This window comes from Phalacrocorax carbo, chromosome 9 (assembly GCF_963921805.1).
Source record: "Phalacrocorax carbo chromosome 9, bPhaCar2.1, whole genome shotgun sequence".
In the NCBI taxonomy this organism is placed as follows: Eukaryota; Metazoa; Chordata; class Aves; order Suliformes; family Phalacrocoracidae; genus Phalacrocorax; species Phalacrocorax carbo.
This window is the reverse complement of record NC_087521.1, coordinates 18,009,952-18,082,040: the sequence shown is the minus strand read 5'-3', so window position 1 is coordinate 18,082,040 and position 72,089 is coordinate 18,009,952. Positions and strand designations below refer to the sequence as shown.

Here is a 72,089-nt window from a genome sequence, read left to right as displayed (position 1 = left end):
GGAATCACAACAAATTAACCATGGAGCAGACGTGTACTATATTGTGAAGGAATGTCCTTGTGCTCACTGACCAGCACAGGAAAACAAACAACAGCGAGCGTGACTTTGTGATGTCAAATTGAAGATACTACATTCGCCTAAAAACTGTTCTGTGGAAGGGTCTTATTTTATTTATGCTGCTTGCAAGACCTCAAGATTCAATTGCATTGCAAGAACAGCACCTTCTTCTACGTCCCAGTACACTAAGCCTAGTCAATGCTGTCTTAACCTAGGCATTTTCCTGACTGTTTTCCAATGCATTTGAGCATCATGAAAAGAAACTCAGATGTGATGATCCATTGCAGATCAGTGTTATGTCTTCTTCTTCTCCCCCGTACATCCATTCTTTCCCATGCAGATATATCTTCATGTGTGTATCCTGCAGGGGTGTTGCACTACAAGATAACCACTTAGTTTAGGTGTTATTGAAAATGTAAAGAAGGACTATTTTTTCCCTAGCCTACTTTATATGAAATAAGCAACTGAAATGAAGACCATAATAACTTCAGGGTTATTTCCATATTTAAATATTGTAGAGTAAAATATGCAAAGAATAACCTGACAAGAATATTTGGTGAATTTTTTTTTGTATGGATTACTGTTCCATCTGTACAGCCATTAAGCATGTGTTTGCTTTTCAATGGTTAGAATGCAACTCTAGGCTTGAAACTGAAGTTCTGTGCATAAAGAAGGAGACAATGGCTTATACTATCTCATTACCTGGACTGTACAACCCATGACGAATTCTAGTTTAGCCTCATATTGATTGTCCTTGACTTGTCTAACTCCTTATCCAAAACCAAGGTGTCAATGCCCTGCCACGTATCTATTCTCCCCTCTCTGGGGTAGGTGCCTGCTGCGAAGATATGTTTGGGGTTTTTTTTTTCCCCAGAAATTATGATCTTTTTTTTTCTGATACAAAATGAAGGATGAGCTTGTGTAGAAACTCATCTCCATGTACATACAAAGCATAAATCTTTTTTTAATCATAAATAACTTAATTTTTGCACACTGGAAATGCCTTTTTGTCCTTAGATTAATGTAGAAAACAATCTTTCTCCATTCACAGCATAGAAATAATTCTTTTTTTTTTTTTCTCTAGTCCTTTAGATTGTCCAGTATGTACTCTGGTCCATTTCATCCTTTGGTTTTGATCAAGGGTATATATAATTTTATATCTGCATGTTATATATCCTAGTGACATCAACAGGTCTACCAGAGAGGGATTGGGCTTGGGATTCAAACCATTTGCCTGTTTCAGAAGTTAGTAATTTTCAGCATTTAGTGATTTCCAAGATAGTAGAGGTTACATTGTAAAAAAGCTATTTTTTTCTGATGGTGGAAAATTACTAAAAATTCTTAAACTCTTTTAGGGAAATTACTTTCACACTGGTGTTTTTTAAGAGGAGAAAGTACCTACATATCTGCCTATTTAAAATGTCTTGGCATGACTGTATGTGAGATTGTATATGACAGACTGATACGTACATGACATCTCATGTGTAAGTGCTCTAATAATTTCAAATGCAGCTTTCATTACAGTGAAAACATTCTTGTCAAAGGCCATTAGGGCTTAAATGTCCTTGTTTCTCTATGAACAGTATTATTTTGTTTGTATGTGTACTGTTGCGGTTTAGCCGGCAACTCAGCCCCACACAAACACTCACTCACTCCCCAACTGGCGGGATGGGAGAGAGAATCAGAAGGGTAACGCTCAAGGGTTGAGATAAGAACAGTCTGATAATTAAAATAAAACAATAATAACAATAATGCAATGAAAAGGAAAATAATGAAAGAGAGGCAAAACCCGGGGCAGGGGAAAGGGGGAACAAACACCCCAAACCAACAGCATGTGACACAGCCACTCACTGCCCACTGACCCGACACCACCCCAACTGCCCCCTCATGTGCCAACTGCCCCAGTTAATGTACTGGTCATGGCATCACATGGTATGGAATGAACATCCCGTTGGCCAGTTGGGGTCAGCTGTCCTGGCTGTGGCCCCGCCCCTCCCGGCCTCTTGCCCATGTGGCAGAGCGTGGGAAGCTGGAAAGGCTGCTAACTACGATAGGCTCTACTTAGCAATGCTTAGCTGGTCTTTAACAACTAAAGCATCAATGTGCCGTCTGCACTTCACCAGCTACAGTGAAGAGAATTAGCTCTATCCCAGATAAAATCAGCACAGTACACACACTCATAAAGGCCCAGATTCATCCTATCAGACTTTATTTATTCATGGTTGGGGATCAGTAACCTGGGATCCTTCTGTTCTTAGGCAGAGCTTGTTCCCATGTTCTTAAAAAGGTTGCTGTTTCTATAGAAGCTATCATTCATATATACAATTTGATTAAATTTTCATTTTTGTAACTCAATATTGTGATAAGAAGTAGAACTAAAACCCAGGTAAGCTGGTGCTCAGAAGGCTAAAGAAACCACCTCTGGCCCCCATAAAGCCAAAGTTTATGTATCCTCCTGCAATCCAGTGATCTGACATGATTCCTGAAATGTCTTGTCCTGTGTTCTAACAACCAACAAACAGTCAGACTCTTTTTTCAGGGGGCAGCATTAGTAACACACGGTCGACCCAATGTGACAGGGACAAGAGAAACAGAACTACTGACACAGCCTCAGGTAGTCTGTGAACAATTTATCTGAAACTGATTGTCACAAAAGTCTGTACTCTCATTCATCACCTACTCATCAGGGGCTGGCATGGGAATCTCAGTGAAAGAAATAATCAACAAGGATGATTAAAGGATGCAATTCTCTTTCTCAGTTCAGGCTTTGGCACAGTAAGTGTTGCTAATGGGTAGAAGATCACATGTGTCTTAAACTGCTTTTCTGATTGGCCAGATCCAAAGATGTCTTGAGATGTTATTTCTGGTTTTTTGGTTTTGGGTTGTTTGGTTTTTTTTTTAAGAGATTGTCTTCCCCCTAAGTTGAAATCAAACTTCTAACTAGAAAGTGTATAAAGAATCTAAAAAGTAATAATCTCTTTTACTGCTGCTGAAGTGAAATACATATATACTAAAAACAATGGGAGAACAGAAAGTGTCAGACGAAGATATTTGTCACTAGCTATCTCTGATTATTACTGGGGTTTTCAGGTCAGTTTTCAGCTCAATTTGAGGTATCATTTATGTCTAGAATTTACATGGAATATATAATACAGGAAAAGTCTTTAATGCTGGAGCTAATACTGTCATATTAAACACTTCCTTAAAAACCTTCCCATCCTGGTATTCTCTCTCTGCTCCAGAACTCCACAAAAGCAAATTAATTTAAGAATAACCTTTTTTTCCTTGACAGGTTTTAAAAACCAAAGCAAAGCTAATCAAACCGAAAGGTCCTTTTTCATGTGTTAGGCATGAAAAGACAGAGGAGTATTAAAAAACAGAAAATATGTTCATTCATGCTTGCCTTCACAAAAAGAGAAGATTCCCTCATTAACTGCTCTCCTGTTGGAGGACTCCATTATCTCTACAGTCTGAGAACTGATGTCACTGTGCACCAAGTTAATCTATCTTTATATAATGCAAAACAATAAGAAATATCGTGTAGCAAATGGTAAAACAACAAATCAGACAGCTACTGATGATTAATTTTTCCCTAGAGTTTCCCAAAGGTGGTCTGCAAGAAAAGAGGAAAAAGGTTCAAGCTCTATCATTCTTACAGACAAAAAAGGTTAATAAATGAGTAAACAAAAATCAATAAATTGCTTTATTTCTTGTATAGGTTTGTAAAATGCACTATATTCTTCACTACTTAATTTTCATTGATCTGTTAGGAAATAGGGAAAGGGAAAGGAGTACTCAACCAAGATGATTTCAGACACGGTTCATTTTCTTAGTCTGGCATTGCAGCTTCTGTCCATCAAAGAATCAGGCTTAGGAATTGCACATTAGCAATCTGGTCTTGAAAACCTTAACATAAGTATTACAGAAGAGTATTTTGTGTCCAATCAGGGTTTGTTTTCTTTTGAAGCATGCCTGGGGTCATTAGCAGCCTATGGCATTAAGCTCATAGATCACATCTATGTTATCTTAGTGTTTTTCTCAGAGAAGTGGCTTTCTGAATGATCTTTGTGTCAACCTTCAACTCCTAATCATCTAGGAGGAGCTCTCAATCCAAGTATCTATTCATTCAGATGTCCCAAATGATGAATATGCTAATGAAGAACAAATAGGGAAAGACTCTTGAAGTGAACATAACTTGTCCTTACACAGACTTCATCTGACCACCGCAAGCCTGTGCAGGGGTAGAATAATGCTGACATTCCAAATTAGCTTGACTGTTTATTACAAACTTCTTGGTTTCCTTTTACTACTCTTTCAGCACTTCCTGGGCTCTTTGCATGAAGCAGGCAGCCTTGCCCCTCAATTTACCCAGAACAGTTTATAATTTAATAGTCAGTGGTACCCCTTGAGAGGGGGAAGGTAGGAAATTTTATTGCTACAGAGAGGTGGGAATTAAACCTTTCTTTAAGTCTGGGCAAGTGTTCCACCACTACTGCTGCCTGGGAATGGTGACCTACTGCATGTTTTGGGGTGCATGGCCTGTTAGCATACGTTCAGTACACCTAAAGGGGGACAAAGATCCTAATTCCTCATAAGAATGTGATCTGTGTTCCAAGACTACTGAATGTAACGCTAAGCTAACTCTGCTGATGATTGGGCAAGTTATGCTGTGAAGAAAGGTGTACTGTCAGTCTGATATGACCAAAAATGGCAGATGAAGATAAACAGTTAGAATTACCTCTATCACAAAGCAAAATAAATGCCTGAATTCACTTTTTGGTAGAGTCTGTCATGTAGTCCAACTAAACCACCAGGAACTGAATTGCCTAGACACTCAGGATTGTCTCCAGGGAACCAAAGTAGGTATCTACAAAAAATCTGGTCTATTACCAAACTGATGTAACAAATCAGCTTAGCACCTATCTTAGGTCGAAGCCCTTTTGGAAACCTCAGCCAGTTTGCAGATCTTCCCTAAGAAAAGAAATTTAGTTCAGTAAGTTTAAGAAAATTGAGTACTTGGCATGAGTTCTCCTCCAAATAGCTGTAGATACATAGTTTACTTAGAGATAGTCTTTTGAACTCTCTCCTGTTGTACTCACACTACATAAATGAGAGGACTTACCAGTTTTCAACTAAAATCACTGAAATGAAGGGGCTGTACATGAAATAAGCTTAGAAACTGCAGAAATCAAGAATCAAAAAAGAACACTAAGTCCTGGAGGGAGAAGTGCTAACACTAAAATTCAGAGAAAATCTGAGGATCCATGTGTAGCCTTATTTTTGCCCTCCATGGAATTCCAAGAAGAAACAACAGTATGCAGTGGCAGTGAAATCATCACTTTAATATAAACTCTCACTACAGTGTGCCAAAACAGTTTTGATCTTGATAACACGAGTAAGAAGATTCTTGAAATATAAGAGGTAGTTATATCTTGAACCCATAAAATTAACTATAATAGAGATTAAATTGAGTGATAATTTCACTCACAATTATTCAGAAAAAAATCTGAACAATTCTACTGTGTTCCTTCATTTTTAGTAAAAAAAAGGAGTTGAGACTACAACAGAATATACAATCTTTACTAGGTAAGCAGCATAAATTCACAAGCTCAAATAATGATAAAAAAGCAAGGGGGGTATGTAGCAGTAATTGAGTTGAGTTTGTAAATTTAGCAAACTCTTTAAAGTCTTATCAAGTAATCATATCTTCTTTATTGATTCCATAAATTCCTTTTACAAAATGGTGTTATTCCCTAAATGATCTTGTCAGTTGTGCTGGTTTTGGCTGGGATAGAGTTAATTATTTTTCATAGCACCTAGTATGGGGCTCGGTTTTGGATTTGTGCTGGAAACAATGTTGATAATGCAGGGATGTTTTAGTTACTGCTGACACAGTGTCAAGGCCTTTTCTGCCTCTCACCCCACCCCGCCAACGCGGAGGCTGGGGGTGCACAAGAAGCTGGGAGGGGACACAGCTGGGACAGCTGACGCCAGCTGACCAAAGGGATATTCCATGCCATATGACGTCATGCTCAGCACATAAAGCTGGGAAAGAAGAAGGAAGGGGGGATGTTTGGAGTGATGGTTTTTTTTCTTCTGAAGTAACTGTTATGCGTGATGGAGCCCTGCTGTCATGGAGGTGGCTGAACACCTGCCTGCCCATGGGACGGAGTGAGTGAATTCCTTGTTTTGCATTGCTTGCCTGCATAGCTTTTACTTTCCCTATTAAACTCTCTTTATATCAGCCCATGATTTTTCTCACTTTTACTCTTCTAATTCTGTTTCCCACCCCATTACGGGGGAAGTGTCGTTGCCAGCTGGGGTTAAACCATGACATCACTAAAGAGTAAAATTTACTAATAGTACTAAAATGATGAACGTTTCGAATACTGACCATTGTTTAACACTCAACTGCTTTCTATAATGATTATAATTTAATAAGAGTCACGAAATCTTGTTAAAGGTCTCTGTGGTCTGCAAAGCCAGAAGACTTAGACGGTCACTGGAAACATTTTAATTATACATAGTTCTCTTCATTGCAGTTAGACTTGAAGATAATAGCTTCAGTAACTAAGTAAAGCCTTAGGATCATAGAGTTTAATATCAAAATCTCATTGCTTTAAAAGCACTGTTCTAAATTTAACTTTCATTCTAATCAAACAATACACCTTGATGCAACTTTTCAGCTTTTTCTTTTGAATTATATTCAATAATCAATCCTACAATTCAAGTCTCTATATTTTTTCCAGTTTCTACCAGAAATGCAAAAACAATAATTAAAAATCCTTGCCCTTTTGTAGAATGGTGATATTAATAATTCACAGAATCACAGACTGGATGAGGTTGGAAAGGACCTCTGGAGGTCGTCTTTTCTAAACCCCTGGTCAAGCAGGGCACCTAGAACAGGCTGCCCAGGAGCACGTCCAGATGGCTTTTCAATATCTCCGAGAAGGAAGATGTAACAACGTCTCTGGGAAACCTGTTCAAGTGTTTGGCCACCCTCAGAGTAAAAACTGTTTCCTGATGTTCAGATGGAACCTCCTGTGCCTCAGTTTGTGGCCTTTGGTCCTGTCACAGGCACCACTGAAAAGAGCCTGGCTCCCTCGCCTCTGCACCCTCCCTTCAGGCATTTGTATACATTGATGAGATCCCTTTGAACCTTCTCCAGGGAGGTGTCTCAGCTCTCTCAGCCTTTCCTCACATGCTCCAGGTCCTTAATCATCTTCATGGGTCCTCTCTGGACTCTCTCCAATATGTTCTTGTCTCTCCTGTATTGGAGAGCCCAGTACTCCCGATGTGGCCTCACCAGTGCTGAGTAGAGGAAAGGATCACCTTCCTCAGCCTGCTGACAACACTCCTCCTAATGCAGCCCAGGATACAATTAGTCTTCCCTGATGCAGGGGCACATTGCTGGCTCACTTTCAACTTGGTGTCCACCAGGACCCCCAGGGTCGTTTTTTGTCAAGCTGCTTTCCATCCAGTCAGCATGTAAGCTGACAGATAAATGTTTACAACTTCTGTGCTATCTTTGAGCATCTGTCTAAAACCTTGTGAAAACATAATTACACATGAAAATATGAAGCTATTAATAAAACTGTTTTGACATGGTGTCCAGGTTGAATAAACAATGAAATTGTGCTCATTTGACCATTAGAAAAAACATACTAAAACAGAGATAAAACCTGAAAATAAGTTTGCGGGAAGTGGTATGTCTGCTGCTGCATTTCATGAGATTTTTCTTTTCAGGCTATGTGTGTGAGAAAAGCTTTACACTATTATGGTATTTACCTTTTCAGCTTCAAACTTTCTAATTTGACTTGATGTTATTCTTTTACCCTTTACATTGAGGCAGTGACATTCTTTTGGTTTCAGTAGTGGCTTTCTGATAATATAAAAATTCCTTTTAATGAATTATGAAATAAATTGACCTGGAAACAAACCAATTCCTAATCTATTATTCCACTCCTTAACAATTTCCGATCACTTTGGTGGCATCTTCCCACTTGAATCTAAACAATATTTTTTGTTTCTTTCTTCTTTTTACTGAGCGTGCAGATTTATTATATGTCACTGTCTCAAATTATTGTTTCAGCTGAGCTTAATGTATTTGAATAAATAAAAGATTTTCCATTTAGAATATTTTACAAGTATTTATCTTTGTACAGAGAAAAGAAAACAAATCAAGATAAATTCTTTTAATCATGAACAAATTTACCAATTAATGCTCAGCAAAAACCTTTTCTCCCCCTAACTCCTTTTTGTGTAGACAAGTCTGAGCTACGCAGAACAAGAAATAGGTATCAAAAAGAATGGGAGAGCTGGAGAACAATTCAGATTTTCAAAAAAGGACACTGAAATGAAAAAAAAAAAAGGACCTAAAAGACCTACAAACAAAATCAGATTTTCCAATATTTCATTGAATATTTTAGGTTTGATCACTAACCAGGAATGTGGGAGTTCACTTATAGCATCATCTGGGGGGAAATACCAAGTGAAAAAACAATGTTGCCTAATCTGTTATTTCTTTCTTTCCTTAAAATCTCTTTGGATAATAAAAAGGACTTTTTTACTGTTAGTGATGTAATTATGTTGTCCATAATATAAGCATGGCGCTAATTTATTTTCCTCCCTTAAATATACATATCGCTGCCTGGGATATCAGGTAACGAAATCGATGTAAGAGCTAAAATCTGTTGGCCATGCCTGTTTAAAGCTCTTGCTTTTAAAGGGACTTTTGCTGTAGCATTTTGTTATTAAAGACAATTGAACTGATACAGATCACCCAGCACAATAAGATCTTTCTGTTCCCATACTAACCTTTGGGACTGTGTAAAACCATTGTTACCTAATGGCCAATGTTTTGAATGATGATGTCTGAAATTCAGTGCAATGTTTGGCAGTGACCTGTTTGGAAACCACAGGCAGTCACCTGTGCTGCATAGCCTGGTTTATCCACCTGTTAAACAGGATCATTACTTACTTCCTCAAAGGCTCAGTAAGGCTTAATGAATGCATAAAACAAGTTTTAGGAGTTCCAGGTGAACATGCCTGTACAGAAGTAGAGTGTTACTGTGAGGCAGACTTTGGAAAATGCAAGAAGGCCCTGTGCCAGAGCAGGGCAGTTACACTCGGAGCTGTCAAACCAGACCAGAAGCCAAAGTCAATTTTCATCAGATTTTTTCATGCCTGGACTTCACTGTCAGATACCCAATTCCCTAGCTTTACCAGATTTAGAGTTCCCTACATTTCCCTCCCCAGCCTCACAGCTCCTCTGTCCTACAGGTGTCTGGCCAGCCCTTAATGCCAACTGATGGGAGGGAGCTGATGACATTTTCCCTCTGGTTAAAACCATTGCAGCAGTGTATTAAGGATAAAATATTCTCCTATGCTAAGTTTTCATTTGATTCCCATAAGAGAATTTCAATGCTATTTTGTCTAAATCCTGTTTTTCCCAGATCATGCTTTTCCTATCTCCCTTGTGGGTGGTACCTCCTCTCATTTTATGGAATAAAGCTGATTTGCCAAGGACCTATTTCAGATCCTGCCCTTTACAAGAGATTTAAGCCTGTGCTGCATTTGCAATAAAAAGAGCTGTGTAGAAGCAGAAAGTGTCATCTTTGTGGAAGGATGAGATGTTTCTGCAGTCAGTGAGGGGTATTAGAGAATTTCTGCATAGGGATCTAAATTTCATCTTTACTTCCAGACATTACCACCCAAAGAGACGCTCATTTACAGTGAGTCAGCATTTCATTGTTGTGCAGTTGTTTAATGTCGCTTTCCTTTGACAAATGGTACCTTTTCAACTAAATAAAACAAGATAAAAACAAACTCTGTGAGAAACTGGTTATTTAATGTCCATGTGAAAGCTTCAAACCTTTGTGTAGAAATAAAGCTAAAGTAGTGGAAACCAGCTCAGACAAGTTGAGTAAGTGAAGCTGGAATTCACAACTGGAGTTGTTTTGTTGATACCTGCATATCATTACAGATATGCTAAATGCTTATAAGTCTATTTATTCAAATGGTTACTGCTCTGGTATTCTCGTATTCACTGAGAGAACAAAGGTCAAATTCTGTCTTCAGATAGGCACGTTCAGTTCCTGCTTGTTTAATGAGAACTGAACTTACAGAGCAGTGCTACCTCCCAAATGTTGACAATGTGGCTGAAGTCTTGAAGTAATAGAGTCTCAGGGGAGGCTTTGTTTTTCTGAAAATTTCACATAAACTTCAGCTGGGGTGACTCAGATAAACTAAAATCAATCCTGGAACAAATATCCAGGCTTACTGTCATCTTTTTAGTTATTTGTTTTGAATAGTAGGCCATAAGGATATAGTCAATATTGTTATAGTGTGTGACTATATTGAATTTTTTTAACATAAGCAAGGGCTCAGCCCTTAAACTAGAAATAAATTCATTACAGGGTGGGCCATAAACAAAATGATGAGCAGATGTTATATTTTTCATCATAACACCCCTCTTTGTTTTGAACAGATGAATTTAGGAGTGAAATTGTCTCTGGCAGGACAGGAAGAATTATATTTGGGTGGGGGAAAATCCTTTACAATCTGTGAGAAACTCTTGTGTTTACCATGAATAGCAGTGTCCAAAGTGTAGTTTGATAGACATGTCACACTGGTGGATTTGCTCCTGTATAAACTGTACGACTGCAAGAAACCTTTGAATGTGAAGTTAGCAAATGATCAGTAGGAGTATACTGAAGTCTTGAAGAATTATTCTCCGCAGAGCCACCCTCACCTAGCACTTACTAGCCCCGCACAGCTCCTGTGAGACAACCTGCCAGCAGGACTTTGTATTCTTCATCCCCAGGCTGTGAGCAGGAATCTTGGGTCTCCTTCACTGCCTGGTTCTGCCAGAATTGTGAGGGGGCAAGAAGAGATTATTTCTTCTACACTCTGAGTAACCCTACTGCTGGCAACAAAGGCCTATGGAGGAAACTGCCTTTTGGCACGAAGAGATAGGAACACAAGGAAGAGGAGGATAAGGATGTATTGAGATAGACAGAATCAGTCTTGGACATTGTGGTTGGCATGTTTGGAAGCAATGGATATCTAGCAAAGGCTGCAGGGGCAAAGGACCAGAAGAGAAAGGGGGGAAATTCTAGAACAAAAGGGACCCCCTTTGCCTCCTCAGAAATAGTTGTGAAACACATTATCATGTGAAATCAAACTGTCATGGCTATAGTCATGAAAGGAACAGAATTGGCACAGATCTTTCCTGTTTGTGTGATCATGAGACAAACATTCCTTGGAGGGTAGTGAGGGAGGAAGAAATTAATCACAAAGTAATAGGCTGACTGCCTGTGCCATAAATGAGAGCACAACTATTAGATCAAAAGTTTTATAAATTGTCAGCGTTTGTGTTACACTAAAACACACTCTTTGACTGTAGTTTTTTATATTTGAGGGCAGCCTTAGATGAAGAATGGCAACTGAGTCACAGAAAAATTAAAAGGCCTCTTCTAGTGGACACTCCAAGTCAGCAACTGAGTAAGTGTTTACAGGAGAGGGAGCTACCATCCAGATTGTCCCCATCGTCTGTCTCACCAGTCACTACATCCATGCAAAACGTTTTTACATCTGGATTTAGATCCAAAGTAGTAAATGGCATTGAAAAAATATCTAAGTCATAGAGTTGTTTTACTATAGGCCTTGCTATGATCTCAGGAGACTGTTTCTTTCTTAATTTCCTAGCTTAATGCATTCTCCTGATGACAGATTGAGACTATAACACTGATAGAACCTTTTTTTTCTTCTTCTTTTCTTCTTTTTTTCTTTTCAAGGACACCATTTCCCTAAGCCATTTATAATTACAAAAGAAAATGCAAGCTAAAGGCTGACAATTTCATGATGAAGAACAGCTGCTTTAAGTCCCCTCACATTCCTCATCGGATGATGCTTCATACGTATTTCCCTAACCTTTAAAGGCTCTTTTCAAATCAAAACACCAGTTCTTGGGCATTTGAAACTGTGCAGATCCATATTTCTATTCAAGGGGAAGATATTCTGCCACATTTTTCACTAGATCATCTTCATGAACTTTAGTACTGCTTTTGGTGTATGATAGGCAGACCACCATGATTTTGCTGATTTTGATGACATGTGAACATGGAAAGAGTTTCCCATTTTGAAAATTCAGGAGTTCATGCATTTACTTAAATAAGGACAAAATATGTGAAATCCCAAACTGATCTTGAAATGTTGAATAAAAGGGAAAAAAAAGTGAAGTAGACATAGGTTGGATCAATCGAAATATGTTGTGTCCATCTTTTTTGAATAATATTTTTTTCATTTGATATTTCAGTTTCTTTCATGTATAATAGGTCAGCTACAACTAGTAACCACTAGAAACAGGATATAATTTTATACTGAACCTGAAACTTAGACTTTTTAGTGATTTCAAGCTTCCAATCAGCTGTAGCTTGTAAAAATAAAACAGGAAATTAGCTTTTTTGAAAGGTTACAGCATTGCAAATTTAGCTTCAGCTTCAAATCCACCTTCACTGAAAAAGGAATTATTCACCAATTGAAAAGTTCAAACATATTCCTCCCTCACTTCTGTGTATGCTAGTTGTTCCTGGACTGACTAAACCAGTGTAGATAAAGGCAGAACTGAGTTAGTATTTAATGAGTTTTCAAAGTAATGATATGACAAGGCAATAATTGATGTTGATTTATCTCAGTTCCACTGGGAAACAAAAATTAAAAACAATCTGTATTTTATATATTTTATTTTTCTTTAGGTTCACTATTAGCCCCAGACTACTCATAAGAAGAATACTGCTTTACCTCATTATGTCTCCTGTGTTCATTTACAGCAAGGATGAGAAATGGTGCCAAACTCCTGGTAAAACAAAGCAGGATTGCAACAAAATATTAAAAGAAAAAGAGAAATAAAAGAATAAGAAGCTTGGAACTTAAAAAACAGTTATGAATCAGGTGATCACCAACAGTACTTTGTATTTCCTATAAGTTTGATGGCTTGTCATTTTGAAAGCATTTTAATCTTAAGATTTCCTATTCCATTCTCCACAAGGAAGAAGTACAGTACCAACCAAATGTTTCATCAGCACAGTTCCTGAAAAGCAGTTAGGCATTTAAGCCATTTTTGCTAACATAAAATGTGAATGTATTACTTTTTCCAGGTGTCTATGACTATCTAAATATTAAGTTAGTTAATTCAAGTCACCTTTCCCTTCTACATGTATAGATGACATAGCACTCATAGAGGATTGTAAAAGCAGGAACACAACTGAAGCCTGAAAGCTAATAAGCAGCCCTTCTGGAGAACTTCATAAGTTCAGCTGAATGTTCTCAAAGACTGAATTAAAAAATTATATTAATAAGGAGAGGTAGTATCATTTGTTCAAAAATGCATGCCCCTTTTGCTTTCCTTTGACATTTATAACATCAAAAGTAATTGAAACTGCAGTTGAGGCACTTAAGGTAACTCTGTGAACAGCAGTAATTCAGCAAGTGGTAATAACACTAATTTGGAAAGGAACAAAACTGATCTCTTCACTTTTATTTAAACTCCGGATTTTATTCTATTGTTTTTGAGAAATATTCGAAGAGAACGTAAAAAAGCCCCTATAATACTTTCAGAAATATAAAATTCTCTTATCGCCCAGATGCAGCCTTGATACCAAAGTAATGAATACAATAGAAATACCCAGAGATTAGATTTTCTTTATGTTTCTAATCAGAGACACTTAGCTTAGGTAGCTTAGATCCACCGTTTTGGATTTGTAAAAATCAGACAGCTTATGGTTTCACATATAACTTATATAAGCAAAACCCAAATGAGGTTACCTTTTGGCTCAGAAATGAAAGAGGACACAATACGGAACATTAGACCTCTCAGCAAGCACAGGTGCCCATTTTAAATAATTTTATTGCACATGCAGCTGCACGTCGATGCATGTAACATTTTTCCAGACATAACAGAGGTATATCACTAGAAAGTAAGACTACAGATTTTCTTGCAGGATTTCAGTTCTGTAAACATAAAGGCATAGCAGGTGTTTGTGACAAATTTATTTAACACCAAAAAATCTAGCATTATTTTTGAACATTAAATCTGTCCTTTTGACTCTGAATCACAGTCTTTGTTTATTTGACATCTTTATAGCACAAATCATTGTGAGTGCCTCTCAATGAATTCAATATGATTGCAGCAAGTCATAAGGAATATATCATTATTACCATTTTACAGATTTGAAGACCAAACACAAGGAAGTCAAGAGACCTTCTGTTGTACAACGAGGATTAAAAACTTTATAACCAGTTGAAAGACTGCTCAAAAGATTGTGCTATCTTCCTGCTTTGCTATAAACCTAGACTCCAAGCTTCAATGTAAAACTACATCCATGAAGCACTTCCTTCACAGTTTAACACCACTTACGCTACCAGTACAGACTGGTACTAGTGAATTGAATAGTTGGAGGTAGTGGCTTTACCATTAATTTTATACAGGGTTTTTTGAGGGGGATTTTGGTTGGGATTGTTTTTTGGTCACTGCCATTAACTTACTGGCAAAGGCTTTTTCTCCTGATTTCTTTTTTTTTTTTTTTTTTTGGGCCCAGTTTCCTTTCTGATATTATCTGTGTCTATAGATGATTTTTCTTCCTCCTCCCCTTGCCTTTTCCCAGAGAAGAACTATGTTCATTGCTGATACAAAAAAATCTATGTATGGACACATAAATATCTGGTTTTGACTTTTATGTGTCTGGATGTTGGGGAACCAATTGTTTTGGATCAAGATATATGTCCTAAACAAATTTAACATAAAATGAAAAACAGTCTGCAGTTCCAGTTTTAATATTCCTACTTAATGGTTCATTTGCAGCTGCAGTTGTAAGATTTTGCTATAATGTAATTTTGACATTAAAATTATTTCTTCAGAAATCAATGTTCCTGGCTTGATAAAAAATAAAATTACCACAAGCAGGTAGAAAAGCCCAGGGCATTTTCTCTGGTTACATGCCACTTGTGAGTATATCCTTCTCCCTGTATTTATCTTGACAAATGTCACGAGTGATAGAACAGGTGAATTTCAATGAGATTTGGATCTCAAAGTATGTGGGAGGGGAGAATATTACCAAATGTTTTACAACAACATATGTTAGTTACTAATGGTGTTACTCAAAATCATAAATAATGAAAGAAATTGATATCGGGAGTGCAGTTTGTCTAGCATCTCTCAATTATACAAGCACTGGATATGTATCAAGTTTATGGTATTGCATAAATCTTTATTAAACACTATAAAAGGTTTACACTTTTGTAACAATATGCAAATAGACCATTTAATTTACTTACAACTCTATCAAAATAAAATCCCCATAGGGTATCTAGGAAGCAGTATACAAAAGTCTTTCAGGAGTCTGCTGCTGACCTTTCTATAACTGCTAGGCTTCCAGGTACTCTAACGAATACCAAACTTGCCACAATAGCTTCTCTACAGCAAGAGCAGGCAGCTAATGACAGATGATATTTTGGAGGACTGTGCATTTTCTTACAGGGTTTTTTAGTTCATGCTGGGCATACTGTCCACATGGACGTACTTTTTCTTAACTGGCAAGAGGAGCTGTTCTGAAAAAGCAGCAGGAACTGGGGGGTGCCAGTCCAGATTGCGCTCCAAAGGCTCCCGCTATAGTGCTTAGGTGACGTAGGTTCAGTTGAAACTGAATTTCATACATACTTCCCTATTTGTTAGGTCAATCAACTCATGAAAGTAACTCTGTCCTCACTAACCACCGGGATCTTTGGGAAGTTAAACACCTACTCTTGGAGATACACTACAGGGTATTATTATGTGTCTTCCTCCTGACAGGGAACAGAAAACCAAACACAAGCTGCACTCAAGAAAAGCAAAGGCCTTTCATATCAGAAAAAGAAGGAATGTGTTCTAGGAAAAAATAAAGTGATGACAGCTTCAGAAAGAGTATGATGATTATTTGTACTCTTTTGTATTGTATTCGATGATTGTTAATAATTTTCACTTCCAGGGAAGCACCCTAACCCAAAGGACACAGATGTTACTGCTTCCTCTGCAGGGAGCAGGGAGGTGATAAGTGTCCCTGTACTCGGCACTCGAGTACTGTGTTCAGTTTTGGGCCCCTCACTACAAGAAGGACACCGAGGTGCTGGAGCGTGTCCAGAGAAGGGCAACGAAGCTGGTGAAGGGTCGAGAACAAGTCTCATGAGGAGCAGCTGAGGGAGCTGGGGTTGTTTAGTCTGGAGAAGAGAAGGCTGAGGGGAGCCTTATTGCTCTCTACAACTACCTGAAAGGAGGTTGTAGCGAGGTGGGGGTCGGTCTCTTCTCCCTAGTAACAAGCGATAGGACAAGAGGAAATGGCCTCAAGCTGCACCAGGGGAAGTTTGGGTTGGATATTAGGAAAAAATTCTTCACCGAAAGGGTTGTCAGGCATTGGAACAGGCTGCCCAGGGAGGTGGTGGAGTCTCCATCCCTGGAGGTATTTAAAAGAAGGGTAGACATGGTGCTTGAGGATACGGTTTAGTGGTGGACTTGGCAGTGATAGGTTAGCGGTTGGAGTTGATGATCTTAAGGATCTTTTCCAACCTTAATGATTCTATGCTTCTATGATATTTTAGACTGGTTTACCTTAATGTTTGCACTGCATTTAAGGGATGCTGTTATGAAGGCAGACTGCAGATACCCATACTCAACACCACTCTTGGGCAGGTTGTAGAGAAGTCAAGTATAAAGGGGGAAGAGTGCATGGGTGTGAATTTAGAATAGGGATGTCTTGGATCCTGAGAGAGTAGTCAATCTGAGTCATTAATTTTTGGACTGAGCACAGTTTCATCTGGACAAGTTTCCTCTAGACAAGTTGCTCTGAAATAGAAATAGAAACGCTGAAGGGCAGGATAGTGTTTTGTGTGGTAAGTCTTGTGAAGAGAGCGGTACCTTTGAGAACCTCTGGGTCAGATGCCTAAACCCTAAAGAGAAATGGGATTTAAAATAGTTTCCTGATGTCAGCCTCACTTTGCCTTGGTATAGTTAGCATCTTGGGCAGCACTGCATGCTTTTTTATTTCTTTCCGGGGCACCTCAGAAGTACCTGTTTTTCACTAATGTTACTATCATTATGTTTCTAATCCCTTTCTAGTCAAGAATGACTCAACTGAACCAAGCATCCACTGAAGTCATCAGAATTGTCATGAAGTAAAGCTGGACAATCACATCTGTATCAGGTTTGCCCAGTTCATTACTCCATGGTGATGATTACTCTATCTGTCCTCCTGCTAAACACCTAAACAGATGTGCTATACTATTGGCCTAATGTTTCAAGTCAAATACATGTTTAAGTGCACTGCTGGATTGGTTCCAGAGTCAGTAAATTGAGATTTCAAGGTGGAAGTGCTACAGAAATGCAAAGGATTATAACTACTGCTATTGAACAAGTACATTCTGTTCCATTTATTAATGTATTTATGTTTATAACTTTTAATGCAGTTTCCCCTGCTTATCTTAACGACTTAATGGAAGTGTTTGCTAGATTAATGGGACAACAGATTGAAAATAACTGTTTCAAGTATTAACTAAAATTCATGAAATTTGAAGCTACACATTTGAATAATATCTAATTATAACAAAGCAACTTTTTGATTAGTAAGCTTGCTTTCTCTCAATATGCCCAGCAACTATCATACCTTTGTTATTTGCAAGCCATTGGTAATACAGCATTCGTGCATCAGCATTTATTTTACTACTGCTGATAGTACATTGGTTTTCCTTAGCTGCACATATCTCCATTTTAAATTTCAGGATCTATGTCTTAATTTGAAGTCGTTCATGGCCTTTGTTACCTTTATGAGTCTATGTTTGTGAGTGCATGTGCATACATATGGCAACATGAAGAATTTTTTCAGTTCTTATACTTTTTTCACTACCTTTAGAAAATGCTTTTTGGTATCTATGCAATACAGACCAAAATAGAAGTTTTATTTTCTTTTTATGCAGTTGAAGCAGACTTCTAAGCAACTCTGGAACACAGATTTACTGTGGAATAAAAATGGTAATAATATTTTACATTTAGATAAGACTCATCACAAGCTACCTACATGTAAGTGTAGTGATGAATTGCAGCTTCTTCTGAGTTATGTGCTCAAACAAGATGGCTGGCAAGCAGCGGAGACCAGTGTTACAAATGTGGAATATTTAAATAACCTTTTTTTTTGTTTTTAATTCCTTCTACTGTATAGATGCTGGGTGTTGGTTTTCCTTTCCAGTAAAATTCAAACCAATTCAGAAAAGGAGCCTGGGTAACACCTTTCTTTTTCTACCTTTAAAAAACTTAACTCTTCTTCCAGCTGCAATGATTTGAAATCTAAATGTCTTCCCATTGAAATATTCATTTTCTTTAAAAAGATTTACAGACTAAAACAGGATTAATATATAAAGAGAAAGTAAAAATCTTAGAGAAGTGCAGGTCATGTTAGAATTTGCAGAATCTGGGGAGAATGGGTAGCATCCTAGGGGCACTGGAAGTTAACATATGCTTTATTCCCAAACTTAGTCCATATGTTTCCAGTTGTGTCCTTTTATATTTGTTATTGGAAATCACCCTTCAGGAACACTTTGTGTAATAGCATTATAATGATTCTGAATGTATAGTATGAAACTTCTTTTATGGCTGAGTCATGAATTTGTAGGTTTTCCTTTTCCTAAAATTTTTTTCCATTTCCTTTTGAGTGAGATGCTTTGATCAGTTGGAAAAAAAAAAAGAATATCAGAGTCTGGAAATGAGTTTAGGTTGAGATGTGAGGTAGCAACTAACATATCCAATGAAATCCTGAGCTGATTTGTGTGTGTCTGGATGCATTTGAGAGACCAGTTAGCTAGGCTAAGATTATATGAATTAGAGAATTTGAGAAATACATATTTATTTCTTTCAAACGGGATGGTTAAGGGGAAAAAACATTATAAATAAACAATGGGGGTTGATGAAGGTGCCCATTCCCAACACCAATAAGCATCTTTCCTTCCAGGACTAAGAGAGTGGTAAGATCAACTGAGACACAGGTGCAATAAAGGTGCCAACCAGAACAGCAACAAAGGTGCCTTAGCTGCCTCACAAGATAGCAGTCAGAGACCAACCACCTTAAGGGTGTGTATGGCTACAGTGCACCCCTCCAGGGAATCCTGTGTGCTCAGTTACCTCTCTGAAATGCCTGTACACCAATGCACGCAGCATGGGGAATAAACAGGAGGAACTAGAGTTCCGTGTGCGGTCGCAAGGCCGTGATCTGATTGCAGTTACAGAGACGTAGTGGCATAGCTTACATCATTGAAATGTTGTCATGGATGACTACGTACTTTTTAGGAAAGACAGGTCAGCAAGGTGAGGTGGATGAGTTACTCTCTTGTGAGGGAGCAACTGCAATGCATCAAGCTCTGCCTAGGAGTGGAGGAAGAATGAGTCGAGAGCTTATGGGTAAAAATTAAGGGGCAGGCAAATACGGGTGACATTGTTGTGGGTGTTTGATACAGGCTACCTGATCAGGAAGAGGAAGTCAACAAGGCCTTCTACAGACAGCTGGAAGTAACCTCACAATTGCAGGTCCTGGATCTCATGGGGGACTTCAACACCCTGATATTTGCTGGAAAGGCAACACAATGAGGCACACACAATCCAGGAGACTCCTGCAGAGCATCAAGGTCTTCAAAGACCTCCTTGGAGAAATCCCATGGATTAGGGGTCTAGAAGGTAGCGGGGTCCAAGAGAGATGGACAGTATTCAAGGACCACCTCCTCCATGCTCAAGATCATTGCATCCCTATGAGAAAGAAGTCAAGCAAAGGAGCCAGGAGACCCACATGAATGAGCAAAGTGCTTCTAGAAAAACTAATTTGGAAGATGGAAGTTTACAGTATGTGGAAAAAGGAACTGGCCACTGGGGAGGAATATAGGAATGTTGTCAGGGTATGCAGAGATGTACAAGGAAGGCCAAGGCCCACTTGGGACTAAATCTAGTGAGGGATGTCAAGGATAACAGGAAGGGCTTCTTCAACTATGTAATTAGTAGAAGAAATACTGGGGAAACTGTAGACCCTGATGAGGTGGGGGCTCTGGTGATGCAAGACACAGAGAAAGCAGAGTTACCGAATGCCTTCTTTGCTTGAGTCTTTACTGCTAAGGCTGGCCCTCAGTCATCCCAGCCCCAGAGGTGAGGGAGAAAATCTGGAGAAAGGAAGACTTCCCCTTGCTAGAGGAGAATTGGATTATAGACCATTTAGGCAAACTGGATCTTCATAAATCCATGGACCCTGATGGGATGCACCCACAAGTGCTGAGGAAGCTGGCAGATGCTGTTGCTGAGCCACTCTACATCATCTTTGAAAGGTCATGGAGGACAGGAGAGGTACCCGAGGACTGGAGGGTAGCCAATGTTACTGCAGTCTTCAAAGGGCAAGAAGGAAGACCCGGGAATCTATAGGCCAATTAGCCTCACCTCCATCCCCAGAAAGGTGATTGAACAGTTCATTCTGGAGGTTATCTCCAGCCATGTAGAGGAAAAGAAGGTTATATCAGAAGTAGTCAACATGGATTAACCAAGGGAAGCTTGACCAACCTGATAACCTTCTGTAATGGTGTGACTGGATGGGTCGATGAAGGGAGAGCAGTGGGTGTCATTTACCTCCTCTTCAGCAAGGCTTTTGACACTGTCTCCCATAACATCCTCATAGGTAAGCTAGAGAACTGCTAGACCAAGGGGAACCTGATGCAATTCAACAAGAGCAAGTGTAAGGTCCTGCTCCTGAGGAGGAACAACCCCAGGCACCAGTACATGTTGGGGGCTGAACTACTGGAAAGTGGCTCTGTTGGAAAGGACCTGGGAGTGCTGGTGGACAACAAGCTGACCCTGAGTCAGGAATGTGCCCTTGTGGCCAGGAAGGCCAACAGTGTGCTGGGCTGCATTGAAATGAGTGTGGCCAGCAGGTCAAAAGAGGTTATCCTCCCCCTCTACTCAGCCCTAGTATGGCCACATGTGGAATGCTGTGTCCAGTTTTGGGCCCCCTAGTTTAAGAATGACAGGGAACTGCTTGAGCAAGTCCAGCGGAGAGCTATGAAGATGATCAGTCAGATGTCCTGCATCTGTCTATGTGGTGCTCCTACATCTATGGGTGGAATTAATCAAATACCTCTGAGTTATGGAACCAAATTCCTGACAAGCAAAGATATCTAGAAGCTGCATCCCAGCTGTTATTTACCTCCAACTCTGGATGAGTTCATTCAGAACTGATAAGGACATTGCCCTTTTTAGGAAGCAGTGAAAAATCACAAAATAGAAGTGTTTCAGGTAAAAAGTTTAGAACTGTACAAGTCTGTTTTCCTCCTGGTGGACCTATGGTGAGGGGCTGATTCTTCAAACACAGAAAGTCATCCACATTCACAGTCACGTTTGTGGAAGAAATAAAGTCTGAATGGGGTTTTTCATTCTTTGAGGTGTGTTTTAGTTTCTTCTCTAAGTTGAGTAATGAAATTCAGGCTATGGCAGACTTCTGGCTGAAGCTGTATTGCAAGGAAAAGTCATACTAGTGCAAAAAGACAGAACAATACCTACTGTTAAATAAGTTGCCTTTAAAGGCTTCTTCACAGATATAAGTAAAAAGTTCAAGGTCATACACTTTGGAAATTACCTTACACAGATTTTTGTTCTCAGCACAAAACTTCAAGAGTGGTGACTCTATTTGCTGACATTTTCTTTTTTGTGAAAGAAAATATTTTTATTTATATATTCAATACATATTTATGTTATTTATATTTATATATTTATTTATATCTATGTCATGGTTTAACCCCAGCAACTAAGCACCACATAGCCACTCTCTGCCTCCCCCCCAATGGGGTGGGGGACAGAATTAGAAGAGTAAAAGTGAGAAAAATCATGGGCTGATATAAAAAGAGTTTAATAGGGGAAGTAAAAGCTATGCAGGCAAGCAATGCAAAACAAGGAATTCACTCACTCCTTCCCATGGGCAGGCAGGTGTTCAGCCACCTCCATGACAGCAGGGCTCCATCACGCATAACAGTTACTTCAGAAGAAAAAATACCATCACTCCAAACATCCCCCCTTCCTTCTTCTTCCCCAGCTTTATGTGCTGAGCATGACGTCATATGTTAGGGAATGACGTTTGGTCAGCTGGCGTCAGCTGTCCCAGCTGTGTCCCCTCCCAAAGTCTTGTGCAGCCCCAACCCACTCGCTGGCGGGGTGGGGTGAGAAGCAAAAAAGGCCTTGACGCTGTGTCAGCGCTGCTCAGCAGTAACTAAAACATCCCTGCATTATCAACATTGTTTCCAACACAAATCCAAAACCTAGTCCCATACTCAGTGCTATGAAAAAAATTAACTCTATCCCAGCCAAAACCAGCACACCCTAATTTTTCAAACTGTTTATTCAAAGACATATAGAAAACATATTTCCGTATTGAACATAAAGAGTTTGTTAGTGGTAACAACTGAGTGACATAGAAGGATTTATGTTTGCTTACCCAAAGTTTAGATGGTAAGTGAGCAACATGCATTAACATGCAACATGACATTAACAACATGGTCTGACTTGAAAAATAAAAAAAGAAGAAAATATTGTCAAGGCATATCTGGATAAACCAGAAGAAGTGTTGTAGTGCAAACAAGAATACTTTGGCTTTCCAGATAACTGAGGAGGTACAGAGTATGATAAAATACAGAATCTAGAAAGTTAGTAGATGTATTCATACATAAGGAATTAGGGTTAGATCTGTTTCCCTATAAAATTCCAGGTAAGTATATAGCCATCATTCTTTAATACTTGTAAAATAACAACTGAAAAAGCCACTGTAGCTGCTGCAAAATACTTTTTTTATTTTTCCAGGTTTGGGTTTTATAAGTTAAAGTTTATCTGCTTTTTCCAAATAGATTAAGTGTTCTAATAAAATCTATGACTTCACCTTTCAAATCTTGCCAGTTTTGATACAAATCTTTATGAGATGGAGTGGCTACTCTTTCTTTTTTGAGTACAAATGGTTAACACTCTCTTTGTTTCTCCTTTGAACTTTTCTGATTTTGTTTTATAATCACTGGTTCTTGCTACTTCTTTGCTATCTTGCTGAAGGTACATTTTCACTGCTGTGAAGTTCTCTCTTATAATTATTTTTGAGAATTTACACACATTTAACCTTTACGCTTTCAGTTCACAGAATAATTTTGTGACCCCTGTACTTTTTCTTCCATTTTTGAATATCTGCTAAAAAACATTGACAGCAGAACTCTTCCAAAGTTGCTACCCATGATTAATTCACCACTTTCTTGCTTTTCTGTATGAGAATTCCAGAAGCTTTTTGGCCATAACACCATTTTTCTTTGAGCTGATTTTCCAGTACTGCCCACATAGCCTTTTAGCATCAGGACTTTTCAGACAACTTCTAGGTAGCAGTAGAGAACGTGATGGTGGCATGAATTCCTTGTATGAGGTGCAGAGTTTTGCCATTCTAATAATCCCAGGCTGGTCAGTGATATGCCTTTTTAGTGTAAGCCTCCGCCTTGCTGTTATTTACAATTCTCCTCATCTGTCACCTACTAAATTTTTTTTTTTCAGCAACATTTTCACATTTATTCATGAATCCTGGGAAAAAAAAGTATTGAATAGTGTCAGACTGAATACCATCTCCTCTGAAAACATTCTCATTCAGTGATGAGTCCTCACTGACAGCAACTTTTGGAGATCCATCAATTTTTATTCCAAATTAGCATGTGCTTTTTTTTTTTTATACAGTATAAAAGTAATTTTTAAAAATCTGAATGTCAGATGGTTTAAGTCAAAAGTCTTACAAAAATCTAAACATATTCAGCCTGCAATAACATCTTTATCAGTTAAACATGCAAACCCATTAAAGAATTAAATCAGGTTTGTTTGAAAAGGTTTATTTTCCATAAAACCATTTTGACTGACATTCATCATTTGACAGACATTAATCATATCACTATCTTCTCGTTCTTCATTAGCTGGTTACTGTATTACCTCTTCTATTATTTTGTCCAGGTGGGTGTTAGACTAACCAGCCTGTAAATACCCTTGCTATCCCTCCTGCCCTTTCTGCATTCTGACACATTTGTAGCATTGTTCTATTGTTCTGAAATATTCCAAATATTTGAAGAACATTAAGAAACTAGTATTACTGGGAAATTTTTTTAAGCTGGGTCTGATGTTTATGTTTAGCAGCTGTTGTACATCTACAACATTATAGTATTATTTTTTTCAATTCTGCTTTAAAAAAACAACTTTTCCTTGTGGTTAATAATCAGCAACATCTTTAGTGTTTTGGATTTTTTTAATCAACTTTCTGCACTTCATAACTTTAATGTATTTTGTCTCTTATTTTCCGCTTTCTCCTTTGTTATACATTGCATTTTAAATTTCTTATGAATGCCATCATAGAATCATTGAATCAAGTTTAGTTCTTAACTAAAGCTTTTTTTAAATTTATTTTTCTCTTCAACATCTCATTAGCTGTGGACAAAACATAGAGCCACAGAAAAGTGCTTAACTTCTGGCTGCCTTGTGGTGCAGCTGAAATTAGGTGGAGTGATGCTATTTTGTCATCTGCAAGTTTCATAGTCAATTTATGGACAGCTGGCTCAGAAGTCTCTTCACCTTTAGTATAAGCATGCTGTAAATGTACCAGAGACCATTCCTTTTTGTCATTGTGCTTCTGTGTTCCTGGCTGTAATTAGTGTGGCTCCACAGAGACTGCTGCTTGTGAAGTATCATTTAGCAAATGGCAGAGCACAGGACAAACAGGTGTCAAGACTTACTCTTTGGAAAACATGATGTGACTCAAAATTTTTAATCCATTGTTTAATTATACAAATAGATTTTTCAGTCTTGGTTGACCATGTCAAAACCTTTCTTATTTAAAATACAATGTGAAAAAAAAACAATTAAAAAATCCATCTTCCTGAAAGAATACTAGAAGTATTAAATTCAAACTTCAATTTGCAATATATCTTCCCCTATGATCTGAGAATCTGAGAATCTTTGATACTCCAAAGGCCTATGATTAAATAATTATTCTACTGAAACCTTTTTTAAAAAAATTTTTTTTAATCAGTCATTACGTTTGAATGGCTGCAGAATCATTACCAAAATCTACACTTTGAGTAAACTGTGTGTGTGTGTATTATAGCCAGGAACACGGGAAAGCTGATACTGAATCGATCTTCCTTATCTGCACTGAACAGTTCAAATTCTGTAAACCCTGGGGTAATTTCAAGAAAGAGTTAAAGACAATTTGGAATTAAACACTGGCTGGATCCACCTTTCAAACTGAAAAATTCAATTGCATTTCTACAGTGAAATAACTGTAAAAAAGAAAAACTACAGGCTTTTAAAAGCCCTCCAGTAACTGCATCTCAGATCAGTTCATATTAAAACATTTGTTTTCCTTACCTGAAATCTTTGATTCCATTTGAAGAGAAGATGGTCCAATTTAAACCTTCACATTTATCTATTTATTTATTCATTCATTCAGGTTCTTTTAATATTGTGAAGGCTATAAATTGCTTCTGAACTATGATATTTTCAATTTCGTACTGCTGGTGCATACCATCAATGAGAATACCTCATGCTCCAAAATATTACAGGATCACAGAATCACAGAAGGATAGGGGTTGAAAAGGACCTCTGGACATATCTCATCCAACCCCCCTGCTTGAGCAGGCACACCTAGAGCAGGGGGCACAAGACCACATCCAGGCGGGTTTTTAATATCTCCAGGGACTCCACAGTTTCCCTGGGCAGCCTGTGCCCCTGCTCTGGCACCTGCACAGGAGAGAAGTGTTTTCTCATGTTTAGCTGGAACTTCCTGTGTTCCAGCTTGTGCCCGTTGCCCCTTGTCCTGTCGTTGGGCACCACTGAAAAGAGTCTAGTCCCATCGTTCTGCCACTAATATATCTATATATTAGTATATAAATTATTAGTATATTAGTACATAAATATTATATATTTATAGGTATTGATGAAATCCCCCCTCAGTCTTCTCTTCTCCAGGCTGAACAAACACAGGTCTCTCAGCCTTTCCTCATATGACAGATGTTCCAGTCCCCTGATCATCTTGGCAGCTCTCTGCTGAACTTGCTCAAGCAGTTCCCTGTCCTTCTTAAACTGGGGGGCCCAAAACTGGACACAGTACTCCAAATGTGGTCTCACTAGGGCTGAGTAGAGGGAGAGGATAACCTCTCTCAACCTGCTGGCCACACTCCTTTTAATGCAGCCCAGGGTACCGTTGGCCTTCTTGGCCACAAGGGCACAGTGCTGACTCAGGGTCAGCTTGTTGTCCACCAGCACTCCAAGGTCCTTCTCAGAAGAGCCACTTTCCAGTAGTTCAGCCCCCAACACGTACTGGTGCCTGGGGTTGTTCCTCCTCAGGAGCAGGACCTTACACTTGCTCTTGCTGAATTGCATCTGGTTCCCATCAGGTTCCCCTCGGCCCAGCTCTCCATCCTATCCAGGTCTTGCTGAATGGCAGCACAGCCTTCTGCTGTATCAGCTGCTCCTCCCAGATTTGTATCATCAGCAAACTTGCTGAGGTTACACTCTATCCCATTGTCCAGGTCATTAATGAATATGTTGAACAGGACTGGACCCAGCACAGACCCCTGGGGAACACCACTAGTTACAAGCCTTCATCCAGAGTCTGCCCCATTATTAATTTGCTTTTTCTTATATTTTGAAGTTTCTCACCTTTGTTTGTTACTAGTCCATTTAAATATACACACATCTATAATTTTATATTATATATAAGTATAACACACATGAATACATTATATATTTATAGTAAAAGTGCTCCAGACAGATTAAGCCATTTCCTCAGGTCCTGACACATAACCTGCCAGTCCAGGAGGATCTGACCTGTACAGTTCAGCTGCACTCTAACTGGATCTTTCTGGCCTTTCCTGGACAAAACCTATACTCCCATGTCACAGGGTAATTTATTTTCTATGGTAGTTTAGAAACATTTTGAACACAACAAAAAAAATCTTTTAGATCTAGAATTCCCATTGTTTATAATTCCAATAACTCCATTAACAGAGCAACTTTGGTCCAGATAGATTCAAAAGCACTTTGCAAATTGTGTCTAATAGGAAAATTTAGCATAAGAATTACCGTGGTGGAATATAATTCATCAGACTGAAAGTGGTTTGTGAAAATAGGTGTTTATCTAAAGAAGGAGGAGTTTGGTTCAAACAGCAGCACTTGTACACCAGCATCTTACTGAAAGTTCTACAGAAATTTCAAATGCCCAAGAAGTCACCTAGGATAAAAATGTGTCCTGTCAAACTGGATTTCTCCCACCATAAATGTGAACCTTCCCCTGACAATTTCCATCAGCTCTCAAGAATGAATCTGACCTTCTTTAGAGATTTATCATTCATGGTCTAAGCATGTGTAATTGTTTCTGTCTCATGAGATCTGACAAGGGTATGTGCCCAAAGAGTACAGGAAAGCATGTTTTTACAGGAGTACAAAGTCTTTTTATAGGTTGCATGTATCCCTACTGGTGTCATGTACTAGAGAAAAAGTCACAAATGTTTATTTTTACTCAGCCCAAATCCTGTAGTCTCCTGCAGAAGGTAGATACTGGTCACTGAATGTTGCGAAACATTCAGTAGGGAACTGGGCCCCAGTATAGTCTCAGAAATGTGTGCCACACTAATGGTTAATATATATAAACAAATCCATTCATGATTAGTAAATTAATACTGAAAAAGCTAACTGCAAAATGCAATATATTTTTTCTCTTCAGTGCTATATCAGTGATAGCTGCTAGTAATTCTATGAGTTTCTTTAATTAGAGAGAGGTTTTATTCAATGTATATTATCAAGCAGAAAGCATCCCTAGCCTTAGAAAAGTAAGAAATGATGATGTACAAAACCACTGCTGCACAGTTGCAGAAGGCATTAAACATAAAGGAAGGCTAGCAAAGTCTTTTCATGGAAAATTACTGTTGTCAACTTGATGAAGTTATCTCAAAAACAACAAAATTCAGACTTTCTCAAGTTTGGGTAAGCTAAGATTGAATGACTGTGAGGGAAAATAAAATAAAAGCAATTTTTAAAAGACGTCAATTTGAAACAGGAGACCAGTTATAGAACAATGTTCATGAACAGCAGGGAAATAATTGCTCAAGGTCTATAAAGCAGCTCCCTTTCCTGACTGGAAGCTGTATAGCTGTCAGTTGCTAACTGAAATTTCTTTAGTGGATGGGAAACTGCAGAATGTTTCTGCTTTGGACATGGCAAATCTTACCAAGATTTAGTACCCGAAGCTGTGAGCTTTAATGATGGTTTCAAGAGAGACATCCTTTGGGAATGGAGACTGAAAGCACTTTAATCTCTTAGTATTGTTTCTTCTAAAACAGCATTTAAGCATCATGGAAAAGTATAACATTTGTGTTTTCAGTTCTATCAGTAAAAGAAGACTTGGTCTTTATGACAAAGATTGTTGCATTTGCTACACCTCTAAATTTGTTAAACAGGGGAGGACAGCCTCTCTGTTTCTCACGAACATCAGCACCCCTATACAGAGACATGCATGTGTGCACACCCATAAAGACTACTGGGAGATATGAACATAGGCAAAGGGGAAAGCAGAAATCCGTTTTTATGAAAGGAATGATGGTACCAACTATTTTGCACTGGAAACACTCTTTGGATCAGATTAAGAAGTCCTGAAACAGCAAGGGTAATAGTATTGATTTGGAAAGAATGTCTGGTTAATTTTTCACAAGGCGTAGATTCCTCAAAAATCAATAACTTTCTGCTGTATCTTTATTCTTCTGAGTAAACTGTGTCTGTCTAAGAAACTTAATTCCTAAGCTCAATTAGATTCATAAAACATTCACAGACATACACAGCACAAAAGAAATGCAAGCTTTCCCAAGCAGCAGCAAGCATTAAACTTGAAGGTAGGATAAAGTGAATTATTCTTCCTTGATATAGCATTGTCCTTGCACAGATGTGATTTCTTTTTTTCTTTAGTTCTATAATTTTCTTTATTTTTGTTGTCAATACACAGGCTTCTAGTCAGAAATTATTTTAAATATTTCCTTTTGTCCCATGAATACTACATTTACCGTATCACAACTTACATTTTTAAAACGTATGAAAGAAATATGACTACTCTTACAAATGATACAAGCAAGGATGCATATGGCATTCCTGCTACAGTGGGCTGGCAAATGTTCTTTGAAGGAGAGATAACATAGCTGGAAGGACAATAAAAGGAAGAGACTGTGAGAGATCAATGTAAAATCAGGGATTTTCACCTAGACGAGACTGGAGCAAACTCCACCTTGAATAACACTCTGCGAAACCTAGCTGTGCTATGTTTGCTACCAAGTTAATATTTCTGCATCTGATTTATTTAGCTCAATTGATTACAGAAACCATGGGGAAATAAAGCTCTTGAGATAAGCACCTGATTTTGCATGTCTGAATCTAAATTTCGCAAATACCTTTCCTCTTACTTTGGAAAGATGCTGACTATGACTACATGCCCTTATTACACAACTCCTGATCTCAGTTACAGTTTTCTAAGTGTATTAAATTTTCCTTTGCATCACACAGTTTACTCTGTGCTAAACTGGCCTCCAAGCAGACTTTATGTTGTATCAGGTAGACATAAAATTAATCAAGACTTATATCCTTAGCAGGAAACCCTTCAGCTCATATGAAAGCCCATAGACAAGAGTTGCACCCTGAGAAGGAGCCTCCCCTAATCACATGAAAGTCAGTTAAGCAGTGGTCACTGTCATTCCTCTTCTTAAACACAGTGAATTAAATGATTTGTGAACAGTACTCCCCTCTCCTCCTTAATCTGCCTCCCCCTTCCACCTCAAAGTCAGTCTTTTACAAGCAATGAGCAAAAATCCTGGCAGACAGGACAATTTCATATGAACTGAACCAATTTTCTGCAAGAATTTTGACACCTTCCCTGCACCAAATTAATATTTTAAATGTTTTGCAGATATTCATACATATTTGGTTACTTTTGTTTTGAAAAAGACTATCTAGAAGGTCTGTAACCAGTTTGCTGTGGTGATAGGGAGTGAAGGAGTAGTAGTTAATTAGCACTAGAATGATACCCTCTCCTCCAGACACTGAATAATGAAGTGCAGGACTGGGATGCAAACCTGCAGTAGTAGATATCACCTTGAGTGCTGTTACTTAATTGTCATGTCTGCGCAGGCACAAAGACATCCTTACCTGTAGATGCAAGGCATGTGAAAACATACTTTGAAGCTTGAGAGTGGATGCAACAGTCCATGTAGTTACAGAAAGCTTGGACAAAGCTAAAAGAATTTCTTTTTTTCCATGAAATCAATGACAGAGAGGTTGTAAAAACCTGGATACATCATCAAACTTTCTTATTCTAAAATTTTTTCTGACGAGATATTGCAGTAGTGAAAAGAGGTAACCTCAGCAGCAGAAATGACTGTGGTCACAGAAATTTCCCTTGTTTTAGGTAACTGGCCATGCTGTTGGTCAGAAAGTGAAAAAAAAAGAATCTCTAAATGCTAAACTATATATAGTTCTATTTTGTCTCATTAATTCAGTGTGGTACCATCCGAGGTTTTGTACATATTTTTTTTTCAGAAAACTTGTAGTGACATGCAGGAAAAAAAAAAATTAATTTCTTTCAAATTTTACTTGACAAATTTTTATGTCCTTTAAAAAAAATCTCTGTGGATGATAAAATGTGGTAGATGTGGATTAGCAGAAAAATATAACACTAATACTTATCACCTCCAAAACTTATAGTTATCCTGCTTAGGTGGTATCTCAAGGACAAAGTATAACAGGCTAGGAGCATGAGTAAACAGTGAAGTATGTCCATATCTCACTGGAGTACATTTGTAACTAAGTAGATTCTATAAGACTGGAAAAGTTGCTTGAAATCTTACAATAATAGATTTTCTTATGAGCTATCTGTAATCACTTAACCTGGTCTTACTCAAATTACATTAAGAAACAACCTTACACACAGTTAGGCAGCACAGTGTTCCAGCACAAAACAGTAAACAGACTTTGCATCCTACTGCCATCATTAAAGAAAAGCCCTCCCACAGATGAGCCATTCTGATATATTTTTCAGTAAGGCATTGCACTGATTGTGGGGAAAAACCCCTTTGCGTTCTTACTTCTTAGTGGGAGAATGATGGAAATAACTTGATATTCAAAGGTACCAAATTCCCTGTGGCATAACAGGAGGTCCTAGTTACCTAATTCATCCCAGATAAAAGGTCTCTGACCTCTGTAGATCTGCACTAAATATGAGTTTGGCTTTAGGAGTAAAATTGCCACAGGTCTTACTTTAAGTTTTGAGATGGAATGAAGCCAAGGCCAGTCAAAACCCACAAAGTTTCCCTTGGTTTAACATCAAGTCCATAAGCTTCCTGTGGTTTTCATGAGAGTACATACATCACCCTGTGATTAGCAAAAAGAGCATCCACATTTTTGCCCTTCTACACCTTCAGCTGCGTTTTATGCTTAAAGCAAAATTCGTGTTACCCTAAGGTTACATTATTAACATTTTGCAGCAATCTACTGAGAATAACCAGAGTATATATATTAAAAAATCATACTATGGTATTTTTACTACTGTATTTTTTCTATACTTTCCAAGTACCATTTGAAATCTCTCATTGTACGAAAGACTGTGTCTTTGAATTTCAAGTAAGAGAGGAAAATGCATTTTTGAACTCTAATTTGTTCATAATCATTGTCTTTGAACAAAGACAAAGCTAGTTTTAAAACCATGTTTTATAATAACAATAGGAATAAGAATAACATATGCTGAATGCATAAGCAAAATGCCAGTGACTGGAAGATTACGGCTTTCTCTTGACTTCATGCAAAACATTTCACAGCTGGTATTTCAGCAGAAGCATGCTCAGTGTAAAACCTCATTGCCAAGGAAAATGTTTCATTTTAACAGCTTTTTCTTTTTATTGTGCATTTGTTTCAGAGTACAGAAGGTTTTGTGGAGAATATTTTGGTTTTAAGAGCATAAAAAAGAAACTGATTCCTTTAACAGACTTGCTCAATTAATCTTTTTCTTCCCTCAAGTTGCTTTTATTTTCTTTTCTAAAAGGAAGAGCATATTGGGTGTACAAGTCAAAAAACATGGAAAAGGTGGTCAAATTAATCAAATATCAGCACATGCAATAGTTGCCCTTCCTTCTCTCCATTACAAATCCACTACATTGCTGTAGCTCTTGTCTTATATCCTCTTTGCCTATCAAAAGCAAACAAGATTTATCCTTTGAATCTTTTCTAAGTTGAAACTAGTGATGCTTCAGAGTGGTGGGTGAGGTGGGATAAGCTTCCTCCCAAATGAATCTTTAGCCGATGTTCCAGCTTAACTGTTATGGTAACAAGAGCTTCAGCTTTCAGAGCACCAGTTGCTGGCACCATGGAGGCCAATGTTAGAACTTGATTACTTTCTACAGGGTCAGTATTTCACCTTATGTTTCTGGCCAAATAGTGAATATACCAAAATTCTCTCAATAATTCTGAAGTTTTTTGGTAAAGAAAACAAAGTAGTGTTTTTCTGTGGAAACAATTTTATATGGTATACTATTCCTTGCAAAAAATGTGACAAATTAAGGCTTCTGCAGGTATTTGCAGGCTGTTTTTGTCCAGTTAAGTGTCTTCTGCAAGCTAACTGGCCTAGAAACTCCAGACAAGACATAACAGCAGTGGGAACTTGCTACAGCTCCCCCTCTTTCCCTTTGCACTCCACCAAGAATAATCTTCTAGCTGATGTAAATAACAGCACTGGACTTGGAAGAGGGACTTTCAGTGTTTCACTGCTGCAGTTTTGACCAGCAGAGCTTTTCTGGAATGCCCAAGAAATCCTTTAGACATGGAAGGGCCCAGAAAAGTCAGTGAGGAGCTGATACACCATAAGCAATATTACAAGGTTGCTCTTGTTGCCAGCATCAGATTTTAACTTTTTTTTTTTTGTTGCTTTTAGCTGCATACAGTGTCAGAGGGTCTCTTGGGTAACAAGGTACCAGTGACATCTGAAGGACCAGCTTGGAGGCAGCTGCTTTAAAAAATTCAGCATCTAGGAATTGCTATAGTTACGTTCATAAATGGATCAACTCTATCATTTAGAAGATCCCAGATGCAGTGAGTCAATGTAATTGTAAAGGACAGCTACACAAATGAATATCTGAAGAACAATAGAAACAGCCCATGGGAGTTAACAAGCTGGTACAAGAAGATTAAACCTGAACTAAATGCCAAAACAGAACAAAGGAGAGATATGCTCCAAACCCACTTTGTGATGTATAAAACACTGATCAAGAATATACCTCTAAAAATTGTTTGGATTATTACCTGTGATAAATCAAGCTGGTCCTCACGTTTATGAGCTTCAGCTTTGTACAGCTTCTACAGCAAATACTGAATAAACTCTACAATGGTATTAGTTTACTATTATTATTGCAATATTTCTAAAATGTAGACTACTCTCATTTTTATTACACTTCTAGACCAGGATAAGTGAAAAGTGCAGTCTTTTTATGATTTGCAGCACCCAGACCTGTAGGAGATAAGCTACCACAGGCTCCTGATCTTCAGATATATATTAATTTATTATCTTAATAACTGTACTGATGAAAATGGTGTTCATGATGCTAAGGTCTGAATGTTAGCACCATTGTGCAGGCAGAGGTCATACAGAGTTCTCAGTAGCCCCTTTCAGTGCACCTTAATCCATACTTAATCCCCTGGCTATTACAGGCCTACAGTCTCCACACATTGCTCTGCCAACATACATCAATCCTGGTCTATGAAGTGTCCTCTGTTATTCCTGTTCCACACCTTTCTTTAGGAGAAAAATGGATGTTTTTCTTAATGGTATAGTGAAATCTGTAATGTGGATAAACTGCACCCTGGGGATCAGATTGAAGCCATTAAAATTATTTTCACTATGGGTCCTAATGCAGAATTGGAGCACTAATCTCCAGAGATAAAGGGCATATAGCCGATTTACCACTTTAGCCCCCACTTCTAGCTTTGATTTTATTATTTGTTTGCTCTGTAACTTTGATCTATTTCCTAGACCCTTGAGCACTCAGAAAGTCTTGGCAACATAACTGCATTCAAACGTACTGTGTCTGGCTGATGGCTCTGAAGTGTTCAGAACATACCTTCATTATCCAGAGAGGAATTAATTGACTCTTTGTAGCACAGATTATATTGATATGAAATAAGCTATTATACAGTAGGAATACAGCATTTAAAAACCTTGTGGAATGGACACAATGCTCACTAGCTTCGTATTGATTTCTTCAAGCAGGAATTATGATCAAAAACTAATTTCAAGCTGAGTTAAATTTCACTGAGATTGAATAAAGCTTTCTATTAGTTCAATTACTACACACCAAAGAGTGAGATAGCATTGAAAGAACAGCACCTTGTTTGGATTGATTTCCAGATCACTGAGATTCTCTGAAAAACAGCTGGTAAGGTTTACCAATATGCATTCAAGAAAACCTCAAAGCTTGGTGTAACACTTTAAAATTATTCCTTTGCTACTTAAAACTGGAAACTTTGATTTTTGTTACTTCTTGTTAGTGGAATAGGAGGAAGAATATAGATATTATGTGCTTCTTTTTGCATTTTTGTAATTTTCCTTCTGCATATGAAATAAGAGATTTAAAATATTTGGAACATCTGTATTAGAGAGGCAATTAAAAGAGAAAATTGTCTTTTTTTTTTTTCTTAGACTTGAAGTCTGGCAATGAATTCATTGACTTCACTATATCCTTAAGGGATACTGAGTGTGAAGAGCAAACACCTCTGGAGATAGGTTTTGAAACATTACATAAAACATGGTCTCCCGAAACTGTGGACGTAAACTGTTTTGACGGTTCACTGAAAAATGTTTCAGTGGCCATTTGGTATAAGAAATGCTGTTTTCCTTCCTTTCTATTTGTCTTGGATGGAACATGTAAGGACTGGGAAACTGATTAATGGTTTAGGAGAACTTGCAAGAAGAAAGCAAAAAGGAGGAAAAGGTACAGCAAAGGAACTGTAGTTTCTCTCAGTCACTGCAAGAGCCATGCTATGATCCATTTGGCTTTGACATTTTTCTGTCAAATATTTCCAGATATCTGCAACAGCAGTCTCATTGTCAACAAATATCAGTATATAAGGTACAGAATATGGTTATGGGAATACGACACTGTAGTGGCTAGACAGAGTTGATCTTGGTACAGAATTGTTCAGGGTAAAATCTGCAATTATGTGATTGTAATTGTATCACAAAAGATGTACTGAATGTAAGATACCTCCTCAATAAATTTCTGCTTTTGACCAAATTAATTTCTTCTTCTGAGATATAGGTAGCATATCCGGAGTTTTGATTCTTACTGTAAACAAGGCTACTGCTAGTCAGAACATACCAATCTTTCATCTATAGCATTTAAAATACTTTCACAGGTCACAGCAAACCACAACTCTCTTCCAACCTTCAAATGAATTAAAGAAGTAAAGTTAAATCTACAGAGAGATAAGTAAATTATATGCACCTAAATCCTTAATGTGAAAATGCTTTTAACTATGGATCTGCTGGAGATTTTCTTAATATATTCAAATTTCTTGAAGTATTAAAAAAAGTTTCTGTGAATGTTATTGTTTATGTGTATTATTGAATGAAGCCCTCTAGTTTACTTAACTGCAAAAAGTTACAAGGAAGAGCAAGACAAGCTTCGTTATATTGCCTGTCAGACAACTCACTCTTTCCTAGGAACATAAGCTGTATCTTTAGCTGGAGAATGGCCTTTTTTCATGGAAACTTAATGAATGAAAGCTGACCAAGAGAAATAATGAGTCCTGAAATATAAAAACAAACAATCAAACAACAAAACCCCCAAGTCACAGGAAACAGAAGACAGGAGATTATAAAATCATTAGTGAGATGAGGCGAAAGGTATTGGGCAAGTTAACTATAAACTTGTTATCACAGCGCTCTCTGTTATTTCAAGTCTACTTTCTGTATAATCACCACTCCTGAGCTGATCAATGGGAATAGTGAAAACGGGCCCAAAGGGGCCACTGCAGAATTTAATCTGATTGCCTCTGCACTCAGTATAAAATTTTACAGTGATATTCCTTGACACAGACTGTTGTGGACTGTTTACTGAACTGAGCGGAAAGTAGGGTAACTCTGAGTACCTGGAAATTTTAGGAGGGACTGAAATGAATAAATTTAGCATAGTAATTAAAAGTTGTTTCTAGTCACAAAAGAAATAAATGTCTGATCCATCTTCCAATAGGAATGAATAGTGAGAACAAACCCGTCTCCCAAGCCATCTGTAGACAGTGTAATGTGACATTATGAATTACATGTATCAGGCACTGCGAAATAATTGCCTGCTTTTATGGGAATTGGGTTCACTGACCTTGGAGATCCTTGCTAGTGTTATGCTCCGTGTCTGTCTTTTTGATCACAACAGTGGGAAGGGTGCTCATGCCCTTGGCCCTTGTCCTCTGAGACTGAAACTCCATTTATCTTCATTATGCAATCATCTAACCCTATCATGTGATTTTTTTACTTCTCTTTGGACTGATTTTTCATGTGTTCATCTTTTTTTTTTTTTTAATTTTGTAGTTTAGGAAAGGTTTTCTCATCAAGTCCATTTTTTTTTTTTCACACAAGGTTTTCACGTTTTTCAACCCAAAGTAGAATATAAATTTAATAATATTTGAGTCAAGCTTCTAAACTCACACAGACTAAGTAGATTCAGAATCAGACATAACAAACATATCAGCCCTATTTTCACACAAGGTATTATGATATCAGGTGGACACTTGGCAAAATTATAAACTTTATTGTACAGCTATTTTACCCATGTCTGAAACACACAACTAATACTATATAATGGAAAGGCTTCACATAGTAACTTTCCTACGTCACGTTGGTAGCACAGTAGCAGCTAAGTAAATATGGATGCTTAATGGAGTATGCTACTAGAGCATTGTATATCAAATTAATGGCCCTATTTATAACTTGCATTAAATTTTCCATTGCCTTGTTTTAAGACCGGAGGCTATTTTTTTTTTTTAAGTTGATATGGAGTGTTCCTTTTTTTCACCTTCCCCTCAGTCCTGAGATTGAGCACTACATTTTGAGCTGGCATAAATTGTTATCACCCTTCTGAAGGCAATGAAGCAATTCCAATTTACACTAACTGAAGATCTGTCCAAACAAAATGAAGAACCTAATCCCTAAAGGGAAATAGGTACATAGCTTCTCTGGCTACGGTGATAGCTGCGAGTGTGAGAACATTTTAGGATTTAGGCAGAGGTAGCTTATTTGCACAACTATCTTCTGTAATCAGTGGTGAAATCTTATTTCCATATGTTAGGGAAAGCTGTCCTTGTACGATCATACACAAGTTGCCGGGCTGTAAAAGATAGGGTGCTAGAGATTATAAATCAGTCACTTTCTTATATTAACAGTGAAAAGACAAAATAACCAAACCAGCCCTGAGTTTTAAACTCTCAAAAAATGTCTGCTCATGTGCAGTATTCATATTCTGTATGAACTTAAATAGCCATGCCTACCAGCAGTACAATTTAATAATTCATTATATCATACCATTACAGTACTATTTTCTCCCATCTGAAAAGGTCTAGGTATCAGCAACTGGAAATACCATGTGATATAAATGATCAAGAATATTTCAAAAGTAATAAAAAAGCACACAAAGAAAACAGTTCCAGACACTTACTTGACTTCGTATAGTTTCTCCCTTCACATAACAAATTTACTGAATAATCAAAATGGGTTTATAGACCTTTAATGATGGCATGAAATCCCAGGGTCATTTATCCACAATCAGACAGTGCAACCTTTACATAAACTTGAAGTTCTGACAGTCACGATGACTGCAGATCAGCTTACGGCATCACTGTACCATAGTAGCAGATGTTTGCAATTGTACTTGTTCCACCACATCTCTAATGATGTGCAATTGTCTTGAGGGAGAAGCAAAAAGCCAACTTAATTTAAGAATCGAAAAGTGTTTTGTTTGAACAAATTAAGAAAAGATAGACAAAGCAGACAGTGTAAGACCTCTAAATAAGGCAAATCTCCAGAGATGAATTAGTTTGACTATATCTTTCATTAAGCTTACAAAGAAATAAAGCTGCCAAATGTACATAATAATATGAATTAGTGTATCTATTCATGTTTTGGCTGTTTCATCTCAATCAATATTAACTTAATATTAAGTCAACATAAATCTAGCTGCTATTCTCAAATGTGTTTCATAGCCACTTCCCTGCAATGAAGGATGCTTTCATTTTATGCTTCACATAGCACAAAAGGATGCATTTGCATCATACCTTCCTCATTTCACCTCACCACCCAACATTGTTATCATTTTGATGACTTTTTGTCCTGTTTCCAGTGATATACAGTCCATAATTTTGTTCATGGACCAGAGGCAAGGGATAATACTCCAAGGTAACAGCAATTTTGTTACTGATTTTTAAGAAAGGAAAAGAATGGAGGGGAAAAGTAAAAAGAAAACCTTCTTTAAATAATTCCATTGATTTTTTTTTTTTGGGGGGGGGGCGCTTTAGAAAGGTTGTTTCATTAGAAGAAGCACTTGCTGCATGGTGTAGTCAAATATCTATTTATAGAATTACATTCTGGTATAACTTAAATGGCAGTCCTTTTAGCTTTGTATTTCATTTTCCCCTTTGCTGGCAACTGTCCTTCAATAGCCTCTGTTAGCATATTAGGGGTGATCAAGACCCAGATTAATAACACTATGTATCCTCTTATTTTGATTTCTTATCAAGCTGTAACCCAATGTTAATTATTGTTGATTTTTTTAAAAAAATATATATTTATTATTCTGAGAATCTTAGAACCACAGCAGAAACAAAGTCAAATAACATAACAGAACTTTGAAAACAGGCAATCTATTTTTCCAAGCCTTCCAAATCCAATTGTCTCTACTTCTTGTTCACTGTACAGCATAATCCTGCAAGGCAGCAGATGCCCTAAATTCCACAAAGCAGCATTTCACCTAGAGCAGGTCTCTGAGGACTGGAAATTCTACATGAAGCTTCCCTGAAGTCAGAATTTTTTTCTCTTGCAATTTCTTGGTGAGAAGTTGCTGGCAACTTTTTTTAGAACACCAAAAATCAAACCTATATTTGAGAAAGAGCAGGTGTTGATTAGCTTTTCAAATCCAATAACCGTTGACAAACTTTGACAAACTTTCTGAGCTTGTTCTCCAAATATGGAATGATCCTCTACCAAATGGTCTACTTAACTCCTTCCCATCTCTTACTCCTACAAATATTTATATTTAAAGTGTGCACAGCACGCACACATGCACATGCACTCACAAACACTCAAATCTATGGCAAAACATTTGCCAAATCTCTTTTATATTTTGTGTTCCAATATTTACTTTCAATAGAAAAAGCTATGAAATAAAAGCCTAGCTAGGCTCTTCGGGACACTGAATTAATGTCAGGAATTGTAGGCCACCACATGAAAGCTGTAAGGCTCCTCTTCACAGTGACTAAATCACTCCTTCAAATACTCTTATACTCAGTGTCTTTAATACATAACAGCAACAAATTAGAATAATGTGCCCCAGAAAATAATGTTGCTAATGGTATAGCCTTCTGAAACAGCAAAGACACTCGCTTAAAATGCCACAGTTATCCTAGGAAGTAGGCTGCACTGCCTGCTACAGAGAAAGTCAAAACCCCCTAATGTCATTGCCAGTCTAAACAGGGAGAGGAAAAAGGGTAAGACAGGACTTTGACTGCAAATCTGAAAATGTGTCTAACTGGTCTAATACTGGTTTAAGGAAAGTGGGCTTAATCATAATATAATTCTAACAGTGAGCAAAGCACACCGATCAGTCCAGTTGACATTTCTCAGTACCAGTAGGTACACAGAAATATCTTACCTATGGACTGACCAGGATTCTTGAAACACCTACATGACATAGGGAAAATATTTCTTGCCCTTCTTCAGCTTATTCACAAAAAACAACCTTCCTCAGGAGTAAGAAGCCATCAAGGACATCAGTTCCTTCTTTCAGTGGCAAAACAGACTCCTTCTTCCAGTAACATATAATTCAATGCACTGATAAAGTAGATCCAATGCATTTGATTTTATACCTGTGCCAGGCTTGGACAGATCATTTATAAAACAAGCCTATGGTTCTAAAAAAGGACATTGCATTCTCATTTGTCTTTAAACTGTTTGAATGTTTGAGTGTTGTACTGAGTTCATGAATAATCCAGCATTTCCATACAATGTGCATTACGTGCATTAGGGTACCAACCCAGTACAATGCATAAATATGACTCTGAACATGTGAGTGGACTCTTTGAAGATGTGTTATCAGAAGTGGTCAGAGAATAAGATTTTTTCCTGAGATTTACACCTTTACTTTCCATCGAACTAGCCAAGACAGCTATGAGCAAATGGCAACAATAAGCAGAGAAGGTCCCACAGCTGCATGGAATGCTGTTGTTCCTGAGGGGTATTTTAACTTTTTTTCAAATTTAAGGACAACCAATCACTCAAAGTCCATATTCCCATCAGCCTGATCTAATCTCAGCACTTTAGACTTGTGGATGCTGATATGTCAAAAAAAAATTTCCTCTTTTGGCTCAAGGTGCTCATCAGCCATCTGGAACTGCTTCCCTAGTCTCATCCATTATGTAAATGAGATGTAGTATTCGTTATGTTTCATCTACTGATACTAATACATTAATGTGGATGTTACAGCTTGAGCCCCTGAGAAGGAATTGGCTTCACATCACTCACTGGCTTGAAATCACATCCCATTACTTTTAATGGCCCTGTGGCATTTAAGGTCACTTGATTCTTAATACAGCAGATTTCTGTGATGTCAGTAAAATAGTAGCTACCCCTCCTCATTTCCTTGTCTTTTTCTCTTCCCAAGAAATTATAGTATTTCAGTCCATTGCATATCTCATTTGTTCTAGGAGATTCTATCTGATTTCTTAATTTACCTTCATGCCTTTTTACTGTTTGAGAATAAAATAACTGAAAAGTTCTCTCTCTATAAAGGAAGGGGAAAGCAAGATTTAAAATATCCGGGAATTTGTTAACATAATTAGTAAGGAGATTTACACAGGAGCTGAAAAACAGTTCTGTTCAATATTTCATCCCTTTGATTTTTGATACGTTAAATGAGACAAATTCAGCCTGGTAATATCATACCTGTGTAAACAGTCCTTAGTCACTCAAGTGAGTAAGTTGAAATCAATGTCTAAATAAGCGTTATGGCTCTCCTTGAAAAGCATCGTTTGAAAAGGCTGCAAACTCAGTCAGTCTCATTTATTACTCTGAAGTACCATGCAGGATTGAGCCCTGTCAGAATAGGACAGCAGACTTTGATGGAAACAGTAGGCATATTCCAATCTAGTACCTTTTAACTTTTAAATGAAGACTCACTACATGTCAGGGATTTAACATGCTTGCTGAATATTCCAAATCACCTATAGTGCAAAAGGAAAGGAAAGTATAAAGTGCAATTAAAATCTGTCACTTAATATGAAAAATTCAAATATAATTTTCCTGTATGAAAAAAACCTGCTTGTCAAATTCAGAGTGGAAATGAACTTTAAATGCAATATAAGCTTTCAGTGAGCTTTATGCAGAGAACTATCTGACTAGAATATATAACCAAATTGGTTCTTTCAGTTATGGAAATGCATTGCAATCAGTAAAGAAAAGTGGAAAATGCATCTGTATTGAATGAGGTAAACATGCATGTTGTTAATAAGTAATCTCAAAATTCTGCACTCTTTTCTTATGCAGGTAACCTTTGGCTACTTGAGCAACCCCAGGGTCTTGAGCAGGACTATTTAAATGAGAGGGGACAACAAGATGGGATTCCAGCAACTATTTCTTTGAAGATGGTGGGCTTGGTAGAACACCTCAATTTATAATTTTTAGCATTATATGAGGCTACAGTATAAGACATATTTAATAAACATACATGTGAACATTTTCAAAATGAAGGAACTGCCTAGGTCTAAATTTCTTGGTGCTGATATTGGCTCATCGGTCACAAATGATCAGATGTAAGAATGTGCAGTTTGGGATTAGGACAGGTATAAATATAATATTTTCCTCTTTTAGGATATTCTTCAATTTTCTTGTTATATATCTGTATTTATCACCTTGAAACAAGTCATAATGTTTTGCCTTGAAGTAAAATGGAGACAAAAACATATTTTTGCATTCTCTGTTTTATCATAAACAATATTAATAAACATTCATTTGCACTGTCAATTTAAACACAAAGTGAGAATGATATATAGTAAAGGTTCTGCAAGAAATTCTCTTCTTTCACATCCTGGAAGAACAAATTATCTTCACTGATATCAGCACCTGTAAACAAACCACACAGTGAGATTATTCTGTAGACTAGCTCTCATATGCCCTATAGTTGATTCAAGGATGCATTAGATGCTGGTATTTTTTGCATATTCAGCACACTCATATTTTTTGCACTAATCTTCAGTTCAGCAGAAAGAGATGTTAGCAGACAGTGTTTATTCTTGTTTGGTAAAAAGAGGTTTTCTGGGATTTTTAGCTCTGCTACTCTTTATCTGCTTTTTCATGTTATTGCTGCACATTGTTATTTTCATGCTTTCTGAACTCAGTTGCAGGGGTGGAATTTAACTTGGCTAAACTATCAAACTCAGTACTGTTCTTTACTCAACATATCTTATTTAGAGTTCGTTTGTGTGGCAGTATATGATATGCACTTGCTACCTGCAGCAATATCTAATTACAAACACAGTTCTCCTCCCACAGAGTGCTGGCGACTTTTGAACAGATTATGCTTTAACATTGACATCAAATGAGCTTGCAATATTTAAAGCAGAATTGGTTTAAGAGTTTTGCAAGGGAAAAATAATGCCGTTTTTATTGTTGCTGTTTACTATGTTGTTATTCACTGACGTTAAATGTCAGGTATGAAATGTCACTGGTACCAATTAACAGTTTAATTAGAATTGTAAAGATTTCTTGTAATTGTACCCTTATTTCAATCAGCTGCAAAGCCTGCTACAGATATAAATGAAATAAGAAATAAAGTAAAAGCAAACTATTTTAAATACATTCTTCAAAGCTGTCATATTGAAGGTAAAATACACCAATTAATTCTTCACTGGAACGTTTTATAGAGCAACACATGCATAGAAACAGAAGATTACCAGATATCATGGCACAGCTGGAAAGAAACAGGCTAGTAACATGCTGGTTTCAAAACAGGTTAATCTGATCATAACTAAACTAACTTTGAATTTCTGCAGTAAGTGCAGTTTGCAAAGTCAGATTAATCTCACTGAATTCAAGCTTGTATTGTACTTGTTCACAAACAGAAACATTCATGAATTCAGATTTAGCTTGTAAGTTACAAATAAAATCCAAATATTTGAAAGCTGGGACATTATTTCGGTTTTAAAAAAGGAATTAGCTTTCCATTCTGCAATACACTGTCGAATAGATTGCACCTGTGCCAATAACTATTTTGAATACAGGAAGTAAAAGCATCATTTTTTATATCTCAACTGTGTACCCCGGGTTTTCCACCTGCTCACAGTGCAGGATGGGCTGTTTGGTCTGTATTAGAAGTGGAGAATCAAGTATCAGCATGCTCTTAATCTCAAGTGTTCCCCATGCCAAAATGTGGGTTCGCCTCCAAGTAGTGTGGATACTCAATAAGTCCAGACTTGGGAATTGGCTGAGAGTTATTCCTGAAAGCCATGTAGGCATAGTCAGGAGTAGGCTACTTTGATTCTTCAGGTAAGTCAATCAGTAATATATATTTTTATTTGTTTAGTAATGTTATAAACAATATCCTGTAATGAGCCATAGTGGGAGGCATTACACTATCTTTACTTCTGACGTCATGGTATGATTTTAATTATCTGTGTTATATTTGTGTGAAATTTGACTAATGCGAAAATTCAGCATTTTTTTCAACTCCAGTTACAGATAAGAGTTTTTGTCCATTTAGTAAAGAGTAATGAAAGATAATTTTATAGCAGGAAAATGAAAAAGCTTGGTAATTTTAAAACAGGCTTATAATTTTATAAAAATCCATCTTTTGTTTCCATATGCAAGATGATGGTATGACTGTTCAATTTAAAAACAAACAAAAAAGAAAGGATGCATCTCTGTGTATAAAGATCTCTGAAGAATTGATCTGAATTGCTGATTCTGTCTAAAGTCAAATGAGATAGCAAAAATAGTTTGTGAGAGAAGCAAATCCTGAAGAAGGTCCTAACCTCTGCTTGCAAGCTGAGATCAGTTTTCAACGAAACAAGGTTGCCTGTCTGCAGAGCAACTTAGGAAGAGATTTTGGAAAACTGCCAGAGAATTTGCACTGGACTGAAGAAAACTCCCTGAAATCATACTGAAACCTTTCTGGATCAATGAGACAAGGCAGATTCTACATCTTCACACCTGTCAGCCTGTTTGGAAGAGCATTATGCCCAAACCGCTATTACATGAAAAAGTGTCTCTACCCTGAGAAAATATGTCTCTAACTTGTGTTTGGCCCTCATCTTGCTTTTCTAACTCAACTACTGATTCCTAATGAAGTAGGCATATGTTATAATTGGTACACTTGCTAATAACACTCCCTAAATCAATCTGTTCTTCTTCCAACAACCAAATTTTAAAGAAACTACTGGTGAAACAACCCATGGCTCATGGAGTAGAACTTCTGTGGAGGGAAGGACAGGGCTGGCTTCTCTTTACAGTGAAAACAGCCTTTCAAAGTCATTTGTCCAAGAATCATTTGGGAATTTAAAGTCCCTTATAACAAAAACACAGATGTTGGGACTGGAAATTAATTTTGTGGCTTTGTTTGTTACCTTCTGGAATGGAATTAAACCAGTGCCCTGAAGACTGCTGTCGGTAAAGACTAACTGCTTTCTTGTTTGCTGGTTTGTTCTTCCTTCATCAACATCCATGCAGCATGAAAATGAAACATATCTTCCCTGCTTCAGTGACACTGAAATCCACTGGTGTTCCTGCTTTCACAGAGTGGGAGAAGGTGAAGATCTGGGTGCGTCAAAATCTCTGGCAGGCATACCAGTTCCTCTTTACTTGTTTCTACCTTTTGTTCAAACAAATACAATACAAAGACCATTTCAAATGTCTGCATTCTGTTAATTAACATCAGTACACACCACAGCAGCTTAAGTAATTTGTTTTTCTCGGTACATGACTCATTGCTGCAGGTGAGCAGTGCATGAGAATACACTGTCAGAACTGCACCTAGACAGAGCTGCACAGAACACCCCTACTTTGAAAACACCTCATTCTCATTGTCTTTCTTCACAAACAGCACTAAATTGAAGATTATTAGCTGCATAAAATCCAGACAGGGAATTTCAAGTCGCTGACATTGCGGCATTGAATATACAGGGCTCAGCAGCAAGACGCCAGCAGCAATCTGAAACAACCTTCACTAGACCCCCTATCTAATAACTACGGATTCAGAGCATCATTGGATGTGCAACCTCCCAAGGTTATTGAATAACAATTCTATTTCTGCTAATAGTAGATGCTCCTAGTTCTCTTATAATTAGTCACCATGGAGTTTTTATGAAGGTTATTGGGTTGAAAGTTATTGCTGTGATTTGTTTTAAGGAGGAAGGAAAACACACTGATGCACACATAGAGCAGGGGAAATTATCCTTCTACCATTCATTAGCAATAGTCACAGTTACCTCCAGCATTTTGTGTGTACATTGAGGGCCTTTTATGATCTGCATCCTCTGAGTGATTATTGTGCTGAGAGAGGCTGGGACCTGAACATCTGCAGCTCCCCTAAAGCCAGTTAAGTCAGTTCACTCTGCATGATCTGCAATGTCCACCTAACTTAAACACAACAGATATTCCTAGGTCTAGTGGGGAGAACATTAAATCTTTCCTCCAACAGACAATGTGATGGCACTTCCCGCTGCGTTTGGGTGAGTGAGGCTGTTCTCTCTACATTGTAAGCTGCAAATGGCTGGAGAGAGCAGAGGTCCTCCTTAATCAATGGTGATCTTTCTCATTTATTTGGTTTTAAATAAAAGTTTCACAATTTTGCCTGGTGATTCAACAAGCAAGTTTGGTCAGCAAGTTGGCATGACATCAGATTGATGCCGTCTGTTTTAGACTTCCCCCTAAAGGTCAAAGGAATGAGGCGTGAATAGATAAACAGGCTCATCAATAATAATATCTTTTATTTTCCAGACTGATGAGCCGTAAGTCAGATTGTTAGCACACTGTGATGTGTGGAGGCAGGCAGGTTTTAATACCCATAAAGACAGCTGTATCTGCAACATGGGAAGCTTAAATTTTAGTTTAAATATTTTGAGGATGAATATTGAAATGACAGATTCCGCAATGCTTCTACCATAGTAAGTTATGAAAGCTGTAATGGAAAAAGCACAAGCTGGGTTTGGGTCCCAACTAGTCTATTCTTACACTGATAAAGAAAAGCAGAGCTCAGTTCTGGTGCTCTGCAGAAATCTGAAAAAAAGTGGCTGGGGGGACACGTGCAGTGCTGCAATAATAAGAGTGCTCTGCACAGTCTCAGGGATGCCTGCTTGCTTTGAATGCTCAGATCCATGCAAACACACCAGCATCCATCTGCTGCTGCCCTTGCCTTCACCAGTGACTGCATCGCTTGCATTTTAATGCAGCGATCCTCCGCAGAGTTTGCCTAAGCAGCACACAGTTTGTGAAAATGAGTTTAATTACTCTCTCTTCTGGTCCTTCCAAAGTCTCAGAGAGAAGCAAAAAGTAGGATTTCTGGCTGAACATCAGGAAAAACAGAAGCCCTTTTTTTCCAGTCAGGTAAGACTCAGTGTTTTCTACATTTTCTGTTTGCCAAGGTCTGTGTCCTGTGAATAATCGTGACGTTATCCAAACACAGAAGATGCATAGCTCTGCAAAAATGTCATTCATTTTCATAAACAACTGGAAAGCACCACACATTTTCCCAGTAGGTAACTCAGACTTCTTTTCCTATAGGATTCCATTATTAACAGGATTCCTTCCCTAAACCACAGAAATTAAACTGTTAGTACATGCTGCAAAATTCTCAGCCCACCTTTGCTAAACTAAAGAAATATATTTATGTTTCAAATGGAAAGCGTCTTAAAACCACTTTTAGAAACACATTTCTGTCATTTGAGACACAAATTTCTTTCCTCATTGCCTAAATCTGTTTTTTCACTTCAAAGGGTGGTATTTTGCATTCGGTTCCAGTACGCTTAGCTATTGTTTCCCCCATCACATTGTTATCAGATGTTCTGCCAGTTGACAGTTATTACTGCGTGCCAAGAGAAAATGAAGTCAGCACAGTTACATGCGCTTTTTCCGTAGCCAGTACACATGATATCATCCTGATCAGTGTATCGTTCAATGGTCTTCTCACCTCGTTTCCAGGCTTGATTTAAGATACATTTTGAAAACACAAAATCAGTGTGTGTGACATTCTGTTCTTTATCCAATCTAGTTCAGAAAGAGTTTTAGAAGTCACATATTGCTGTGGCTACTTGTGATTCATTAAACTAATGTTCTGCTCCTGGAAAATGACCTGTGTCCTATGAAAGGATATAAAAAGTAGAAAGAATCTAGGCTTGATTAATTTTTTTTAAAGTGACATCGAAAAGAGAAAATTTGTGTATGAAACATGAGGAAAATTTACTGTGAGTGTGCAATACTGCTTTAGTATTCAAAAACATTTTTGCTTTTTATTTCATCATCTTAGACAATGTATCTAGATTTTCTCATCTTTCTTTAACTCTTTTTTCCTGATTAGGTGAATTTCTTTTTCTCTGACGTGACAGTACAGTGTTCTGATGTGCCGATATATACCTGCAGTTCCTCTGTGGGAAGGATTAGCAAGTTTATGTGTCTTTACACAGGCACAATTATTTTATTAACTTTTAAATACATATTTTATATTAGAAATGTTACTTTATCATTTTAACTTCTTATGTAATGGTATATTTTTGTGCTTATATTTTAATCTCATATAAATACACACATATATTGCTATTCTGGAACAAGACTATTTTCAGGTTTTCAGGTTTTCTCAATATATGGGTGATTAGAAACGCATATGAAATTTTTTTTTAAATTAAATTATACGTTATATACTGTCTGGAAGCTAAGAGGCATTATGAAAACATCATATAATTTGAAACCCAAAATAGACCTATTTATTGTCAGTAATGAAAGTTAGAAGATTTTTTTCAGCAACGACTAAGTTTTCTGAAAATAATAATAAAAAAACCATAATAAGAAAGAATCATATGCTTTCAATAAAACCAGACTTTTTCTTGAAACATAAAATTATTGATATTGAGAAATATATAAAAAGAATACATATCAGCTCACTGAAGTTCTGATATATCTTCTGTGCATAGTAATATAAAGTTGAACTGTCTGGGAATATTATTTCTACTCCTTCTTCTCCTACAGAGAAAAAGGCTGGCTTGTTTCATCCAAAAGACTAAGTAGATTTTGAAAAATCTATGAATGAGCATAGTAAAAAAAAACAAGTGGAGCAGAGAAATTAGAAATTGTATTCTTCAATTCAAAGCAGCTCCACTTTGAAATTCTTAACATATTAATGGTAATTTAAAAATAAACTGTAAATATTAAACAAATATTTCAGAATAATCAGGTTATTTCAATTTATTTACCAAGTAATTTACTAGTGTAATTTTTCTTGATTTTTTTTCTTAATATATCTTTGATGATTTCACTGTGTAATACAATATGAAAGGGCACGGGTAGAACTACAAAATGTGAAATATACTTCCCAATCAACTCCAAAATAAAATTTCACTTTTGTGTGAGTAACCTGAGCAGAAACCTACCTCTGCAAAATTTCTGTCCTACAACAGTGCAAGCATTAATCTGTCCAAAATAGTAACTATTTAGGCATACCCCTAAAAGTCAATTTTACAAATATGCAGAAGCATGAATGCCCTTTTATATTAGGAATCATATCCCACATTTAATTACAGGAACAATATAAATTACCAGGTGATTACATATTATTGTTAACCTTACACTTGTGTTAAAAATAAATCTATGTCTTAGTGAAATGATAGAAGCAGCACTTGTTGCACTTAAAGTTATCACTGTTTATAACTTTCACAACTGACTACATTAATGAAATTTAGTTTTAATATGTGAATTCTGTCTGCTAAAACCCCTACAGTTTTCTTTGTTAAAAGGCTTTATTAAATAGTTTTTGAAAAAAACTCAAAATTTTGTGTTTTCAAAAGAATAGTTTTCTTTGATAAATAGCCATAAGTTTATGGCTAGGAAATTAATATTTTCTAACCTGAATGACAATAGCTTTATTTCTAATTGTGGATAGAGAAAATTAAAAATAAGGGAAAAAAAAAAAACAAAAACAAACAAACCAAAAAAAAGAGGAGGATTTCTACAGGACAATATTGAAAAAGTTATTTTCTGGTTTACTTTTTCTGTCAAGCAAAAAGGGAATTTCATTTTGAAAATCAGAAACTATTTCCTATGAACTAACAAAATACTGTTGATGATATAGTTTTTTTTTTTCAGAATACTGTTTAAATTAAAATACAGTTTTAAATTAAAAAGAAAATTTAAAATCAGTTTAAAACTAGTAATTCTTTCTGTTTCTGAAATGGACCATTTATAATTTTAAATACTAACATAGAAATATCAGATATTGGGCATTTTTCCAATTTTTCTGACTAAATAGTTAATAATTATTTCCTCAAGGTCACTTTCTGTTTATGAGGCTCCGGAGTGAGTGCACTGGAATGAAATGTTTATAAGTCTTTATATAAAATTTTGGCTTCACCTTATGCAGATGAAGAAATGAAAAATAAAGTTTTCTATAGCAAAAAGAGGATAATTAAAAAAGACTCTAATATTAGTTTTCATTCTGATGTCACTTGATAATGAAACATGTTAGCTGGAAGTTTATCCTTCTGGAAAAAAATCAAAGAAAAACTATACAAAAACCTCTTAATTTGTGGAAAAAAAGTAACAGATCTTCTTACCAACAGGCTTTCTTCTGTAGAAAATGGAACACCTTAATGAACAAAAGAGGCAAGCACCTCAAAGAGAAAAAAACCAGGGAAGTAAGATTTTTTTACATTGTTATTTATTTGACCTGGCCTCCATTCCAATGGTCAAAACCAGCTAGTCACCCACTGGAAGTGCCCTCCTTTGTTGTGCACTATGAATTTCAGGACCTGATTTTAATCTTATTACACAGCAAATTGTCATGGAAAACCTCACCGACTCAAGCATTTCTAAGCCAAGACTGATCAAAACCTTACAAAGGCTATTCACAGGCAATGTAGATTGGAAGACAGACAAGAGACCCTCCTCTTCCTCCTTAGTGCTTTCAGGGCCCTGAGGGCACCCACAGGGCCTTACTGCCCTGGTGAGTCCCACAGGACCCACACACACCCTCTGCCCTAGCCCAGGGCTCCATTTCAGCTTCAGCAGATGATATCTGGGAATGGCTCAAGGGAGAGCAGGGCCAAAGCTTTCTCCTGGCACCCAGTTTGGGTGAGACTACACCAGGTGGGAAAAAAAAACGAGGAAGGGGAACAGCATTACCTGCCTGAGCATGAACTGTGTCCTTTGCCCTCATATGCAGAGAATAGGCTCTGGCTTATTTTATTTATTAGTGTAATATTAGCCTGAGACACCTTAGGGACTATGTCTCTTGGACTATTTCTTTTGGGCACTGTGCAGATTAAACAATACTGAGTATGTGAAAGTCGGATGGTTGTCATTATGGCTAGATGACTTTCAAGACAACAGTGGAAAGCCTCACAAACCTGAAGTCTGAGCCCTCTCTTCTGGGCCAGAGCATTAGCTTAATAAAAGAAAAGATACACATCTTGCTGTTTGGGATTCATCAGCATGTATAGTTTTCCTGACTTCATTTTTGTCATAGAAGTAATATGCATTGCTATAGTCCCTCACATAGACCCCAGGCTTCAGTGCTAGGTTCTACCAAAGGTGGGAAACAAAGAGCACCACACACTCTTGCTTTGTCATGGAATCTGTCCACCAGGAACACACATGATGAGCCGTAGGCTCACTATGGGAAAGAGAGACCAAAAGAGTGAAAACACATATTTCTGTTATACCACAGCTACTGGGACCAAATGCACTTCCAAAATTTGAGCAACAGCGATGAACTTCTGCTGTGATGTTCCCTGGAAAACACTTCAGAAACCAACAGAGTTTGCACATTTTAAAGGAAGCTGCAGTTTCATAGGAGCTTCATTAGACACTTAACTGCTTGTAACCATTTTCCTACCAAAACTATTCCTTCTCCAATAATTGTAATATGAAACAGTTTGTATTGGATAATGCAGTACTGCAGAAAGGTAAAGGCTGGCATGAGTCTTACTGTACTAATAATAATTACCAGCATGATTTATTGTATTATAATTGTGCATTTGTTGAGAATTAATCCCAAAATGAGCGACATTTGCTACAGTTCTAAACCTACAGCAATCCATGTGGTATGATAGTGTTTGCCTGCCTAATATATTTAGAGAGGTTTGGTCACTTGTTCCAAGATATGACTGCTATACTGGGGGGAAACAGGAGATGAAGGAGAATGTGCAATAGATTATTTTATTAATTCAACTATTCAGCCATGTAAATAAGAGATCAAAATTGGTGTAAATTACATTTTCATATACTTTTCACTTATACTTACCATAAAATCAGTGGCTGCTCTCCCTTTTCCTCTTTCCCCCTCAATCCAGACCAAACCTTTACAAAATTTTGACCCTATTTTATACTGTTCATCTGGCAGATAGTAGCTATAAACAGTGAAAGACAAAGAAGGAGTAAAAAGTAGGGGTATACTCCAACACAGTGCAATATATTCTGGGAATAAATAAAATGTTAAATTTCAATACTGGGATGAGAAGTTGAATTTTTAAGTTTTCTTACCAAACATTTTTTTTTTAAAAAATAGTAGAAATTTTTCTTTGAGAGGATGGTTTCATGGCTCCAAGAGCCAGAAGAATCCTGACAAATATTGTGTTTAATCATAATGTTTAACTTAAGAGTCAAACAATTAGACTACTACAAGCATTCAGAAAAATAGGCATACCTAGAGTTTGAAATGACCTTTGGAATCACTTTGCATAAGAGTGTGAATTCACTGCTAGTTGCTGAAGGTGTGTTAAATGCCTAAATATAAATGAGGTACATTGCATTATTAGCACTTATTCACAGTTTTTCCTTGTATACTAGTAGGTTACTTTGTTTAGCTTCCCAGGCTCGCTGCATTAATGTGGGCCTAAAACCCCTTTTGAGTACTTATTTTCGTATTACTTTTCCTAATATTTTTGTTCAATAAAGAATTCAAAACCAAGATTTGCTGCATCATGATCTATGCTTCATGTCAAATGATTCAAGACTACCTTAATTTCCTTTCTTGACTTCAAGTAGGAAATACAGAACACTTCACCCACACACATTGTCTTTAATACTGCGTTCATAAAACACTTTGCAAATGCCATTCTGTTGACTTACACAGTTATCTAGCTATTGATCCTGTCTTACCCTTATTAAGGTAAGAATTGATATGAGCATGCTAAACTGAGGACTTTCACAATGCCTATTGTTCTTGTTTAGGTCTACTTTAACTTTTTTATGGCCTTTAAAAAAACTTCATAAAAAAACTTTAACTTTTTTTTTAATGACAGAACCAACTACTTTTGATACTTTAAATCTCTGAACTGTTGATTAACTACTCTTTTTCTTTCCTAGAAAAGTGAAAAAGACATCTGAGACTTACACTGTTCAACACCTTACTAGAAATACCAGATGTTAACTGGCCAAACTGTTGCCATGAGGGAGCTATGTAGATGATATTTTAGGAAGATTGTTCGTCTTTCAAAGATCAGATATAGATAACACTACAGTGAAATTTACAGTTGAAGGCAGTCAACAACAGATTAAAAGTGCAGCTAAGTATGTATGACTGAACCACCTTCTCTGTTTTTGCCTTAAAGCAAATGTGGGAATAAATGTAAATATGGTAATATAGGTTATGTAGGTGAGTTGATCAAAATGAGTGTCTTCTCCTTTGGTCTCACGACAGAGTCATTGACACCATAAAGAGAATTAAGGAGTACCAGCCCTGCCTTTGTGTATATCACTTTGAAGGAACTAATTTCCTTGAACTTCAGACAAGCTGCCTAACTCTTAAAAGACTAAAGTAGTCGTTCAAGCACCTTTGACAGAGGATAAAATTGAGCATGTTCAAAGGCAGTTACCCATGTTCAAAGCTAGGTATGCTATGCTATGGTGCAGTTTCACAATCAGTTTAAACCAGATTAAGCTGGCAGGGCTGCAGAAAGCAGTAGCCCCATTGTTGTTCTGCAGCTCTATTTCTCCCTTGTGTCAGCGCAAGCATTTACCTTCCAGCTAAAACTAAACAGCTGGGTTTTTAAGCAAGATCAGTTCTCTGACCTGGCTCACTGTGCAGCTGTACAAAGCTTCCCCAGGAGGGGGAAGATGGCAAAAGGTGAAAGGGGAGTGATAGAAACACTTCTCTTGGCATCAGTGCCAGGTGCTGCTGTTGTGAATTGATTGTGAAATTACAGCATATGATGCAATGCCCCTATTGATTACAGATGGGACCTCACTGACTAGTCTGGGATGTAGAGTAGAAACCACCCTAAAATGCCCGTAGAGAGTAGCTGAAAAGACTTGCTTTAAAACATTACATTTTCTGTATAAAAACAGATTTCTTAATGAAAAGGAGTGGATTTTTTTTATCTTAGAACACTTCCAAACTTACTGTATACACAAATCTAAACAGGGTAGTTGTTTAATAGACATCAACAGAACAAAAATAATTCATTTGCAGAATACTAAATAGATGCACATTGTTCTTATATTTTAATTTTAACTATGCACAAAGGAGCTAAATACACAGTCTAAGTCATATAGAAATATGGGAGAACTAGACCCATGATATATCTTGTCTACAGTTTCTAACAAAGGATTTAGTGCTTTGGGATTCACATGGATTGATAAAAAAATTTAAAAACAAAAAAAAGTAATAAACTGTAATGGAAACCATGTTTCTGTTCTGTTGCCAGAAGGGATTATAATATTCTGAGTACTATATACCTCTCAGAATGAAAAGCGGGCACAAAAGAGAGGGAAGAAGTAGCGTCGGGGAAGGGAGGAAAATAAACTTAGATTTGTTTTTATATCTTACAATGTTAATGATTCAAAGGTGCTCATTTGATATGACAAATAGATCTTTCATTTTTTAGCCCACCAAACAGTAATAAACCTCAGACAACTGGCACGGTATTTTTAGAAGAAGGGGGAGAGGGGAATCTCCTAATGGATTGAAAGCCTCTACTTAGTTTGGAAACAAGACATTTAGATGCATTTTCCAGAGACAGAGGATGGTGTTTCAGAGACTGATTTGCTTCTCTGCCCTCCAAAGATGTTGCAGTATATTTCCTCTGTCCATGACAAATGCTCCTAAGTGCAGTAGAGCTGATCCAGTTCCAGGGAAAGAATTCGTCCACCATTTAAGGGACTGATGACCAAGTTATGCAGGAGTCTCTGGCTACAGCAGTCTTTTGTGTTGATGCATTTTATTATTATTTGTAGTGGGTAATTTAGCTACAATTTAAGGGCTACATTTGCTATGAAGACTGGTCCCATGGATGGAATTATGGTTTCAGTGAAAATTTGCCTTCAACATACCAGAAGAGTGAAATTCAAATTCTGCCACACACTATATAAAACTCAAAACTTTGAGGTTGACCTTCCCCCATATCTTAAAAAAAAATAATTTATGGAAATGACCGATACAGCTAGGCCATGAGTTTGGCTAGCAGAAAGGTACTGAAAGATGTAACAATACAGATAGCATTGTTCGTTTTAGATTAAAAACTTGATTTTTAGGTTATCCTAAATCATGATCTTCAGGCACTAGTCAGATAAGAGGTTGGTTGAACTAGCTTGCATAAGATCTGAATTAATTAGCCTTTTTAGTCCCTTTGCTCTGTGTTATAATAGGTCTTTTCCTTGTTGTAGGTGTGAACATTATTTATGGCCTCTGAAAAATACCGCTCCTGACCAATATTACCAGGTAGACATAGTCAAGTATTTAAAATTTTTTTCAGATAAATATTTTCTTCAAAACATGTTTGTTGTTCAATGAAGTTATGATTCTCAGAGAATAATGGCCCTGGCTCAGTTTTTGGTTTTGTAGCCATGACTGGGGGAAATCAAAATCAAAATCCCAAATTTGAAGCAGAGTCTTCTAACTTAACCTCCCAATGAAGAAAAAACATAATTGTATATCCAAATTCAAAGTAATTTCAATTATTATAACCTGCTTTATTTAAACTGTTTTTAAACCTGACTTGGTTTAAAATTTAGGTTTTTACTTTACAATAGAAACAACCGCCATCTGCTTTTATGAGATTTCTGATTGCATTTAAGCAAGGACTTCTCAGCTAACTGTAATGGGAAAATAGCTATTGTCTGAATAAGAAAATTATTCTTCTACACTCCATCAGATTGTCTCATATATTTCTTAATATTAAGGTTCACTTGTTTTAGTCTTAAATATAAGAGCGTATAAGTACACAACTCAGAAGTAGTCACTCTACTTAGAGTCATCTTATAATCTACTTACAGTCTACTTATATAAACTATAGTCTGTATGTTCCTTTCATTCTCTTTTATCTAAATAATTTTTTTTTCCTCTAAGCCTCAATGACCTAATTTTAAAATATATGGAAATATTTGGGAATTTATGCCAATTAAAAACTGAATATGTGTCTCATGATTATATCTAAAAATTGTTTTTTATTAGTTTCATAAACTTTATAACTTTGGGAATCTCAGCTTTTGCTGGTAAACTTTTAATTGTTTTATGTCATTCCTCAGCCTCTACAATGTGACTGAAAAGACCACTTCTGCTACTTTACACATCCCTCCCCACCTGCCCCTGGAAAACTTTCATTAAACAGCAGAGATAGTGGCACTGTTTGCAATTGTAATTTGATAAGATTCTCTCTACGTAATTACATAAAGGATACCAAATAGCAGTGCAAAGTCATATTTGATGAGCTATGATTATTGTGATTATACAAATGAGAAATGGTGAAGAAATGCTAAGATAAACCCTTTTTGTAAAGTAGCTGGAACAAAGACTGGAAAAAGAGAGTGTGAACATAACCTCTCAAGTGTGATGCTTTGGTTACGTATCTTACTCACAAGAGGAAGAAAATAACTATTTTTATAGTAAGATAAGTTTATTATTCAGTGGGAAATGATACTAACTGTTAAAAGGAATTTTTAAAATCTAAAATGTACTGAGCATCAGAAGCTTCAGGAAAAAAATCTCAGAAAAAAAATTGTGTGGTCTTTGGCACAAATCTGGACCACATTATGGCTGATATAAACAGTAGAATCTGAGGTTTGTCTGACATCATTTATGGAATTTTAATTAATACAGAGACTGGTGAAGCTGTCAGACTACAGAGACTGAAGCAGAAAATCAGGAGTTTGGATATATATTGTGTACAACTCCATTTTATGCAATTTATTTTTAATATTATCTCCTTCCTTCACATGTTAAAATAAAACTATAAAATTAAGGTTTGGTTGCCTCTATTGATAGTTTTCCTTCTCACAGAGATACTTTGGCTTCCTGAATATTTATTTAGAGTGTAATGTGTTTAACAGACAAAAAAAATTGATGATGATATTTTTAAAATGTTGAATTATCTAACCGTTATAGACGAATTGTGATTATTATTCTAAACTGATGTTATGCTATTTGTTCTACCCTACAGAAATCTTCAAATTTATAGGGATTTTCATTGTCTGGAAGACATTAAGATAGCCTTTGTGACTTTGAAAAGCAGGTGGAAAATAATTCAAAAAGCCATATCCTACTCTCATTTACGTTGTTGTGAATTGAACTTACAGTGAAACAACTGGGAAGGGAAGAAAACCAACCAAGGAATAAAATCATAAGATCATGTAACCAAAATAAGATCATGTAACTAATAAGATCAAATACTAATTTTTTTTTAATTTTCTTTATAAACTGTGAATGTTCAGTTTGTGTAGTATCTGAACCCCTGAAATAGAAACAGTCTGTTATTAGAATGTATTTGTCATGAAGAGCAGTGCTATCTCTTTTTCAAAGCGGGTAAACTACATGTTATTGTGTCTTCTCATGTTTAAACAGTAAATTTGAGGTTGAGGCTGATCCTGGATACAAACTGAGGTCTTCTGAGCTCATCCTTAGTAAGGTGTCAGCTTGACAGAAAAGACGGTCTGTCCCTCCATCAGTCAAGCTGGTTTGATTTCTGGCAACAGGGAATCTCTCATTACTCACACCTCTTCGGGAAATGCACACACTTATTCTTGAGAAGACAATAAATTACACCAGTCCAACTGGGAGTATGCCAGCAATATAGTTTATTTCTTGCCTTTTCATTACAGTTAATCTGCTGTTATTTATGTAATAAAAACCTAATGTACCTTATTTGCTCTTTAGATAATTTTCCAATGCCAAATTAATGACATTAGGAAATGACAGAAAAATTCACTTTCTTTTCTGTCTTGTGAATCTATGAACCGGAGGGCAAAGGATTCAAGATCTAAAATGGCATATGCAGTCTCAAAAGTAAAAGAAGATGGGGATGCAGTATGAATCAAAATTAGTTAACCAGCTTGAATTAGTTAACTATCTTTTACCAAATTAACTAACCTGAATATTTGGCTTGTACAAGAAAATTAAGGACAAAATGAAGTGAGAAATGTTGAAAAACAGAGTAGAAAAAATTCAGTACCCAGATCACAGGAACTGAGATAAGGTAAAAGGTCATGTCATATTTATGGTGAAAATATACAGAAGAAAAAATATAAATAAAAAGGGTGTGGGAATTTCCTAGATGAAAATTTAAAGGCAGAAATATAAAATATACAATGAATGGATACAATCAGGGAAAATAAACAAAAGGTTTGAGTCAAGTGGAAATCATGCCCTGAAATTAGATTCACGTGTGACAAAAGGATGGAATACATGCAAGTTAAAGGACCACTTTGTTTTGTAAGATATTGGATATATATGAAAGTGTATCTTATTGCTAAGAAAAAATAGGCAGAAAAGAGTGAAACAGAAGGACAAGAAAGGGTGAATATAGAAATTAAAAGGCAAAAGTACTGGTTTTGGTCAGTTAGCGTCAACACACAGCGTTAAATTGCAATGGAATAGAACAGCACACTTGTCACTATGATATGCAACAAGTTTATCATCATAAAGAGTAAAACATTCAAAGTCACACAGCATGAATATAGACACAGACAAAGCCAAAAGCCAGCAATAATACCATTATGGACAGGAAAATACACATTTAGGTCTTTTCAGTATCCATTCCACTTCTTCTTAGTGCCAATTAAAGGGAAAATATGTGGAGAAGAGGGGCTTCTTGAACTTAGGTGGCGTGTGGCTTTTTGCAAATAGCATGTTTTCATCTATTTCTACCCAGTAAGCAGGACAGCTGAAGCATCATTTGAAGTACATAAGTGACCAAAAGATGAGTGAAGGGTGAATGTGGCATTTGGTGAAGGGGAACTAAAATAAACAGATTTAATAATTACAAATAAGCATATAAGAACCTGGAGCAAATAAGCAAAAACCTGGAACTACAAATAACAAAAACCATGGAACTCATCAGAGTTTTCCCACTGATTCTAGATGTCATCAGTATTTAGCTCAGAAAAGTCCCCTTTTCCATGAGAGACAGCTGAGCTAGATAAAAGTAATGGAAAGTGCCATAGTAGGATAGGAATGGACAAGTACAAGATTAAGTGGTTTGATTAAACACAGATATGATAATCAAATACAGAACAAATAACAGCAAGGAGTACTCAGTTCTTTTAAAGCCAGATTATGAAGTTTGTCGTGGTTTAGCCCCAGTCGGCAACTAAGCACCACGCAGCTGTTCGCTCTCTCCCCCCACCACTGTGGTATGGGGCAGAGAATCGGAAGAGCAAAAGCAAGAAAACTCATGGGTTGAGATAAGAACAGTTTAATAATTAAAGCAGTAATGATAATAATAATGATTATTATAATAATGATGATATAGTAAAAAAGAAAAAAACGAGAGAGAGAAATATGAAGCCGAAAAAAAAGGAAAAAGAAAACCCACAAGCGATGCAAACACTCACCATCCACCAACCCGTACTGCCAGTCCCCAAGCCATGATCGCTGCCTGCCCGCAGTCAGCTCCCCCCCATTAATATACCTGGCATGATGTCACATGGTATGCAATATCCCTTTGGCCAATTTGGATCCATTCTCCTGGCTGTGCCCTCTCCCGGCTTCTTGTGCACCTGGCAGAGCATGGGAAGATAAAAAAGTCCTTGATTAGTATAAGCACTACCCAGCAACAACTAAAACATCAGTGTTATCAATATTATTTTTATATTAAGTCCAAAGCACAGCACTATGCCTGCTACAGTGATGAAGATTAACTCTATCCCAGCTAAAACCATGACAAAGGTACAGTTACAAATTCAAAAGACTACTATATTGTGCACATAAATTACATTCACAATCCACAGGACAGAGAGCAGGAGGTGCTAAAACAGGCAAATGAGCATATTGAGAATTCAGATAGACATCTTGAAACAAACCATGTCAGAAATGATGAAAATATGCCAGGTGTGGTTTGTTCTCCTTCTCCAACATGATGGCAAAATGAAAAGCTTACATTTTCAGAGAGTTGGAGATACCAATAAGGAATGTTAAGATGATAATATCTCTTGAAAAATCTTTACTGCAACTTCCCTTTCTAAGTATACTCTGCTTCTGTTTTAACGGGTAATATGTATATTGTGTAAATGAATGCTTGAAACTGGATGTTCAGAGGACGCGAGCAGCTTAGATGACAAGATGCCATTCACATTTGTGTAATTGCTTTATCTCTGCCACAGATACTTAGCGTCTGTTTCGGTAGCACAAGTGAAGTTATCTGGAAGCTTTGATTCAGCTCATTAGCAGGCTTACTGCAGCCAAGAAGTCAATGGGCCACAGAGCTAACTATCTTTTCCAGAGGCAGAAGGGAAATAGGCATGTGAAAATGGACTAATGCACACATGCTAGAAAAGTTCACAGTGTCACCACTCTATGATCATACCTACACTGTTTATCAATGTAATAATGATGTATCAGCGAGTTAATGAGAACAAAATGGAGACAATAGGGACTCCTGTGCCATGTCAGATTCCCTATATGAACTCAGCCTTTGGGCTGAGCTAGGATAACAGCAATGACTGTACAACTTTTAATCTATCTCTGAATTTGAGCACGGCACATATTTATTGTGTCTGTTCTATACAGTAGGAAGTTGGTACATACGTATTGGCTTACATGCAATAAGCACTTTCCAGTTCACAGGTGGAGAAAAAAGACTTAATGTAAAAATTAGTTTAATGCACATATTTTTATTTCATGCAGAAAGAACTTGTAGCACTACAACTAAGCTCTTCCTGGGCCTTATGTTCAAGCCAAAGCTGAAAGGACATTTGCAGAAAATATCATGTGAGTGGCATTACAAGCTTCCAGAGGGAAAAGAGGTAGAAGGGGAAAATCACAGTATTACTTCTTGTCAGCACTGGCTGGAGACTTACATCACATTAAGTGTCCTAATCAGGCTGAAGCAAATTTCAGTGCAATATGCTCCGTGTATTCTTGTCCTTCTACAGTAATAGGCAAAATAGACACTTGTTGCAATACTATTAGGCCTATATATTTTTCTTTCTCAGTTGGTCATGACCTGTTGCAAATCGTCTCTTTTGTGTCTTGAAATGCATTTTCTGGTCACGAATTTTTGTAATTTAACATCACTGGACAATCATTTTCATACTTTAAATGAAATCTTTAATAAACATTTAATTCTTAATATTAATGCCATGGGAAAAAATTAAATTCTGATTTTCAATACTTACCTATTTGTTTTTACAGTATCAGGCAAAAAGTATCATGTAATATAACATGCCACCTTTTTCTTTTAGGAAAACTTTAAAGATTACCTTGACTTTTTAGAATACAACTTAATGATTATCTCCCATGCCACAGTCAGTCAACACGAAAAAGCATTCTGTAAGTTTTATTCATCCAGAACTATAAAGATCACAGAGTGAATAATAACATTTGCCTGGCAAAGCTGCCAGTGATGCACAGGGTAGAACTGAATTCAGCTTGCTTTTGAGCAGATGATGTGCATGCCTTCATGCAGGCAGCAGAAAATCTGTCAAGTTGGAGGTGAATGAAGGAGCTCAAAAATGGATACAGTAGATATGAAATGAAAAGAAACTGCTCTGGAGTACTTTTATGACCATAAATATGTTTCATCATTATGTAAGGCTGAATTTCCCCACCTCAATATTATACATTTGGAGTTCACATAATTCCACAAAGAATGACATGAAAGTGAGGTGCTTAACTTAAACTACTTTGTGCCAAAAGTTTCCAAGATTATCTTCCATACACTACAGTTCACACAGCTGCTTTTTAACATTAACTGCCAAAAAGAGCACAGACATAGAGAAGCAAAAATAAGAGTGCTCCTAGCTCTAATAGAAATAGCGTGAGCTACATAGAGGACAAACACATGGTCTGAGAAACACACAGGGCTGCTGAACACTACTTTCATCCTAGGTAGCTGTTCTCTTTTTTTTTTTTTTTTTTCCAGGTTTCATCACCTTGCTTCTACAAAACTCCACCAGGCCTTTATTATCCATGTCCTATGTCCTAACATATGTCTAGAATTCATGGTGCACATTTTGATGGCTATTTTAAAATTTATCAAAAATTGTGGGATTTAATGTGCCTGTTTGACAACTGCACAGAAACCAAACAACAAACTCTTAAAACAAGTTTTATTTTACTTTATCTATAGAGACCTTACTTCATTTTATATAATTTCTCTGTTCAGAGGTACTGGTATTTTAACACATTATTGAATTCTACTTGCAGATTTTGAGCATATATAATAATATTCTGTGAATGTATTTAATCCCAGTATAGTCTGTAGTGGAAATTCAATAACTGGAATTATTATCAAAAATACTGTATTAGTATTTTATGAGGCCTGAGGACTTTTTATATCTATTTGTAGCTATTTGCAGTTCCAATGATTTAAAGCCACATAAGACATTGCATTAAGCATTTGAAGATCAACTGTTTCAACTGTTGAACCTCAATGACATTTCAAATCAGCAATTTCGTATGCTTAAATGAAAACTTTTTTTCCTGAACTTTCTTTTTGACTATTAATATATTTATCCTTGCAGTTTCCTCTGAGACTGACAAATGTTACGCTTTCCTATTTTACAGAGGAAGAAATGCAACATAAAGATCAAATGTCTTGTCCAAGCTCAGATAGACACTCTATGGCAAAACTATGAACTTTAAATCCCACGATACTGCTGTAGTCATTGGACCACTCTTCAATTTTTACAGAACTACCCTGTCCATCAAATATCAGCTTTAAACTTGGTGACTTTTGAAATTACTTGTCGCTTGAAAATGACAAATATGTGTGAAATGCTTTACAATATTGGGAAAATTGGATGTTATTCAATTTTCATCAAAGTGAAATGAAAGCCCTGAAGTATGAAAACGACAACATTTTTCTCTAGTGGCTTTCCCAATATCTCATAGTGTCAGTAAGACAAAATTTTTTCCTTTATCTTTTTACGTTTGGCCTATTCTTTCCATATATATTTTTTCTCTCATTGAGTACTTCAGGTTTTAAATTTCTTCCAAATAAATCTTACCTTTTGTACTCTTACCTTGCTCCAAATAAAAAGAAGAGAAAGAAGGAAGAAAAATTTTATCAATTCTTTTTTTAACACAAAAGTATTTGAGTTGATTCTTTCCCATCCCTGTCGTGGTTCAGCCTCAGTCAGCAACTAAACGCCGCGCAGCCGCTCGCTCACTCCCCCCCACCCCTGTGGGATGGGGAAGAGAATCGGATGAGCAAAAGAACTTGTGGGTTGAGATAAGCACAGTTTAATAATGACAATAAAATAATAATAATAATAATAATGATAATAATGACAATAATGTTAATATAATAAAATGGAAAAGGAAGGGAAAGGAAAAAAAAGGAAAAAACCCACAGAAACACAAACAATACAACCGCTCACCACCCGCTGACTGACACTGCCCATCCCTGAGCCGCGATTGCTGCCTCCCTCCCCTGGCCAGCCCCTCCCAGGTAACATACTGGGCATGACGTTACATGATATGGAATATCCCTTTGGCCAGTTTGAATCCACTCTCTTAGCTGTGCCCCCTCCCCTCCCGGCTTCTTGTGCACCCGGCAGAGCATGGGAGGCTGGAAAAGTCCTTGAGTCTAGTACAAGCACTGCCCAGCAACAGCCCAAACATCTGTGTGTTATCTCAACATTTTTAACATGATAAGTTCAAAGCACAGCACTATACCAGCTAGAGTGAAGAAAATTAACTCTATCCCAGCTAAAACCATGACAATCCCACATACAGTTAACAGAGAAATCCAGAACAAAAAAACAGACTCTGCTGAGGAGTAGAGTTCCAGGAACAGTTCTTTCCATTCCTCTTCCAGTTTCCTCCTTCCTCAGCTCATTGATAATCACTATATAAAGGCATTTGAGCATCCTTAAAGCATCCGAAATTTCAGGGACAAGAAAAGCATTGTAAATAATTAACAAGAACAGCCTTCTTCAGGTACCTAAAAACTTGTAAAAACAGAGAAAAATAAATGAAGAATGTAAATACATGTGTGTTGGTGATTTAGATCTTCAGTTATTTCTTTATGAAATAAGAAATATACCCATGAAAATGTAAAGATATTTTTCTAAAGCATGTATAGGATAAAATAGAGTGGGGTTTTTTTCTGTTGTTGTTGGGTTTGCTTGAGGGTTTTTTTGTCTGTTTGTTTTAATTTCAGGATGCTAGTAATTCAAAGGGCAAAAAAAGGTTTTACAAAGAGATGATACTGAAATCTTAGGTTTTAGTAGTTGCTGGATTTTTGGTTGATTCTTTTGTGTGTGTGTTTGTGTGTGTGCTTTGTTGCTGGGTTTTTGTTTTTGTAGTATTATTTAAAATTTCCAAAAGGATTCAAAATGGATTGCTTCTCTAACATTATGAAATTGATAAGTATCAACAGATAAAGATGATGACAGCCAATTCTTCCCAGGAACTTCCTCCACCTCCACAGATTTCTAACTCATCAATTACTTCCCTCTGAATCCGTAACACTGTTTTCTGATGCAGATCAACCACCTACCAATGCTTCTTCCCACTTACTTTTCAGAGCAGAGAGGAGAGCTGGACTAACTTAATATTAACTTGATGCCTCAATGGACCCTGCATACCAGTCTAATGTAGTGTAAGTATTTCTTCAGGCTATTTATTCTGTATAGAATGTGCTCTTAGAGATAAAGAGCTTTATTATGGCACTGAGCTTGATTAGGTTTAGGAATCAGTCTGGATAGGGCTGACAGGACTATCAGCAGATTCAGAAGCATAAGATAAACAGTCAAACATTTTTCTAGAAAGCCTCTAAGTATTTATGACTACTTTGTATATAGCTTTTATTAATACCTTTTTTACAGAGACCACACATATATTTGACACATGGCAGGGTTTGTTGGGGGAAGGGACTTCCGCCTATGTAGAATATATGTAGGTTTCTTCTTTGACCTTTTAAACTTCTAAAGTTGAGAAAGAAAGGAATCAATGACAAAAACAAAGGTAAGAAAATATTCCACAGGAATTTCCCACAGGAATCACCTGATAATGACCATCCATATTAAAATTTAGCTGACTGGTGGGATGAGAATCTGGTGGTATTTTAATGTTATTTCTTAACAGTAGTACTCTCAGGAATATTAAAACATCTGCCACTGATTTCATGTAACACCCACGGTGACTCTGGGAAAAGTCAGATACAGGGATCAAGTGAATAACTGTTATTGGTATAGCACAGAGAATAGTCCCAACAGTCAGCTGTTCAACAAGCACAAGTAATTTATCTGTAGCGCCCTGTATATTGCAATACAAACTGTTATCCAAGGTTTGTTCAAATCAGACCTCATTGAAAAAGGCACCTGACAAATTACAGAAATGAGCCATATTCATTACGAATCAAAGTGACATAGCCTATTTATGGAGAGAAGTGTTTTAAAGATAAAGAGGTAGCTTTCTGTGCTTTATCATCTAGATAAAACACCACCTAAAATGTTACGGATAACAGCAACTACATTATTTTAATGACCTACTCCCCAGAGTTACTAGAACATTCTTTTGCAAAATTAGCTCTTTTGATTAAGACAAAGCTCTTATTCTAGATGGCCCAAAACATTTAAGGTTATATAAGAGAAAAAAACTGGGAAACATCATTAATTCTGACATCTGATTGGATTCCAATTTATTTCTTATATTCTACCCTTGAATGATTTATAATTCTGGTCTCCTATCTAAAGGGAGAATGCATAATTCTTTTTGAGATTGTTCTTGCTATTAGACTTTGGTGATAGTTTCAAATTTAAAAGGTGTTTTTTTCATTGTCAGAGTATTTGTTCCTGTTGCCTAAAGAAAAATGGAGAAAGACAGGATGAGATGAGGGTGCCCGCAGCTATTGCAGCCTCCTGTTGCCGTGTTTGACAAGATCTTACCAGTGCAGATGGGAAATAGTCTATTGCAAAGATGAGTATTAGTACAAGAACCAGAAAAGAAGTACATCTCATACTGAGCCTGATCAAAGATCAAGAATATAGTTATAAAACAAAAATAGCCTTTAAAAAAAAAAATCATGCTAGTCTGGATTTTATGAAACATACAGAAAAAAAGAAAGACATCTCACACTGGGCCTGATCTAAGATCTAGAATGTAAACATAAAGCAAGAACTGCCTTTAAAAAGTTACGTGTACCAAGAGAGTCTGGTCATTACAAAACCAAAAAAACCCTACAGAAATGGATCTGATTTTTTAAAAATTGAAATTAAAGTAAAATTTCAAGATGTTGATGAAATAAGTCTGGTGAATCTGCAAGCTGCTAAAGGAACTGGCAAATTAAATTACAAGTAGAATAAAGTTTCATGGTTCTTGCCACATTGTTGTTGAGAGGCTGGTAGTGCAATGAATACTTAAGCAACACTAAGAAGCTATACAAGATGAAAATCACTGCCTGCATATCAATGGCCTACTCCTGCTGAAACTCCTTGGGGGCAATGAACAGTTACCTAAATAAAAAAATTGAAATAATTTGTAATAAATGAAGTCATGCTGTCAGTAGTTAAAAAAGTTAAGAGTATTTTGAAGATTCCTAGGGGTAGGATGACACTAACCATTGGCTGTCATTTCTACTAAAACCTATTAGAGAACACTGGTAATGTTAAGAATCAAAGCAGTTTATAAACAGAAGAGCTATCTTTTTTAATGACTCAATCTCTCAGCAATTAAAATATATTTCCTGATATTTATTCTATTTTCTGGGTAACGGGGTTGAAATTTATGGGTAATTGTAGACAAGCTTCTGATAGAAAAATACCATTTTTTCCATAGCCAACTGTTATATAGGTTGGATCCTTTTAGTGATCCTCAGCACAGGTACCAGCATTTGTACATATATGAGGAATAAATTTCTTCTTACACCTAGCTTTCTAGAGAGAGCTGTATCCACTGAAGTCTTCTCAATGACCTATATTTTATGCTGGTATAACTTAGAAATGTTTAGTTAACATCAGTTGAACCTAACCTTTTTTATTCTCAGAGCTAAAGGACGAATTTCTAAAAGAAATGCAAATAATAAAAAATCTTTGTTAGACATAGGATTAAATATGTGCTTCTAGTTCCTTTTGGAAGGGCTATCTTCATGGCACAAAATACACCTCTTTCTTCTATCTCAAATAATCAAGTTTTTTTGGGTCAAGGCTTGTACTGCATCAGAAAACAGCATGATGGAGAATGTGGAGAGAAACAGAGATGAAATAAAGTTTTCATAAGGAGTCTCCTTGATGCATTTATGAAAGTGAATAAATAAAATATTTGCAAAGTGGTGACTCATGAACACTTTTGGAAGTGAGAAAACTCAGTATAAAATTATTTGTTACACTGCATTTTCTGATTCTAGAAAGTCAACTTTCTTAAGATCTGTATCTTGGTCTTTATTTCCCTCTATACCAGTGTGGTAAAACTATTTATTTTTTTTGATCAGCTCTTACAGAGAAAGAAAAAAGATCTTAAAATTTTCAGCAGGTTCACAGAGGAAAAGGGATCCTGAATGTCTTCTTACACTAATGAAACTCTGGGAGTTCAGGTCAGTACAGAAAGGAGTTTGGAAGAGTAATTGAAATAGTTTTGAAGAACGTCTTATCTCTCTTTCTTTTAAAGGTGTTATTGTTACTATGTATCATCAAATATATTAATCACATGCTCTTTAGACTGTCAGTTGTTTAATGAGACGTGGCAAGTTCCTTTCAAAATGCATGGTCCTTTATGAGAGTCCATAGATTTAATTATTTTTTTAACCTCTCTCCTGTTTTCCTGCCATTTGCTTAGTGAATGTTGAAGCAGTCCTTATGATCTATAGTCTGTACCACTAACCTCTTTATTGAAAGTGAACAGGCTTTTCTTTTACTGAATTATTTTCGAATGGAGCAGTCTAGGCCTTTGTGAGAACTTCCAAAGGAGATGGGCAGAACAATTATCTGCAGGAATTTCCTAAATTATTTTCAACCAGCTCCTTTCTCTGCGCATGAGAGGAGCTGGGTTTTGACAAGAATGTCAGGTATTTTCTATAACTGGTATGAAGACTCTTTCTAAAGTGAATTTGTGAAATGTGTAAATTGGAAATTTTCAAACATTTTGTTCTACAGATATTCTTCCTGTTCTTTTCATTCTTTTAATTTCTTTTAATTGAAACTAATATTGTTTCAAGAATTTCCCATGGACAATGCCAAGTAGCCAAGCATTAAGTATCCTCAGGAAATAGTGCAAAAGGAAAGAGTTTCCAAGGTCTACTTCTAGCAGTGGTGATTAAGGATCTGTTTTTCTTTCTGTAAAAAGCACACAAAGATACAGCTAAGCAATGCTGAGGGCTACACTAACTTGAATTGCATTGCTTTTATTAATGGATGAAAGGGTACATAAAGATGGCAATTTCAAATCAGTGAAATGCATTTGCATCTCCTAGTGTTGATATTTTATCCTAGTTTTAACATTTATCAATACAGTGAAGAAAGGTCACTGTTCAAGGACCCTCTAATGTCCATAATTTACTCCATTTCAGTGATTACTCCTCTAGTGGTCTTCAGAAATTGAAAATCACAGCAATTACCATATTAACAATTAAGAACTAACAACCTAACATTTAAAGGTTTCAAATTTAAATAGAGCTGTATCAGATAAGTATTTGAAACTTGTTGCTTAATGGGAATGGATTTAGAGCTAATATTAGATTAAGTAAGCATAGTGAACACTTTTCCATCTGGTAATGCAATGATATGTGTTAATATTTTTTTCTATAAGAGGGAAAACAATTTCTATAGCAATATCTATATACATCAGAGTTCAGGGAAGTACAAATCTCTGTACTCATTGTACATATAGTTCAGGGCAACTGAATATGGAAAAATGCCTTAACTTCTGGGAGATTTTTTGCCAGAAATGCTGAATATTAATTAAGGTACTAGAAAAATACAGTGCTACAGGCAATGAAAAGATAGCTAGCTATTATTGCCATTTAGTTATTGTTCATCATGGTCTTTCTGTAAGTGAGGTCTGAAGATTTACTGTCTGGCAGGAGAACTGTGACTGTTGAGAAACCATGCTGTGGAAGCTTCCAGAAAGAGATGGAAGCTCCTGCATTTTGCCTGCAATCAGAGAGCCCAGACTAAAGACCCTGAAAGAATAAAAAAGGAATCAGTTCTGCACTGCCAATAATGTGTGCCAGACAGGAATGACAGTAGGCAACTGCCTGTGTCTGTCAGTAATGAAGTGATAGGTTTATACCTACCTTAGAAAAAAATCTAAACAGAAACAAAGAAATGCAAATGTTCCCACAACAGGAGGAAGGCTACATTTTCCCTTGTTTGTTTATAAATAACCCTGATTCATGCTTCATATGCTCCTTTTCTGTCTCCATTTCAACTCTGAATATTACATTTACTGGGCCTCCCCATCTGTAAATTTTTATTGTTTTGAAATACTTTCATTCACTGTTTGTGTTAGAATTTGATTAGAACCACTGACTGAACTCATTCAACCTTTCCTTTTTAAAAAAGTGACACAGTTTCTAAAACACTCCCAGAACCTGCAAATATAGACTTGCCCTTGATTTTCCTGGTATCTAAGAAACAAGCATTCAGGCAAAGCAAAAGCACTTGACAGGACCTAAGTAATTCATCAATTCCTTCGTAAATCCAAAGAAGCATAGGAGAGATGCAATAACAAGGGAATAAAAATGCAGCATCTAAGTGATGAGCAGGGTAAAGGAGTAGGGAGAAGAACTGGGGAAAACTGATTAAGACAAAAGCTCATGATTTTCATGTTTAAGAAGAAATTTGTCCCTGCCCAAACAGACACACACAGAAACACAAAAGTTTTGAGGAAAAGGTGACAAAAGTACTTTTTGAATTTTGGCTGTTTCCAATGGAGAAGGGAAAGAAATATCAGGAATGAAACACAAACTCAATTTGCTCCAAAATGAAGGAAAAAAATTCCCAAAATAAACAAAAAATAGAAGCTTGTACAATCCTTTGATTTGGCCAGATGAAGAACATTTAGCTGCTCCAAAAAAAAATGTTTCAATTTTTCTTTCTCCCAGATAGAAGCAAATGTCAGAGCTATGTGTGTTGGTTCAGCAAAATGTAGCTGAGGAGTGGTTAAGGGGCTTTATTGTCCTGTAATCAGTCCAAAAAAAGAAAAAGAAAAGAAGGAGGTCTCAGTCTTTGTTAGTATTTACAACTGTTCAGTAGTCAAAAAAAAAAAAAAAAAAAAGTGCTCTGTACTTGCTCTTTGTACCTGTATTGCTGGGAGCTTCTGGTTCAGTGTTTTTAGTGTAATGCCAGTGGCTGAAGAGCAACACAAGCACAGCTGTGTGCAGCAAGCAGACCATAGACTGTGTGCAAATGTGAGAGCCAAGTCGGTTCCACTATTAGCTCATTGACTTTAAATCATTTTAGAGGCCACTACATTTTGAAATTATTCATTTAAATTGTGATAGATTGCACCAGTTTATATCCAAGGAAGCGATAAAGAGGAAGCCTATGTTCACCTCTCAATAATGCAGCCTCTCCCAATGTTGTGCCTCAATGATAATAGGAATACTACCCCTTATGGCTTTTTTGATACTTAAAGACCATTAGAGCTCAACAGCATGCTATGCACTGGTAAACATTATTGTTTGACTGATGAGTCCACTTTTTTGAGACAGTGACTGTAGTACTATGAAATCAGGTAATATAGAGTTCAGGCACTACAGGTCTGCACTTAACTGTAGTTTATTGTATTCTAGAAGTGATTCAATAGCATTGAAAATATACTATATAATTCAAGTGCTTCTCTTTCAGCATACAGTCACTGCTACAAGCAGCCAGTTTTTGCAGAGACAGAAATATAAAAGTTTGGGAGAGACCTTTGGATGTCACGTAGTCAGACCTCCAACTCAAAGCAGTCTTAACTTCCAATTTAGACCAGCTTGCTCAGGCTTTTCACCATCTAAATTTTGAGGAGGAAGATGTCGTAATTTATCTGGACTACCCTTTCTGGTGCTTAGCTACCCTCATGGTGAAGATTTTTATTCTTATGTTCAACAGGAGGTTATCTGACTAAAGGCTAATCAAATTAAGCAGAAATAGTAAGGGTCAGAGGAATAATGACAGGGTGGGGATAACCCCTGGGTCTTACAGCCCACTAAAGCTGATTTTAACTGACTGAGAATGAGAAATCCTCTGCCTTCAGACATCCACCAGATTCAGGTACATATAAGTTTCCGTTATTGTAACTGGCGACAGTTTCCTCTTCTCCTTTCATTGTGTACCTCTCATCCTGTCACTTCCCAGGAAAAGGTTTCTTCCTCCCTTGTCTTCTTCTCTACAACCTTTCTGTAGTGATGTCTTCTTTCCCTGCTTCAACAAACCCAGTACCTGCAGCTCCTAAGCATTTCAATGATCCTCCACTTGATTGTCTCTAGTTTGACAATATCTTTGTTGTACTTGGGGAAGGCCCTTTTGCATGAACAGCAGGAAATAGGTACTTCCCTCAACTTACTAAAATACTGCAAACACAGGTCTGTGTATAGTTAACAAGAGTGCACTGCTGCCTTTTGCTCAGCTTGCTGTTCCCCAAGACTCCTTGGTCCTTTTCTGCAGAGCAGTTCCCTGTCCAGCCATTCTCCAGCATGTGCTGATGCAGGTGCAGGGCTTTGCATTTATCTTTGCTGAACTTCATGTTCAGTAGAAGACTAAGTAGAAATACCAGTATGGAAGTCAAGCTGCAAGCCTCTCAAGACAGAAGGTCTCATTGGCACACGATTGTCCCTAGCTCCTATAAGAGGAAGAGTGTCCTTGACTACTATTACTTCTGGCTGCTTCTCCTGTGGCACCTGAGCTGATTCGTCAGATAGGTGTGGCTCTCCCAGATGCCTGCCCTGTCAGAACTTGCCCTTTCACTCCTGTTGGTAGAACTCTCTAGTTTTTCCACATATGCAGGCAGAGAAAGAGTTTTCTGGTCGCCAGAACTTACCATCTTTCAGCTTCCACCATTGAGGAAATCCACCCATCTTGACTGTAGCTTCT

General features: G+C 36.9%; 1 long non-coding RNA gene across 2 annotated transcripts; it reads right to left on the bottom strand.

Annotated features, from left to right (window-relative positions):
* Positions 1–42,465: 42,465 nt before the first annotated feature.
* Positions 42,466–63,758, bottom strand: LOC135315018 (uncharacterized). 2 transcript variants are annotated; one of them, XR_010374450.1, is made up of 3 exons: positions 59,543–63,758; positions 45,062–45,306; positions 42,466–42,563 (listed from the first exon to the last, which is right to left on the bottom strand). It is a non-coding gene; the product is annotated as an uncharacterized LOC135315018 (long non-coding RNA). The 2 variants fall into 2 exon arrangements; XR_010374451.1 differs by lacking the exon at positions 59,543–63,758 and adding an exon at positions 50,255–50,381.
* Between the last annotated feature and the right edge of the window lie 8,331 nt (positions 63,759–72,089).